Source organism: Dermacentor albipictus, chromosome 2 (assembly GCF_038994185.2).
Source record: "Dermacentor albipictus isolate Rhodes 1998 colony chromosome 2, USDA_Dalb.pri_finalv2, whole genome shotgun sequence".
NCBI lineage: Eukaryota > Metazoa > Arthropoda > Arachnida > Ixodida > Ixodidae > Dermacentor > Dermacentor albipictus.
Genome location: NC_091822.1, coordinates 51792685 through 51864773, shown reverse-complemented (window position 1 = coordinate 51864773; position 72089 = coordinate 51792685). Strand labels below are relative to the sequence as shown.

General features: G+C 45.5%; 2 protein-coding genes across 4 annotated transcripts; one reads left to right on the top strand and one right to left on the bottom strand.

Moving 5' to 3' along the window:
• Nucleotides 1-5628: 5628 nt before the first annotated feature.
• On the bottom strand, nt 5629-21819 carry LOC135904326 (uncharacterized). Of its 2 annotated transcripts, none has more exons than XM_065434949.1 (3): nt 21421-21819; nt 9340-9575; nt 5629-6304 (listed from the first exon to the last, which is right to left on the bottom strand). In XM_065434949.1, exons 1-3 carry the CDS (start codon nt 21790-21792, stop codon nt 5953-5955), a joined length of 960 nt encoding a protein of 319 aa, XP_065291021.1. In that variant the 5' UTR covers nt 21793-21819; the 3' UTR covers nt 5629-5952. The 2 variants fall into 2 exon arrangements, with proteins under 2 accessions (XP_065291021.1, XP_065291022.1); XM_065434950.1 differs by having other exon boundaries at nt 5629-6299.
• Nucleotides 21820-33832: 12013 nt separating this feature from the next.
• Nucleotides 33833-69343, top strand: LOC135904325 (uncharacterized). Of its 2 annotated transcripts, XM_065434946.1 has the most exons (4): nt 33833-33970; nt 41162-41473; nt 53785-53921; nt 67676-69343. In XM_065434946.1, exons 1-4 carry the CDS (start codon nt 33845-33847, stop codon nt 69258-69260), a joined length of 2160 nt encoding a protein of 719 aa, XP_065291018.1. In that variant the 5' UTR covers nt 33833-33844; the 3' UTR covers nt 69261-69343. The 2 variants fall into 2 exon arrangements, with proteins under 2 accessions (XP_065291018.1, XP_065291020.1); XM_065434948.1 differs by lacking the exon at nt 53785-53921 and having other exon boundaries at nt 67676-67811.
• The last annotated feature ends 2746 nt before the right edge of the window (nt 69344-72089 follow it).

The following is a 72089-nucleotide window of genomic DNA, read 5'->3' as shown; positions in this document are numbered from 1 at the left end:
AGCGCTAAGCGATGAGGTTGTAACAGCTGTGAACCGGTGAGAACGGCAACCGGAAAAAAGTAAGAAATGTGTGCGTGTTAATCATAAAATAACTACGAGGGTTAATATTAAAATGAATCCTGTAGTTTTACGTACCGAAACCACGATCAGGCATAAATAATTGAGGGGGGGAGTCCTGATTAATTACCTAATTTCTCCTCAACCTGCAACGAACCCACGTACAAGGGCAGTTCTCCATTTTGCTTCCATGGGAATGCGGCCGCCATGGACCGGAGCAAGCAGAGCCACGTCAAAGACACTGGGCTACCGTGGTATAAAATACAGTGATCAATCAAGTAGTCGTGCTCTCTATATTTTATTCATTCTGCTCTTCCAAAAAGTCGTCATGATTCCTGAGCCCTGACGTGAATTCATTTGATATTTTTATGACTGCCGCTACGTTACTTGGTTTTCGCTGAAAACTTTACTCCTACTCCATACATATTGAGGGGAATCTTGGACCTCACTGACATGTAATCACTGCCATTTATCCTTTGATGAAACAACATTTTTTAACAACAACACTTTATGAAATGCTGCGTAGCAAACTTGTTTGGCGAACCTCCCTGCTTTTTCACTTGATCTCGCTCTCCTTGTGCAACGCTGGGCTCGGCACAGAGTGGGGAATTCATTTATTACCCCATGGTTTTTCATGATGGAATCCGTTTATTATCTTGTTTCACTGCTTTCGTTTTTGCAGGTCCACACGATGCCGATGGGTTCCTCGAAAAAGGTATTTCTTATTCCCAGTAAATTTTTTTCCGCAACTTCTATCAACATAATTCCTCTACTATTTCTATAGTCCGAGCCCCAGTTGCCGATAGCTTGGTTCCCAGCCTATTTTGCCCCCCCCTATCGCACTGAAGCCGCCCATGATTACGAGATACTGGGTGCGCATTTTGCTCAGTGCTGATTCAACAGCGTCATAGAGCTGATCAATTCCGTCATTATGATGGCTGGACGCATGCACGTAGGAACATGCGCTCGTCGTACGGTTATATATATATATATATATATATATATATATGTTTATGACGAGGACCATTTCATGAATGCGTATACTTCCTGAACGATTTCCGCTACGTCCGCATGAATTGTACTCTGAGCCTGTACTTTCTATTATTTGGAAAACCCCTGTAGCAGTAAATATGGCCGGAAGTCAGCGTTCTATATGCCTCACCAGTTCTTTTGACCTCACTCACGCCAATGATATCCCAGACGATTGCGATTACTCAAAGGGCCCTGCTGAGCTGTAGCTTCAGTCGAGAGGGCTCGCGTAGATTTGGTTGCCACGTTGTTTCCAGTGGCAGGCCTTCGAGATCCTGATGTTCTTAAAGCACCCTCTGCCGCGTCGCAGGTCTGACCTGTGGCACGGTCACAGGCTCTACAGCCGCTGGTGACCGAGGGCTACGTGTTAATTGCAAGAGTCATGAGGGAGGTAGTGGCCGAATACGACACTTGGAAGGCCAATTAATCTTCTGGAGAATGGGCGCCTTTTTGAAGCTCGGCGGGCATTCCTAATTCACGTTCACCTGCACTATTATAGCCAAACAGGCTCTCAGCCGGGTTTTTGTTTTGTCAGATTCGTATGTAGATCAGTGTAATGTCGATGTCATGCCAACATAGAAAAATAAATGTCGACAAATCGAACACCGAGCGAATGGTTCGTTCTGAAAATGACTTAAAAACTTACCATTAACTAAACTTAGCATTGCTATAGCAATTGTTCGGATATTTGACGCGCAATGACGCCGCCGACTTCGATGTCCCGTTCGACTGCGCATGCTCCGCTTGGGCGCGCGTGGTTAGAGGGCAAAAAAGAGGAAGTCGATGCAGCGTCCACGCTATGCTCAGATGCCTCGTTGGCGGAACCAGGGCAGCGTTCTGTCTTCCGGTGCGGGAACGTTAACTAGTATTGTACTGGGCGCTTACTAGCATCTACTGTTTCTCGTGGATCTCATCCGGAGCCCCATTAGTGCGGCGCTTGCAAAGCGGCTGGCGATGCTCATCGCGCCAGCGTTGAGACGCCTGGTATGTGCCAGAGCGATGTGCAGTCTATCCAGCAGTAGCTTTGCCTTGCTTACTGCGTGGCGCTAACGTGTCGTACCCGGGTTGACTCAGAACACCGTCCGAGCTGTCCAAGCGCTACGCTTAACTTCGCTATCCCTATCAATGTATCGCCCTTCGTGAGAAACCGCCACATCTTTTTAAAATCACGCTTAAAATTTTAAATAACTCAGTTTAGGTGAACAAAAACACGCACAGAAATTAGGTAAAGCTCAGTATGTAGTGCACAATAAAATACTTCTTGAAATCATACTTTCCCAAATAGTTATCCTAAAGCTCCGTGATTAGGCGATGGCAGGAGTATTACCAGTTTTGTTATCCAAGCCACTCGTCTCAGTCATTGCGGCTCAAGAAATTAATTAGCGATTTTTCATTACTCGTCTTATTCTAATACGACTAATGAATGCATCATTGAGAAACGTGAACATAAGGCCCGCCTGAGAGCTCGGCTTAACTATAACTTGCAAGATATAAAAAAGGGCAGAAATAAAACTACATCACCTTAAATAGAAGACGTCAAAGACGTTTCTCGGCCTGAATTATTTTTTAAATTATGCGGTTTGTTAAGCACGCAACACTTCAATTTTCCTTAGCTTAAAGCTGCACGGGAAGAGGAGCCACGCATTCGTTTTCCTGAGTCTCGGGGAATTGCAAAAATATACCTTGACTCCGGCTTGCGTCAAAAAAAAAAAACAAGAGGAAGAAGTGTCCTTACCGCATATGAAAATGAATATTGCGGTCACCGTCCAACTTTTCATATTCGCCTCAGGTTTGTGCGCTTTGCGATAAGCAGGTGCCACGAAGTTGATGCCCGAGAGCTGTGACAGAATACTTCTTCACGTTGTGCCTGAGTGTCGACCATAAATCCCAGAGAAGCGATTGTGTCTAAGCCACGTGACCCACGAATCGAGTATACCCGCTCTCAATAGTTGTCGCTGCTGTCTGATTTCTTGCGAATTGCAGCGGAAAGGCAAGCTTTGGCACACGTGGCATCCATCTGCCGTGACATCCACAAACGCTGCCGTAGATGTGCGTATGACATGGCGTCTGTTCTCGCGAAATCTATTACGCCGACAGCCGCATGGAAAACACTGAGCCGCCGTGAAACCGTGTTTTTCATGGCCAGAGCCTTGCAGAGGAAATCTAGTACACCGGAAGCAGCAAAACGTATGGCCGTCACGGCGCTTGAGTCAGACGGAAATATAGACCAAAAATAAATTGACATTAGATTGCGGGCGGCATGTGGCAGGATGTGGGTTAAGTGCCCGACGTATGTGCAGAGTCAAGTTGCAGACAACGATAATACTAAGGTGACTGCCCGGACCTTCTCATGCTTTACGGCTCGCACGAAGGAAAAGCTTTTCTGCAACACGTGGTCGCCTGTTCTTGCCAGAAATATGAAAGTAAACTGCTTTGAGTACCTCAGAAGTTCTCTTCACCTTTTCATCTATAGGAGGAGGAGGAGGAGGAAATAACTTTACTGAGTCCTGAGGAATCCCTCCCCACCCACTCTTGGTTTAGTGGTCGGCAGGGGTCGCGGGCCGCAGCCACGTTGGGGCGGGAAGCCCGTGAGCCTCCGCCTTTTCGTGTGCCTTCTGGACGGCCCGGAGCTGGGTCTGGTGGTCGTCGCTTCGCAGGGCGTCCACCCAGCCTTCTTCTTTGCTGAACACGGTGCCGCTTAACTCGGAGCATTGGAAGAGCATGTGCTATGCCGAGCAGTACGATTCACCGCAATCCGGACATTCCGGCTTTACATCCGGCGAATAAAGGCTCAGTCTGCCTCTCGAGGCGAACGACCTTGATTGAAGAATTCTGAATATGGATGACTGTGGTCTAGTCAGTTTAGCGTGGGGGAGCGGGAAGGTCCTCCTCGACAGCTGATAGTGCGTTGTTATTTCGTTGAAGGTGAGCAGCGGGTCTCGGAGCTCCCCTCCCTCCCCCCAACTTCGCTCGCCAGGATCGCCACGGTGCGTGAGTCCTCGCGCGCGTCCGTGCGCCAGCTCGTTGGCGTTGGGAATGTCGGGGTGCACGTCGGCCCCCATGTGGCCTGGAAACCATTTGAAGATGTGATGACCCGCGGCTCCCTCGCTGCCGAGGACGGCCGCCGTTTCCCGCGATATCGAGCCCGAGGCGAATGCTCTGGCGCCGATCGCGAATCTGTGTATACGTAAGGACGTTCGGGGTCCCTCATTGCCATGGCTATTGCCACTTGTTCGGCCTCCTTGGACGTTACCCCCTTGACCGATGCTGCGTTAATGATCGTACCGTCCCAGCATATCGAGACGGCCGCGTACCGATCGCTGCGCCCGTACTGGGCCGCGTCTACACATGCCGCCAGTCCCGGGCAGTTGGCGGTCGATTTCAGCAGTGCTCGGGCCCTCGCCTTTCAGCGCACCTCGTTGAATAGCGGGTGGACGTTTCTCGGAAGCGGTTCTACCTTGAAAGTGCCCCTGACCACCCCGCTGAGCGCGACCTTGCGTGCGTTGCACTCGGCCTCTGCATTTATCCCTGCTTCTTCTAGGATCTTTAGTTATCAGCGTTTTCTTATTTCTCCTGAGTCATTACATTACGCTTATGTTCTTCTTGATAAAGGCACTTCCAAACTCACTTACTGTACGAAGCCGTAGTAGACTCCGCAGCTAGGACCTTCGACTATTTCGAGAATTCCAACATAATTCGCTCTGTGGCTGGTAGCAGCCTTGCGGTACAAGCGTGCAGGAAAGCTTTCACTGATTTTGCTTTATACTCTAACCAGTTTACCCCATTAAAGGTGTTTAATTGTGTCTATAACACCATTACACCCTAGTAGAAGGTGGCAGAAGAGAAACAGAGGGCTTCTTTTTTGTTAATCTCCAGCGTGTAACGTGAGCAGGCAATGAAGTCAAGAAAAGCATAAGCGTAATTATCTATGGTTGAAATTTAAACGTAAAAACCTAATCCAGAAAACAGAAATCACAGTAGACAAGAAGATGACTTGTCGCCGGTGGGGACCGAACCCATAATCTATGCACTACGAGTGCGAAGGCTGCTTACAGGCACTGTTCGCAGCTCTACACCCATGCACCTTCTGATAGTCTTATACAGCCATGGTGGTTCAGCTTGGAGTTCATTACTAGCAAGAGAGACTGTATTCCACTTAATTAAAGATTGAATTATCACAGCACGCTTGCTTTCGATATAGTTAGTCAATGTGCACTTCGAAACCACACATACGTGTGGTTCCGAAGTGCAACATGGTGAGATGACACCATGTTGAATAACCTTTCGACTTGCGACTTCCGATTAGAAACATAGCCGCAATATAGACAAGGAAGAGGTGCTTTCATAGCTCATAACACCCTTGACACAAAACGCGTGTTTTAGGTGAACAACTTTACGGAAGCGAAAAGGTAGCTTTGGTAATCAGAACAACCTGCCACCTACATTTTTGCGAACTTGATGCTTGGCGAAAGCGTATTCTTGGTGCTCCAAATCTCTTTAAGGGGGCACAGTGGTTTACCGTGTACAGGTGAAGGACAAATATTTTTTTTCTGTAAACGTTCGTTTATTTTACATTTTGTGGCTAGCGTAATAGCTAGCCCGATAGCGGTGACATGTAAACAGCCCTTCTTCTACAATAAAAGACAAGTGTTGCACGCCAGTTTAAAAGTTGCATTGGGCCTTGCCTTTATACGCCAATTTTTAACTTTATGCAACCAAAGATAAAATTCAGTACCTGAAGAAATTAAGTTGGACGCTAAGTAAATCGCGCCATCCCTGCGATCAAGAAGCGTTGTGCGACAAGAAAAGGATGACTCGGCTAGTTGCTAAGTGACGGTAATGACGTGCCCCGAGGGACCCGCTCGATCAGTCCGTTCGGTCACGTGCGCACAGTCTTTCGCAGGCCTTTGCCGAACGGAACGTGTTGGCGCCGCGCAAGCACCGGTACGGCAGCAGCGACGCAGGCCCGACGCGCAAGCAGGCCAGCCCGACGCCTGGCGTCGAAGCGGCGAACACCGGGTAGCGCAGGAGGCGCGCGCTGCAGTGCTCGGTGGCTTCGGGCGGCCGGCATCGGCGCCGCTGCACGCGGCACAGCTTGCGGCACTCTCTGCGCGACCGGAACGCCGGCGGGTCCGGTGCCGGACACTGGCCGAGCGGATAGCTCCACTCGAAGCAGTGGGTGCCGTTGAAGAACCACAGCGGCCGCTTCATATCTGCCCTGCACAGAGTGCAGGCACCGTGAAGTTTCCGATACTAACAATGAGAGAGAAGGCTTTGGTACGGCGACCGGCGAGATTCCATAGGAATCATGGTTTGTGCATGGATTTGCCTGATCTTTGTGCCTGCGGATTCATACGTTGTTGCGGCTTTCGCTTAGTACTATGTATCCGGCTTTATTGGCCTGAGTTTAGAAGCAATGATATGTTTCCAAACGCGCGAATTCAATAAGTCTCTTTCTTATACAAGTACAATCACTGTGAATAGTTTCAATTACAGCGCAATATTTCGTTGAAAATGGTCGGTTTTCAATTTCGCAAGTTTCTTTGAATCCAGGAGAGCGTAAGTCTGTGCGACTCCACGTACTAAACAACATTCCCATGATGGCTGCAGCGTCATTCATGCTTGCGGCTCGCATAGACACTAGCGCCAGAGTCCCCTCGTGTAATTTGTTTCTGAAAACTACGTACAGACCAGTCGCGATGTGTTGCAGCTAGGTGTTTCATCCGCTTGTTGCCATATTATGCACGCTTCCATCTATTGGGAGCTCGGCTTAGCGGAATCAAGTAATCACGTTTTGACACGTTGGGAACGGAGAGTTGACCGACTTTACTCGGCAGTAAAAACAGGTTGTCTGCTCGCGAAAGCGACAATGACACCAGCACAACTGCCGCGGCGAGTCTCTAGGTGCGCTGCGAGACTGTGAAGGCGAATGGTTGCGCCGAAGTTGGTCACCAATGTTGCCACCCTTCGTCAGCTTCTCCAGTGCACTGGTAAGACGGTCGACTGTTTCCTCCAGGCGCTAGAGTCGGACTGCTGTCTGAGAATCTCGCAGCGGTGATATGTAGCTGTGACGCAGACGAGCAGTCGCATATGCGGCCAGGCAGTGCAGCTAGCCGATCGAGACTCGTCTCGTTGGGACCTGCCAGCATCATGCGAGCGGACTGTGGGAGGCAAACCAAGAACTGCTCGCACAGAATTGAAAGCTGGTTCTCGTTTGCGGAGTGCCCACTCAGCAACTGACGTAACCGGTGCAGGAGTTTTGACGGTCGTTGGTCGCCGAGTTCCTTGGAGAGGAGCTGCTGAAACCTACTCTGCTGCGATGCTTCGAGGCGCTGCAGGACCGTGCGTTTCAGGTCGTCGCATGCTGTGGCCGAAGGCGTACCCGGCAGCAAGTCGTCTATGGCATCGGCGATGTCGGAGGGTAGCGCGGCAACGACGTGCAGATACTTTGGCGTCTGTGAAGTGATGCGCCGGAGTTGAAAACGGACCTCTACTTCCATAAACCAAATTCGAGGATTCTTGGGCCAAAATCTCGCAAGCTGAAGGTCTGCGGCGATGACAGCGGACGTAATCGTGGCGTCTTCTCTGTCAGCAGGAGTAGGAGCAGCGTCGCCCATGGCAGGGTTAAAAAAATAAATTCACCATCCCTTTCACTCTGTGAAGAAGGTCGAGCAGCGAAGCTGTGGTGTTTTTTACCTTAGTCGAACATGTATGTATATATAGGTATTATTATTATCATTATTGAAGGACGCAGACAACGAATACATCTTCTGACTGTGGAGTTATTTATTCTTATACCTGTATAAAGTAGTGACGTGTGCAAGTATCACTGCACGGCAGGCGGGAATTTCACAATATTTACAACTTCACTGCGAAATACGTAATTACGTAAAGCATATGATAGTCGGCGTAATGTTAGAGTCGTCTTAGCGGCTAATTGTCATTTAATTTATTTCGGGATAATTTTGATAAAACGAGCGTCACAGCCGTTTTCTGTAACCATACTCCCTCCGTAACGGCCATGCATTGACAGCAGAGGGCAATTCTGTAATGTTTACAACCTCGCGGTGAACTAAGTAATCACAAGTAAATGAAACTCGGCGTAATGATAGAGTAGTCTCAGCGGCCAATTTCAGTGTAATTTTTTTTCGAGATGTCTGCATTAGATTGAGAGCTACACAGCATTCGCGAGAAACTGCAGAGGAAAATGTAGGTGGCACCTGACGGGTACGCCGGAGGAGAAAGCTCGAGTTTGGGTCGACACATGGACACGATCCTGCGGGAAGTAGCCCCGAACACCTTCGCTGTGAAAACGTAAATGTCCTAGGTCACCACTTGTTGGGAGCTCGGTTTATTGGAGGCAAGTAATACACGTTTTGACAGGTTGAGAATGAAGAGTAGACTGATTATTCCACAGAAAAAGCAGGTTTCACGAGTGGCTGTGGTAGCGCCCCTGTCCGGGAGCCACCTGACTGCCAGGAAGAGCAGGGGGCAATGATCCCCGCGTTTAGGCCACGTGAAGAAACTGGATTTCCCAGAAGCGGGGACAATGTGTATAATAGTGACGGATGGTCGCTACACATTTGTTCCGCGACTTGGTGTTTCTAATAAAGGCGATTTAATGAATTACAAAAGTATGGAAATGTGTGGCGATGAACTACATTGCCACATAGACGTAAAGCAGGGCAAGATTTGGTGGGAAGCCTTGAACATACATTGCGTATTTTTTCCACACCACCCATGTTCGAGGATCTTAATTAGCTATATCTGAAATAGCTATGCCTTTATTAAGTTCAACTTGTTTGGCAGCAAAGGTCATGGGCTCGACTCCCACCATACGAGATATTTTCTTTTATGGTGCTGGCCACAGTTTCGTGCCATTTTGATCTACATATCTTTATTAAGTCCTTTCCGTCTTGAACCTTTACATCAAGAAGAAGAGGCTAAGAGGCTGTCATAAAAGTGACCTGATGTGAGCTATGTGCTACAGCATGTGTACGCTTACTGTTACTGTTATAACTCACAGCAGGTGCGATCAGCACACTCAAAGCATGACATAGTAAAATAGCTGGTGTGCGCAGCTCGCGTAGTAGTGATGTTTTGAGAACGTTACTGTGCATTACAATGACTGAATCACGTAATCGTCCTCCCCCGTGCTCCTTATTGCCATACGAGGTACACGAGCTGACGTGTAGCAGAGCAAAGGTGCTGACGCAACGCAAAGCAAGATCCGCTGTGCCAGACACCGCTTACCTTTCGCACGCCCCGAACAGCGCACTCTGCTGGCATCTGCGTGCTGGGCCGCCTGGCAGACAGGACCTTCGGCAGGCGGCCATCGATGCGAACCTGTTGGCGCCCTTGCTGCACACGTGCGCGCTGTCGTCGGTGGCAGCTGTGCACAGACCCTCGCTGCGCTTGTAGTAGTAGCGACGGGAGGGACGCGTGCAGTAGGTGTACAATACTGCGCCGCACCTTCGAGCGCGGATACTCTGCGCAGTGGGTAAACAATTAGTTTCGGCGCTAAGGCCTCGTGTTCACGCTTGTTCCGTTCAGGCTGCATAGTCTACCGCGTTTGTTACCGTCGGCCCAGAGCGGGTATCGACGCAGCCAACCTGCTATTTGTCGGTGGGCGATCGCCGACGTAGCAGCAACGTTTGGCGCACCGTTGATTCTGTTCGGATACACTCCCAAACTATCCAAATGCGATAAATGGCTCAAATGGCGATGGCGGCGGGCGCTTTCGCGCCGCCGATAAGCACTAGGTGTTCGCTCGGGGGCAAAATTCAGTCACAATGACTCACAAAGCCTTTCGCTTTCATGATGCGCCGCTACTTCTGAACTCGAAGTCCCCAGCGCCCACCGGCGGCGCAAAAAGCGCCTGCCGCCGCTTGTGCCCACAACATCGTTTGAATCGCTGTTCACCGTACCTCTCCTGTATACTGAAACGTATCCTCTCGAACAGTTGAAAGAGAGCACAGCAATTACATTCAAAACGCTGTAATGGCTGCCCCTGAGCACTTTTTGCTTGGAATGTATATTTGCCCAACATTAGAGGTTGGGTTGCCTGTTGCATGTTAAAATGTCACATTTGAATTGAGACATATCCCTATAAATTGTTTCTAGAGAAGAACTTAGGTGTTCCCGCACACATTGTCCTCAAGACAATACATAAGTTATACTGTGAAGCTTGTCAGCGTTTCTTGGTTTATTTAGGCGAAATCCTTAGAATGCTCGTTGCAATGGCTAATACCCGAAAAAAGCGGCGTCTAGTCGAGTGGTTCGTGTGGTTTAAAAAAAAAGTTGAATGTACAAAAAATATCAACAGTAATGGCTCATAGCCGAAAATAATTAACATAATCGGGAATGGCTTCCATAAGCAAGCAAAGTTGCAATGGCTGAATATGAATGAAGACACGAAAGAAAAAAGTAGGAATTAAGGAAGAAAGGAAACATGAACATCAGGAATGGCTCATACACCAGCAAACAACCATAGACGCAATGACTGAATAACAAAGAAGAAGCAACGAAAAGAAAGAAAGAGCAAAGACAGAAGAAAGAAAGAGAAAAGACGGAAAGAATGAAAGAAAGAAAGAACCTTTAGGTAATGCGTTAGGTGCTTGAATGTGTCGTTGACGAGGTCGCCCTGCAGCGCCATACGTTTGCCTCACACTGCAGCTCGTTATGTCTTTCAAGAAGTCTGACCCCTCCGATCAGGGGCGCTATAACGTAAAACTAGTCCAAACTTTTCTATTCCAATTCTGCAATCAGCTCTCCGCCATTGGTGAAAAACTTTTTCGGACCAGCCCCCCTTCGCCTGTCTCTCAAGCGACGTCACGAAAACTGCGATAGCTCCCCATCTGATATGACGTGTACACACTGATTATGCATGATTTGACCGAACAAAAGAAAAACAGTTATTTCTGATTCGACCTCTTTTCGCCATTAGCCCTCGGCTATTAGTCTAAAGTTTTCTGGCTGCACCCATTTCATCTGCCTGTCACGCGGCGTCACAAAACCGCAAAAGCTCATCGCGTCATAGTGACGTGTACGCGTTAAAGATGCATTATTATGCCGAACAAAACTGAATTTTCTTCTGAATGGCCGCAGGCTGCTCCGTGCCAAAAGGAATAAAAGATGGCTGCCGCCGATAGCTCAGGCACTGGCTATCTCGCACCTGCCGGATAGCATGGGTTTATTTTCGTGTAATAAGGCTTTTTGCATGACCCTGTAACGTTTTCGAGCACTGTGGGCACATCTAAAACCTCGTTTGCCAACTCTTCTTTGCTGAGGATCCGGTTGAGCGTCTTTTTTAAGCTTCCGTTGCATGCCGCCGCAATTGTCGACGAGGCACCGTAAGCTAAGCAAAGGAAAGTGGACCAGACGCTGGCACCACCCTCTTCATCCTATTATCGGTTTTCAGTGCAGTGGCACGGCCCCATCGAATACCCCTCCAGTTGAGCGTGCTCCTCGCCTCTTGTGAGCCAGTTAGATACAACAAGCCGCTCAGTCTAGGCAATGTTATTCGTTTTTCAAGCAAACAAAAGTGACCGCCTATGAACGAGAGGAGCGTTTCATTGGTCTGTTGAGACGACCCTGCGTGTGAAAGCGCGATGTTTGCGTCGGCGGTTACGCAAGTTTGACGTCAGGAGATTGGAATAGTTTTAAGTTATAGGGTCCCAGATAGCTTAATACATGACCAGGTATGCAGCAGGCTTTCGCCTTCAGTGTGGAGTGTAACATGCTGCCGATTTCCTTCCTGCTTTTCGTGGATTTGTTTTGCCAGTTCATTTCTGATTTATAAATCATAGAAGCTACTATCTGGACTTTTCTTGGCACTGCATTTGTTATTGACAAGCTATTTGCGGCCCTGACGGCCCATGAGGCTAAATCTATGAAGAAAAATTGGAAATTTCTGACGGTGTGGACGGGTGCCGGTGCTCACGTGTTCAGCATATTGGGTTGCTACTCTTTCGGTGACATTTTTTAAAGAGCGCTTACAACCACCCATCCGATGAACCCAGTACTGTTATACTCTACAACAAATCAGATGTAGCTGTTGAAACAAGAGCAATATTAGGGAAAGCAGGAAACCCAACATATGTAAGGTTTCTCACAAATTTACAAAATATGGACATAAAAAGCTAATTGCAGAATATTTCAGTTGTTTGTGGCTGTTACGACTGGCCTGTGTTGTGCACCATTTATGCTGCCTGCACCGCCAAACCACCGCGAAAACCCAGATCTTTAAAACCTGGCTGCCCACAACCGCTGAAAAATGAAGCCGCCGTTTTGCCCCAAAGGCGAAGCAGCGATTTTGATAGCAAACTAGAAGCCAGCAAAATAAAATGATAGTAGTTTCATTGGCTGTCTACTTTTGTAAACAGTCGCTTGCTAACTAAATTAGCAGGCACAGTGTCACACGCGCAATAGTAAACATGATCAAATCTCACTCACTGACCGCGGAGACACGCTGTCAAAACGCTGGAGTGAGGAAGCGCAGCAGCAGCAGCGAGCAAATTGATGTTCGTGGCGCCGCTTGCTTCAACGCGAACGAAGCGGCGAGAACGCAGCGAACGGTGGACTCTGTCCCCGTCGCAGATAGCTTCGTGGATGTGGCCTGAGCGGCCGTGCCATAGGCAGCAGCCGCCAGAGTCGAACACTCACCTTCTCTTCTCCCTTCGGTGCCGTGTGCGCGACGGAAGACGCCGCGCTTCCTCCTCCCTTTTCTTCCCTAGCGCTCGCGAGATTGTGCCGCCATCGTCGGCTCACCCTCGCACGCTCTCACTCGCACATACAGCATTCGTTAATACGATATTATTACCCTTGGGCTTTATTCTGAAGATCACGGCGACAGCGACGGCAGAAATGCGCCTAGAATTTTTTTTTTTTATAATCGCTATGGCAATAAAAGGCCTACGAGGCCGCAATGGCGACAATACGTTAGCCTTTATGGGCACATTTTCGCCTCCTTACCAACGGCTCGCACGACGCCTCGATGTCTGCGTGGGCTTCACAGTGCTGTCTCCTTCGGCGAGCTAGACGGTTAAGCTACGTGTGGGCATTTCCTCTTTTTCGCCTTCTCGGTCAGGGAAACGCCGGCAGTGTCTGTGTATGCGAGTGCGCGCGTCAGTGCCTGTCTTTCTGTTGGATCAGTACCGTTTAGACAATCCGTTGTACTGGCTTCCGTGTATCGAGCGGCGGTCGCAAGCGTGGAGAGCGTTCGCTATCACCTCCGGTGCGAGGGTGTTCCAAAGACTGAAAGAATAAAAGGGACCCCCGCCATCGCACTTCAGGCTTCAGCAGATGGTGAACGCAAGAGTGTTTGTCACTCTCCATCAGGAAGCTTTTAGAGCTAACCGCCCATTAACGATGTAATTAAATGTTCGTTATTAATCCTTACATCATCGCTCTGTCTTCTGTCTGGCCCTCTCAGGACTCATGAGCCGCTGCAAAGTGCAGTCAGCTGTACGTTGCTCAACACCTGGGTGCACTGTTTCTAACAACTGGGGCCATCGGTGCGATCTGGTAACTACTGGTCAAGCCACAGACCGCCTGGCCCACTATGCCTCCATGAACCTGGGTGAACCATGTTTAACACGGTGTACATAATTAAAGCATACCAACAACGATGGCTCATTGACTGTGCTGTTACGCTGCTGTGCATGAGCTCGCAGGTCCTATCCCCTGAAAGCTGTTCTGACGGCAGCAGAATGCAAAAAGTGCTCGTCCACCGTGTTCCGGGAGCGCTTAAACAGCTCTACTTTGTCAAAATTATTCCTTAAAATGATTTAGAGTAATTTAGTACCTTAGAACTCGTTGAGTTCTTTCCGGACCTTCTAGCCCACAGGTATGTAAAAAAATGAAGGAAATAATACTGCGAAACGGAGGTAATCAGACATTTGCACTAGTTACATGGATGTACAAACCTGGGCCACAAGAAGCGTGACGGACCAAGAGACAGCACCTCGTCCTCTTTATAGTCCACTATTCACTTTCCCATCCTCTTCCACATCCTAGGGATAACTCACTCACTTGTCATAATACTACCCTCCACCTGCGCAAGCCCCGACTCGGTGCAGGCGAAGGGGCTACTCTAGAAAAGTGCTGCATCTTTCTTACTTCTAATGAAACGGAACATGTACCACGCGCTAGGCTCGTCTATCTACGTTATACATGTAGGATTTGTGTATTTTACTATATTTAGAACTCAAAGATTGGTTGTCTAGTGATCACGCCTACCCCTCTTTTCCTTTCGCACAAGCTAAACCGAAGCTGCTTACTCCGAAAGTGCTCGCCGTTCCAGCTTGTAACACTCCACGTGATCATGATATGTGGTGTTCTCTGGCGCAAGCTTCGCCCGAGAAATCTATGTTACTGTGAAATGAGTACGAATTCTAGCCATGAATTACACGAGTTAGATGTAACGTGCTCTATCGAAACCTTAAAAAGCAGTCGCTGTAAAGTGGGTAAAATTTATGTGTAATAATATAGTGCCAATGACTAATGAAATGTACGTCCTTCAAAGTACCATAGCGGAATCATGATAGCATCGACTGAAACATGACGAAGAAGCATCACTACCTTAACAGAACCTTTAGAGCGCAAAGGCTTGGGGGCATCTGATATACAATACACTACCGCAGCAGTATCCTCTGGCGAGAGGATGTGCTACGAATTTCTTCGCCTAATAACATGTAACACGACATGATATAAGAACTCTAAAATTGCACTGGTATTCAAAACGGTTCTGCACAAAGAACCATAGCGGATGCAGGGGGACATGATAGCGGTATTCTAGAGGAAAGTGTTTCTCTATGCTTCGGCTTCCCAACCCTCCAAAAGAACGTGGAGGACGGTCAGCCTGTCATAACATTTACCATAGGTTGAAGGTTCACTTCCAGTCAGCAGAAAACTATCGGTGCCATAGGTGTACCCTATCATGAGTCGACAGAATGGGACATCGGTTCGTCGTGTCTTCGTTATGGAAGGCCAGAAACCTAAGTGTGCTGGACAATGTTGGAACGAGGCGGGATGCTCACTTGATCTTCCAGCACACTCAAGGCGTGCTGACTACGAGAGCTCTCCGGCGGCATCGCATGGTCATCCGACAGCGTTATCGACTTCGACATCAGGTTGACGATTGCGCCGTGTCGGTTCAGGAAGTCCACGCCGAGAATGACGTCTCGTGAACACTGCTAGAGGATGGCGAAGGTGTCAGGGTTAGTCCGGTCATGAACGGTAATTCTTGCCGTGCAGATTCCAGTCGGCATTATTAGGTGTCTTCCAGCGTTCCGAATTCGAGAGCCTTCCCACGCAGTCTTAACTTTTGCTGGGGAACTTGCAACCACAAGTCGCCCATATATGATGAAGGGCTTTTGTACAGCTACGCCGACAAAACCCGTCAGCGTGCGATGTGCCTCTGAACGAATATATCGCTCCGTAACACAATTGCCACAGCACCTACACTGGTACTCCTAGTTAGTCGTACTGAATAGCAATCCAGACATGCCCCGGAAGTTGGAATGCACGAACATGACTGGACGGTAGTGGTACACGGTAGTGGACGAACTCGTAGGCTGCCTTAGACCTAATGAACTTACGCTGAGCGCGATGTACACCGCCTCATACTTAATGTGGACGGCTGGCAAGGATCGGAAATCCTGCATTTTATCTGAAGAAGTGCGTTTCGACTCTCTTTGAGCGCCAATAAATAGATACACAGGCGCAGTTTCATGCGACATTCGCGTTGTCGGTGCGATGGTCTCATTCGGCGGCCGATCTCACGGCGATCGGCACACTGGTTTTGTCGGCGTCGTTGGCACAAAAGTCTGCCAGATTATGACGACTCACTGCCGTTAGCTTCGTCTTCATCATACTAGCGTGACAATATTGGTCTCTCACTGGCACAGTGTGACCAGTCGGCCCATTGTTGGCGTCGGCGTCAGGTGGCCTTTTAAAGGCTCATTCACACTAGGCCAACGCAACACCGACTCCGGTCTGCCGACAGTCGGCGACATAGTGTTTTTTTTTTCGTCTCGGCGCCTCTGTCACACTGCACCGACGGTGAGCTCTCCGCCGACTGTCGGCGAGCTCTACAGTACAGTGTACAGTGTGAGAGAGGCGCCGACACGAAGGATAAAAGAAGCTGTGGTCGACAGGTGGCAGATGGAAATCGGTGTCATGTCGGCCTATACTATAACGTACCGCGTGGGAACCGAATATCGTTGTGAACAGCCGAAGTTTCCACTGAAACACCGGGCGAAGACCGCGTCGTCGGCGCTGCGCCGACAATGTACGAGTTCGCGTCCCCGTCGACCATGGTGCAGGCTGCCCGTGCATGCGCGCACGTCGTCAGCTGCACGAACCACCGACGCCGTAGAAAATGTTTCCGACGCTCGTTGCTAGGGAACAGCGCATGCGTACTCGGGTCATGCAAATGGCGTATCACACTCCTCGCGACCACAGCTTGGTGTTATAGAGCTTGCGGTTCAGAACACCTCCTGACTCGAATGAACAAGAACAGGGAGCTCGTTTAGAAATGTATTTATTGAGGCAGAGGAAACCAGTGAATCGGGAAGCATGTGCCATTCCTTAATTACGCTAATAGCTGTATTTAAAAGTCTTGCTTCGTGTTAATGGTGCTTCGATGTACATGCTGTGTCCATGTCGGAAGCATGCGTTGGACGATTGTTTCGAACAGTCAGACCCGTTAATTTTGAGTTTATTATCTATGATGAACAAGAAAAAGTGTAATCTGTCCACTGTTGCCCTAATTTAAGGCAGAAAGATTTCCGTCCCGGAACAATTAACTAGGGGCGCGACAGTAGCCATGTTCCTTAAATACGAATCTAGCTGCTACACGCTGGATTCGATCTAATTTTTGAACATTTCTTGCCGTGCGTGGATACCATACTATTTTCTGCATATTCTATAACGAGTATTGTTAAGGTCTTATATATCAAGATTTTTATTTCGAGTGTACCACCGCATAAGTTGCGTTGGAGACTCCATACAGATCTGCTGGCTTTCTTACATACCATACGTATGTGTGCGTTCCACCTGAAGTATTCGGTAAACAGTACACCTAAGTATTTGTGTTGAGTTTTCTTTTTTAGTTTAGTGTCACGAATTTTGTAGCAGTTAGCATGAATGACCTCTTTCCTCGGTATGGAGGTAAACACAGATATTTCTGGGTTCAGCATCACCTGCCATTGCTCAAACCGCTCCGTAATTTTTTGTAAACTAACCTGTAATTCGAGCTAATCGTCTAGTAACAATGGGTTCGAGTCTAGACAGAACGACAGACGGAACATTTAGTTAAGAAGCACAAACGACGAAGCTCTGAGGATCAACTAACATTTATTTAATGCTGCACGCTGACGTGGTGAGTCCGTTTCGATTTTGCGCTTGACTTCACGGTTAGCACCTTGGTCAGCACGTAATTGTCCCTTCTTCAGCGCAGTTTAGATTCTAAATCTACCAACTTGCCCAAGTAAACACCTCAGGGTGTCTACCAAGTTAACATTTCCAAATTCCCTGAGTTTTCCAGGTTTTCCCTGAGCACCTTTGCGAAATTCCCTGAATGAGCCAGAACTTTGTTTTATGTCAAGACAGGCTGACCACGTTGCCCGATGCTGTCACTCTCTAGTAAGCATGCTGAAACAAAAAATTACTTAATCCAGTTTTAATAGTAAGGAGTAATATCTATTTTATTTAAAAAGAAAATAGAAGGAAAGTTTTAGTAAAATGCACAGCGAAAGAAATGGTAAAGCCCATTCTAAATTGAGTCGAACATTTTCAAATACCAATGAAAAGGCGATGCATACATAAGTAAATATTTTCTAACATCAGCTATTTCTATCAACTGATAGCAAGCTCATCTGTATGAGGTCCTGAACTTTGTCACAACTAAGGTTCTCTCTCAGCAGCTGGGAAGTCAACCTCAACTGTCCTGACATACTCTCAGCCCGTACACAACATCTCAGTGTTGGGTTTCACTGCTTAAACAATTTATTTTAGTTTGGATGAGGGACACTTGTGTCTCAGCGTCAGCCAACACTTAGTTTTTTTAGCTCAAGCTCCTTCAAAAAGGCGGCGGCACCCTTCTTTCCCCGTTAATTCCTCAGTGCGTCGGTCCTTTCTGTTCTCATCCTCCTTCTACCACGCTTTATCCACGTGGATCATCTGAAGCATCCTCTTGGTCAGTTGTACAGTCAACATTTGATTTTTCGGACTTCCGAGGGGCCGCAAGAAGAATTGAAAAAACACGGGCAGTCTGAAAAAAATTAATGCATGTCTTTAACTGCCTTTAAGGGCTAAAATTACCACAGGCATGTCTGAAAAAGCTCTGAAGGCCTGCCAGTACCCTTATTAGGCATATCAGGGCTTGTACTGTGACAGGAGACGGGGTGCACGCATGTGTAATTAAGGAATACATACTGTGTCCCGTGACAATTGCCCCCTTCCCACGCTTGTTATGCTTCACCCCCTAACAACAGTGTATTGAGGGGAAGCTAACTTTCGGAGACTGGCATTACGCAACGCGCTCTGCTCTGCGAGCTTCAAGGCCAATCGCGAGGATTACAAAGGCGGAGTCGGTGCCATTGGTGATAGCGGCGAATTCTTTCAATGAAAAACACGGCACCGCACGGCAAGAAGCTTAATAGCGAACATAGAAACAGCTAGGCCTAACGTTGCCACGGTGGTGGTTACGGCTGCCAGCGGATCTGCCTGCGAGAGTGCCGGTTCGAGGCGGCGAGATAATCAAAATAGCGGCGGTGGCGGCTTTGATTAATGCCATTTCAGACCTGCAGTCAGGGCAATATACGTTGACTATATGGAGTACGTGGTGGTGCCGCAAAACCGTACAAATTATCGGGCGTGTCCGAAAAATCGGGCGTCTAGAAAATCGGTCGTTAACTACTCTGGCAATACATCGTGCCGATGACACGGCGTCAATGACGATTCGTTGCGATTCCTCTGTTACTGGAGCCAGCATTAACACGACTTTCGTTCCCTTTCAATAAAGTTACAGCTAATTTTCCCTGATAGAAGCACAAATTCCCTGAGTTTTCCCTGAGTTTTTCCAGACTGTTCAAATTCCCTGAGAATTCCCGGTTTTCCCGGTTTTCCCGGTTGGTAGACACCCTGCACCTTATTTTAGAAATACAGTCACATGACCATCTTCATTGGTCTTTCGTGTAGTGTATACCTGTCTGCAAGAAATGGTAAAAATTAGCTAACTTTGCAGTTACTACGCAGGGCGCTATGCAGGAAGGGCCGAAGTTCTAAATGTACCAGCTTGCGCGTGCCAACGCCGCCTGTCACTGTTCATCGTTTCGAGTGCCTGTAACTATCTTATTCTATAACTATTTATATTCCTTGATAATGAATTATGGCGCTCCAGTCTGGTCCACGAGAATGCTCGGGAGCATAAACAGATTTCTACGGCTTTAAAGACGAGTCGTTCGTGTAGCCTTAAAATTTTCTCCTGACTCGCCGCACTGCGGAATTATTTCCCGCATTCCACATAATCAGCGTGAAATAATTGTATCCCTACAGGCTTGCTCGACATTACTAATCTGGTGCATCTAGGCATACCGATACATTAGATAGCTTGGTGGGACTTGCAGAAAAGCATCCTCTATACAATACACGTAAACACGATAATAAGAAAGTTCAACCATGCCGCAGAAACTATGTAAAACAAATGTTGAAATTTCGCTTGCCATCGTTAGTGAAGGAATTGTCGAGAAGTGACGACGATATTTCCGAAATATTGTTCAACATTTTACGCAGAAGAAACTTATGATTATCAGGAGAGTCTGTAAGTTTTAGGGTACATGGAATGTTGAATCTAGGTAAGTGATTCTTTTTTGTTTCGTTCTTTATTACCCATATTTTGTATATTCAATATTGAGAGCTGTTAACACTGTATTCTAACTGTATTAGTAAGCTTATTCTTGCTCTTTATAAATTCTGTTCAAAGTGATAGTTGTCATTGGTTACGTGTTTTCTCTATGGTTGTCAATGGTTGTACTAGACATAAGTAATCATTATCGATTTTACTCTTATTACATACATAACTATATATCTGCAACCTGTTTAGTTGCACCACCCTCTTCTCGCTGTGTGCCATTTGTAGGGGGCCCGAACGTAGTCATGCCTGTTGAAGGCTTTTTGTCCCCGCTCCTAAGCATCCTATGATGTTTGAATAAACATTGTTTCTTTAAAAGTATGGCCGCTACGGCTAAGCTTTAGCTCAGGAGCTCCCAGCTTTTTTCTCAGCAATCACAGCACAAATTTCGATGAGATCTGTTGCATGAAAAAAGGTTGATACCTAGTAGGTGTAGCAACTGTATTTGTTACTTACGCCACCAGTATATTTATAGTAAGTTTTCAGTTTCGAATTACAAAAAAGGTCGTGTTAGGCTTACGATTATGAAAGACGGCAATTAAAATGACATCACAGATATTTGAAGTATACCTAGTAATTCGTCTAAAGCGTATAAATGTTATGTATGATCAACCTCTCAGAAATGTACCACTATTCCATTACTATTGCTTTCAGAAAACGCTTGTGAGCATCGTAACAGTTTCACGTACGCTACCATTTCTTAAATAAAGTTTATCCACTTTAAATGCTCTACCATATGCAGTTTTAAAAACTGCGTAATCTGGTTTTGGTGAAATGTCATCAATTTGTTAGCTTTGTGCGTGTATGTTTGTTCAAACCGTTGTCGGCATTTTTTTTTAGAAAATGCAAATTCATAAAATTGAAACTCTGCTTCGTGAACTACAGCACACCAAACGTTATCTCTTAAATGCAACAAACTTTGTCCAAATACGTACAGCGGTTGCCTCATGAAATTATTCATGCGTTTGAGATATATTTTCATTCGGAAATTGTAATGGGTTCCAGCTACTGCTTTTATGATGCACTTGTTGCGCGCACGTGTGTTTATTAACTGCTGATCTCGTACGCTACACATTATTTTATTTCACTGGCTACCGTTTTACGAGCTCCTTAGAAATCATGAGTGTGCCTAACTCGGACCTTGCAGCATAGTGCTCCAATCGAACCTAACGCGTATGTCACGCAGCCCTACAACTCGAGGCGAAACGCTAGTCATTATTTTTTTTGAATAAACCTTCTCCCATGGCGCATTTTATTCATTGATCATGTATGCTGCCGATAATAATAATGTGAAAGCGGTCGGCTAACGCGATGATGACAGTGCGATACATAACCATTTAATAATGTGATGGCGTTCAGGTTAGGCAAACGTCGTTATAATTCGGTACCGTAAGGACGCATGTGGTCGCACGCTTCACCTGCTTTCGTAGCGAATACGGCGCGTGCAACGCTGTCGAGGAAGGCTGGCCAGTGGTCGCATTGGACGGCACCGCCATGATGCCCGCGCCGTGGTCCGGCCGCTCCCCTCCTTGGTGGCCACTCCTCGAGGCCACGTCGTTGATGTTCACGTATCTGTAGGACAGCTCGAGCACGACCGCCGTAGCGCTCATCGCGAAGCCCAGAGCGAGGACGCAGAGTAGGAATCTGAGGCTCCGCCGTTTAAGATGCACCTCGTCCGCTGTGCTGCGTTGACGAGATGGTGGCGGCGCACTTGGCAGGCTCAAACAGCTTGTTTCGTCCTCCGATTGCCCCGAGGACGGAAGGAACTGCTCCGACAAGCTGTACAGCATGCTGTTCTTCTTCTTTTCTCTCTTTCAACTCATTGTAGATGTAGATCCTAGACGTTAGTGGCACACACCCACTCTGTGGGACTGGCCAAGGACCGAGTAGTTCCAAATAATAATAAGAAAAAGATGTTATAAAATAACTGTGAACACATTGCAGCTGGACATGGTCGTAGTTCATTTTTTTTTAAAGCGAGAGCATAACTGGCCGCAAACTTGCGATTTCGCCATGGCGGTGCTCCAAGGAGGCACATGACGTCACAACGCGCGTCTCGCCTCGGATATTTCTCTCTTTCTCGCTCCCTAGTCACTACTGCGCATGCGCCACTAGTAGCGCCGAGCCACAGGTGTTCCGCCGCTGCGCAGCGACGCGCGTTTCCGCTGCCGCCGTTTGGTATGACGTCACACCGCGTTCACCGTCGTTGCGCTCGCCTCTGCTCGCTTCGCCAGCTGCGTCGCATGCCTGATAACATGTCGGAGAATCGAAAAGGAGAGCTCGCGTGCGCCGCAACGACAGTTGAGGCGGCAGTATGGACGGCGACAATTCTGATAAGCAGGACAGGGCCTGGAATCTGCATCGGAACGAGACGAAGAAAAAACGAATCGCCCAGGAAACAGACGAACAGCGAGCCGAACGACTGGCAAAAAGCCGCAACATAGTTAGACAACCAGACTAACCGGTACTTGCGATCAAGAATAGCCAAGGCTAGCCTTAGCTTTCGCTACGTATATCCTGGCATAGCCGAGCTGAGCCACTGCCAATTTTTTTTTGTTCGATGTGTTCATCAAGCGTAGAATTTTGTGCGCGTTGACTATGCTACAATCAGGCTTACATTATCGCAGGTCCCCAAGGAGTATGACGGCATTAGGACTGTTTGAATCGACGCTCGGTTATCTTCACTGCTGTTGACGTTAAGTCAGTTTGATGACACGTTTCTAAGACGTTTTCTCTACGAATGAAATTTACAAACGAGGCTGTCGTCCCATGCAGGAATAAAGACACCTTTACGCAAGAAAAGTTGCACAAGACTAGCGTTCCTGTTTATGCATTTCTTAGCTTTTCGCGAATCTTCTAAAAGCGTGATCTTCCCAATTTCTGGAACACGTAGTCCGCGATCCGCGTAGGTAAGCAGCGTGTCCGCAAGGTGATGAATAAAGAACGCGCCTTCTTCCTCTCTGAGAAAGTGATGCTAGCGCTGCCATGAAAAGCTTCGGAATGAGTCACAGCTAAAACCAGGCCATCACTGGTGAACGCTCTAAACACGGCACCTGAAAAGGTTCAGCCAGTGTCGACGTCTAACTTGTCAATTTTCTCAAGGTGCTTGTCAACGCTAAAAGATCTATGATCGGCCGCCGCACGCACCAGCAGCATTCTCGCCACAGTCCTGCTGCCTTCACAAGGCGTTTTTATTTATTTATTTATTTATTTATTTATTTATTTATTTACAAAATACTGCAGGCCCAAGCTAGGGCCCATGCAGGAGGGGTATCAAAAAGGTTTACGCAAGCACTGATAAAAACATCAAACAGAAATCCTCATTGATCATGAAGACAGACAGAAAAAAATAATATATACATAAGGATGACACATAAATGAGCCCCTTATGGCCGTGAAAACACTTATAGACATTGAAACTTTAGGAAAAATAGTCCTTTGCAAGAAAAAAAAACAAGAAAACGCTTCACATTATCACGTCAATTCGTCGAACGAGTCACTGTTCTGAAGCATACATAGCGGTAAAGCGTTCCAGTCTGTAATCGTTCGTGGAAAAAAAAAGAGAACTTGAATGTTTTAGTGCGTGTTCTAAATGGTGTTATTGATTCAGCTTGACGATTTCGAGTCAGTCGTGACATCAGAGGTTGGATGTACGGAGCAGCGTCTAATGCGAAATGGTTGTTTTCAAGTGAAAAATAAAGTTTAATCTCAGAATTTTGCGACGTAGCTTAAGTTCCTGGATATTATTTTGTTGCATCATAAAGGTTGGAGAGTCCGTCATGCGGTATCGAGAAAAGATAAACCGAATAGATTTACGTTGAATAACTTCTACAGCATCAATGTTTTTCTTAGTGTGCGGGTCCCAAATAACACATGCGTATTCGAGGGCTGGTCTAATGATTGAATTATAGGCCAACAGCTTGACGGATGGAGGGGCTTGTGGAAGTTTTTATCTGAGGAAGCATAACTTACGAAAGGCGGATGCGCATATGTTGGATACGTGGTTATTCCAACTGAGATTCTTTGCTATTGCATAGCTATTTGCATTGCATACCTATTGCATAGCCATTGCATAGCATATCATAGCTATTGCATAGTCTGTTTGTGTGAGGGACTTTCTCCACACGAACGAACTATGGCAGCTCACGTGGCTGACTTATAGCCGTTGATTAGCGTTGAACAGGTGATTAGCAACAGACAACAATTCGAAGTGACGGCAACCGCAACCGAACATTCAAAGCGTGCTGTGAACGGTAGCCCTGACAACGTAATCAGCTTCGAAGAGGGTAGCGCCTCTTCGAAGCACGAGGCACATTATGCCGAGCCCTGCGCCAGAGTTTGTGAAGAGCACGGAGCCACAGCGACATACTCGCTGAACGCGTCCAGTTTCTGTGCCAGAGATTGCTGCCCAGGGCTTGCCTCGGCAGGTGCTGTTACGCAATGCAATGAGCCCGATTGAGAGCGTAACAGGTGTCTTGCCGAACACTTTGCTGATATCTACCGCAGCTGCGAGACCGAGGGTGATGGTGGACTGAACAAAATACAGTGGGTATAACAACTTAGCGCCAATGAATACCTCAACCACTTGCTGACTTACCAGCAGGCAACGGGGCTGTCCAATGGCAAGATTCTGGACCGAGTCGTATCAGCGTCGCTGAATGAACACGCTGTCCGCTGGTTCCGGCTTACGGACTATTTGTCTCACACTGTGGCCAAGTTTCGAACGACTATACGCGAGGAATTCCTACGGGCAGGTTACCAGCATCGTTTTCGGCGCGAATTCGAGCTACTCGCTTAGCATCCGGAGGAATCCTTACTCGAGTACGTAAGGGTGATGGAGAAGATTTATCGTACCACACAACCCTCTGCTGAAAATTGCGATAAGATGGAGAGAGTCACGCGACAAGCTCATCCCACTTTCGCAGCATACTTGAGAGGCGGCAAGTTCAGAGATTTGGATGAGCTGGCCTCGGATGCAAAGTGCATACAGGCGGACATACTCGCTATGCGTTTATACCGACCTCCACCCCAAGCGTCGGAGGGATATCAGTCACGATGCGCGTGGAGCAGGGACACTATTCGAACTCGTTCCCGGGGAGATGGTGCGGTTGCTTTCATTGACGGTCCCTTGAGAAGCGGTTATGAATGATTTGACCAGGCTCTCAACCCGTACACGTATGCTGAGAATGAAGCACGCGCTACCGATGGACGAGGCACGCAAAATCGTAGTTAACATGGCGACCCTAGGCTGCCAGAGCAGAGCGCGCCTGCAAGGGAGCAGTGGATAGGGAGCAACAATGGTCAGCCGGCACGAGGCACTGAGAACCAAGTCCGACAAAGGTTGACTATCCTCGGCTATCACTGCCGCAGACGGGGCGCCACGCCCGAGATTGCAGGCACCCTGCTAATCGAGAGTACGCGCTCGGTAGCTACAGAGGCCCATGAACTTCTTGTCCCGCTGGCTTGTCGTTTCTAACCAGCCTCTAACCGTCAGTGGCAGTCATAGAGGTTACGGTCTCCGAACGCATGTTTTTCGATGTTAGACACGGTAGCGAGCGCTTCACGTTTTAGCGACGAGGTGTGTCAACATCTGCATGAGAACGGTCTCCGACTGAGAAAGAGCAATGTCATGATGACATATGGAGATTTAAAGGAGGAATGGCCAATAATGGCCTAAGGAGTCCAGGAAGTCGTATGAGGCATTCGATGGTTTGTTCATTGGTAAATCTTCTAGATGTAACTAGACCGTATAGTGGCCTTAACATTTTGTCTTTCAAATGCGTAAAGGATACTGTATACGTATTAAAAGGATAGTGACATGTGAGTTGAGCTATGGACACAAAACATGTGTTGCGAGCTGGTTGCAGAATGTTTTGGTGCCTACCACATGTAGGCTCGTTCGTTTCATCCGAGTCCGGATGGCACACTCCCATCATCCCAGCGCCTTATGGGCGTTCATCGTTACTGGTGCTTCGTGAAGGCGCCGTTTTCTTGGAAAGAAAACGGGTTTTCGGCACCGACGTGAAAATCTGCGTGGTCTGTCGAGCGCGAAGGTGGTAACAGTTGCGATTCAGGTTCAGAAAACATTGAGAATGTGGATTCGGATGCAGAACGTGTAAACGCCGTGCTTCTCCGTACTCCTCTAGAACTACTATCCTTCATAAATTAGAGGCTAAAAATAGTCAAAATCACAGCACATCAAGGATCATTTATTAAAAGATAGCTTTCTACAGACGGCGCTTACTACTGCCCGTATATCGTCAACATAGGGACCTTAAAAGTGCTGCAGTGGAGCTGTCGTTCCATTTTTGCGACAGCCGCTGATTTGTTATATCATTGTGAAGAAGTTTCTCGTAACCTTATTACTTTGCAACGAACGTGGTTATCTACAGAAAACGTTTTGATTTAAACAATTATCGTACTTTTCGTCTAGATCGCCCTTCTCGTTGAGGGGGATTAGCATTTTTCATTACATCGAAAATTTGCCATAGAACTAAGTCAGCAGTCATTCTCTGCAGAAAGTGGGATTCCAGCATTGGACGTAATGCTATCATGATGTGTCCCATTTTCAATAGTCACAGTTTATTTTCCTACAGGAGCTATGGATACAGGTTCTCTTTGTGCCGTGGTTGCAACATGCATAAAGGATAGAATCATAGCTTTAATCAGAGGACTTATAAAGACTGCACTAGGACTTCCCATCCGCACGGCCAATGATAGCTTATTGCGCCTAGGGCTGCATAACACACTAGAGGAGATAGCTGAGGCTCAACAGGTGGCCCACAAGGAGAGACTAATAGGGACACGCCCTGGGAGGGCGCTACTTGAAGAAATTGGCGTAGAAATTAACACCCGCACCAACGAAGGAGAATTATTAACACAATTGGAAGCGGGACTACGAAAAACAATAAAGACGACCCCGTTCCCTAGGAACATGCACCCGACACATAACCTCGAGAGACGGAAGGCAAGGGCGAAGGCACTCCTTCAAGACATAGATGGACATAAGCAGCAGGCGGTGTTCGTTGACGCTGCCTGGGTTTAAAATAAGGATGCGTATACCTCCGTTCTTGTAGACACTCGAGGTAACATACGGGATGTCATCACCGTCTATACAAAGGACCCAACAGTTGCAGAACAAGTAGCAATCGCCTTAGCCTTCCGGGCTAATCGGTGGACACACATTTACAGTGACTCTAGAACAGCCATATGCAACTTTACCAACGGATATGTGACACGAATAGCCACAAAATCACTAGAGAACGTCAACAGTGAGAGGATTGAAATCCGCTGGTTTCCTGCACATCTGGGGGTGGTGGACGGAGCTCGGAGAAACCTCAATGAGGTGGCAAATGAAGCAGCACGAGGACTTTTCAGCTGTGCTCTTCAAGACCGAGCAACTTACACTTCACCCGGGGAAAAAAGGGATCGATTATTAACATATAACAAAATCATGAAGCATTAATATTTAAGCAGAAGGAAATACCCATTGGCACACGGTAAGCTTTGCAGAGCCCAAGCGGTCACATTAAGTTTGCTACAGAAAAGAAAATACCCAAGTCCAGATTTTATCAACAGGATCTATCCGGAGAGGGAAACTCAGACCAGCTATAATAAGTGCAATGGCATCATTACTCTTGACCACATGCTTTGGCAGTGCCCCGCGGTCTTCACAGACTGTGACAAAGAACAAGAGTGGTGGCGGCAAATGCTACACAGTGAATCACTCTCTGACCAGTTACGGGCAGTCCAGAAGGCCCGCGATGTGGCTGAAGGGCTCGGCCTGACAGTCCCAACGTGGTGGTGGCCCGCGTCAACGTAGGGTTGACCTTCAGGACCCAATAAAGTTCTCCATACCATATATAGCTGGTGATTTGAATTCTCACCATGTATTATGGGGCTATTGGTCCGATTCTTGTGGGAAATTATCGTTAGATTGGATTTCGTCAAATGACTTTAATTCTGTACATCCGAGAGCCCCGACTGATGTGTCGGGGAAGTTTCGTTCGGTACTAGACCTAACTTTCTCCAGTTCGGGATGTGACATCACAACCTGTTCTGCTATCACCTGAGCCACAAAGAGCGACCAGCTTCGAATAATTTTTGAAATCGTGTGCCAAATTAATTTAGTCCATTAGTATGTCCGAACCTATGTTATTTATAGCAAATTGCAATATTCATTGCGATCAGTTTTAAATAAACAGGTAGGACTATGTGACGAAGTAAAGGCACTTAATTGGTATCACGTCATAAGTGACAGCTATGCAAAATACAGATTCAGTATGCAGTGGTACTTATTCCCCCTGGTGGTATCCTGACTGTAAACGCGAAAATAGAAGAAGAAAAACAGCGTAGAGAAAGGTACTGTATAAGTAATGTCCACCTAATTGGAATGATAACAAATTTATTCCAGCTACATTCAGGCAGACACTTGACAAAGCGAAAGAAAATTATAATGACAATCATTACAGTTATCTATCACAGTCTAGGAACAAAATAGCCCTATTTAGTTTTCTACGGTGCAGGAAGATTGTTTCAGCACCAACAAATTTAGAATCTGTTAGTTTACCTTCTAAGGAATTGGTGCAATCACTGGGGGAGATTGCAAAAGGATTAGACAGTTGATTTACGTCTGTTCTACCCTATAATATGCCGGCATGTGAACAAGCTGATAAATTCACAGCAGTCACATTAGAAGAACGAATGAAAGCGGTAAAGTCGCCCCCAGCTTCAGGTCTAGGTCCTGATGGCATAACTACAGCAATGATAAAAATATTATTGTAAATGTCTCCCCAGGATTTCCTTAAATGTATAAGCTTTTAACTTGTGAATGCACAGATTAATCGAGATTGGGAAATTGCCAAATAATTTTGCTATCTAGAAAGCAGGCTGACGGATACACAATACATAACATCGGGCCTATTTCTATGACTTCAGATCTTGTAAAATTAATCGAGAGAGTGTTGTATGGAATATCAAAATGTGGATGGGTGACAACCAAATATTAGGTCTTCTGAAATAGAATTCAGGCCTGGGTGCTCACTTCAGTGTGCTCATGTTCGACTTGGGGGAGTCGAAGTCAACGCACTCGCCGCAACAATCAGCACGTGGCCTTAGCGACATTAGATATTGCGAAAGCGTATGACAGTGTCGAGCACACCATCTTGATCAACAGACTTGAAAGTGTGAATCTATCACATTATATAATTGCATGGATTCATAATTTGCTTGGCGCACGTACATTTTATTGCTATCAAAACGGTGTTCCTCTGTATGGTACAAACAGACAAGGGTTGTTCCTCAAGACGCAGTACTCAGCCCCGGTTTATTTAATAGTTTACGAAGTCATATTTCGACACACAGTGATGAGCAGGTATACCTAAACACTGATGATATCGCATTTTTTTCGGTGTCCAACGATATATATAGCCTTTATAAAGCATTGCAGTCGTATTTGGATCAGATTGAACTGTGGCCGAAACGAATACAACTGTCGCTAAATGTTAACAAACGTGAATCATAGTTTTCCCTTATCCTTGCCTGTCCAGGTAACACTGACGTATGATCAAGAGACAGTTCTACGGGTACAATCTATAAAATATCTGGGAATGATTTACAGAGAAAAGTTTAATTGGTGGATACACACAGAATACATCCCATCTAAAGGAGCACGGGCTGTTGGTTTTATTACCAAGAGTCAGCAGCAGTCGCTCTGCAATGCGCGGGGAGATTCTGCTGATGATTTGTTGTGTATATGTCCGCCCCATTTTAGAGTTTGATGGCGTATTATTTTCGGGAGGTCCTGCTTATAAAACACGCCCTCTCGTTATTTCAGAACGCGAATCATTACATCCATGTCTTGGCCTTCCAAAATGTGTAGTGAATAATGTTCTTTTATCATGAAGCTCACCTGCCTTCTCTTCAAACTCGATTTCGGATACTAACATTCCAAACATTACTGAGTATGTATGCTTCTCCTCTGAGACGCCCCTTCTATGTGTTCATTCGAGAGCCGTCTGCATTCTATGCGAATCAAAGGTCTCGATTGCATTGTCCCCAGATAATTTTGTACAGACGCTCGCAGAACCATTACAAATATCAATCCGTGATGTGGTTTTCTGAAATTTACCTTCAATTCGATTAATTATTTCATAATAGCTGTGAGCTTAAGCCTATTAGATATCTAACAGGTTCGTTAGAGGATCACGTTGAAAACCTCCCTATATATACAGTAATGGCCACAGATGCTTCTGTCAGTGAGAAGGCAGGAGTGGGCATTTTTCGCCGTCGTAAAATTTGTCTTTGTCTTCGACTGCCCGATTTTACACCAATATTTCAGGCTGTTATTGGCTATCATTCTAGCTCTACGAAAACTTCCCTTATCTATTTATTCAGCCGTAATCATAACCGACTCCTTATCCGTTAGTTTTGCTCTATCAGTGCCAAATTTAGGTACCATTCTCAGAGAATTATATTAGAAGATCTCCCAACATTTGCGCCTTTTTCGTTTGGTATGGGTACTAGGCCACGTCGGACCCATATCAGTCAGCAGATGCACCAGCGGCGGTATCTGTGAAAGACCCGGTATTGAGGATCCTAAAACCTTCGGCATACATCACGACTGCCAATTAAAAAAATTGTGTTCAAGAAGAATATTATAAATAATGTGTAATAAATAACACCAATTTTCAGCACCTTAGATTCTCTTGGCACGGCAGATGATGTTCAAGAAAATTGGTCTCATTCACGAGAATGCACTACTGAACACCAATGCTGAATTTTTATTCCCACAGGTCTGCTTTCACACATTCCCTTCAGTGCTTTTATAGGAACGAACCTCAAAATATGGAAAATTTTCTTATACAGTGTCATAGGTTCGACGTGCACAGAAAACGACTTCTGGAAGGTCCCTTTCACCAACCTGGAGTGGTCATTACGCTTCCTATGATACTGTCTCTCGCGGCGTCGGCACAGGCCACTGCAATGTGGTGCCATATTTAATTTTGTAACTGAAAGAAAGAGGCTGCCATGTTAATTGAAGCATTTTAGTTTGGTCAATATGGACATAAAGATATTGACTTAAAATTTTAAAATATTATAGCCTGAAATATGATGTTGACGATTTGTATTCATCTAATATCATTTTTTATTACATTAGAAAAATCTATTTAGGTATTATTCCCGTTTTAACTACTCCCGCCCGTTTCATGCCAATACCGCGTAGTGGGTTTAGCTATATTCCTAGACACCAAACCAGAACGCTACTTCTCTACCTCAGCTGTTTTCCCCTGATTGCTGTGCATAACTCGGGGAAGCCGCCATGCGTTTTGGCACAGAGGCAGGTTGACGTTCCCGCGCCACTGCTGGGGATGGCGACTTCAGTGGTGGCTGCATCTAGGAAGTGGACTGGCCTCCATAGCGACACCGACCGTTACGATACCAGTATCTGTTGTTTCAGCAGTGAGGACTTTTCAGATCACGACTTTCAGCTTGTGAGGAACCGTAAAGCGAAACGAAGAAACTACAGGGTCTACCTGTCTTCAGGCGCGTCGACAGTGGCACAAACCGGAATGCTGCAGTCAGTACGACCCTGTTTGTACCCGAATTCGCTACCCACAACCTGAGGTGACTGAACAGACGGTCTCGGTGCTGCTTGAAGCGTGACGCGAAATTAGGTCACGGACATCAGAGTGAATACACGAAAAAAAAAGGTCTTCGCTATGGACGTTGTACATCAGACTGCTCTGAGAACTTTGAGCAAACTGACAGCATGAAGGCCCACTCGTATAGTCCACTGGACAGTGACACAACTACTGGTCGCATCTGCGACGTTGACGTCTCCATCTCCAGCGCTGACTTCCCCATTCTAGTGAAGCCAGATGTTTATGGCTTCGCCATAACTCATTGTTTCCGACTCGGGACAGCCCGCTGTCGGAAGGTAATACTCACGGGCGAACCTCTTCCTTCATACGTCAGGGTGGCTCGCTTAGACTTATTAATTTACACCAAATCCCATTTATCCCAAGGCCTCTTCAATGCCGCCATTGAATGAGGCTAGGACGCGTGAGCTCTGTGTGCGAGACTACGATAGTTTGCTCGCGCTGCGCTGAGCCCAACGCGGCAGACTCCTATGTAGCCACGGTTCTCAAATGCCCCAACTGCATTGCCACAATATGAAACGGAAAATGGCAGTCTTCGTGCAGATGGTGGGAGACCGTTGGTTTTGTCGGGAAGCTGTTGCGACCGTTTGAAGGCGCCCGGAACGTCGCTTTCTGAATTCACATAACGCATATGCATTTGTGAAGAGCGCGGCACACTTGCAACTTCTCTTCTTTTGCACGCTATGCTTGGCGGAGTCAAGTCGTAAAACGCCACCACTGAAGTTAGGCCCGCATTATCAAAGCTACAGCCGCTGTCACAACCGAAGCCACAACCGAAAGCCACAGGCGATGTCACAGCTGAAGTCACGGTTGAATCCACGGCCGGAGTCGCTGTCACATCAAATGATACAACGCACCGCGGTAGAGTCCGCTGCGCCGACTCCGGATAAATTGCCTAAAGAAGACTGGCAAGTGCTTGTGATGCTTCAATCCCGCATAAATACCGTTCGCATACTCTTAAGTAAGTTGCATACACCGTGAACGAAGTGCAAGTGCTGGATTATCTTAATCCAGTACATGCAAGTCTCGAGTAAGCACCATGGCTGACCCGCAGCCTCCTATTCGCGCAACGACCACTGGCCTTTGGTCATCCAAGATGCCTTCAATGCCATCCCCAGTTATGGAACTTTGTAGTCACGGCGCTTTGCTGCAAAGAGTGATCACTTCCTTCCTCTTTTCCTGTTTTTCTTCCCCTTTTCTTTTCCCCTAGGGCAGGGTAGCTAACCGGACCCTCGTCTGCTTGGCTTCGCCGCCTTTTTTTCTCTTTTGCTAGATCTCTCATCTTCAGATACTACTGTAGCCAATACATTAAAATCATTAACCCCTCCAAACTTACGTCTGTTGGAATTGGTATGGGTTCCAGGCCACCGCTGTATATTCTTAAATGAAATTGCTGACACACTGGCGCGGATATCTCGTAATGGACCAGTTATGTCCGTTATGCCTATTTCGGCTTATGGCTTTTTGACAAGGGTTAGAAAATTTTATGTATAGCAGGATTCCACAAAACTGAACATCGAAACAGCGGAATTTGATCATTTGCTGTGTTCACCAGACAATAAATTGTGTTGCACAGGTAAAATAGAAATCTCTATAACAATATTACGCTGTCCCATCCCACCATTAAATTTCTGCCCATACAGGGTCCACCTGGCACCGTCCCCACTGTGTCCTACCTGTCAGGAAGCTTAGCACATTGACGTCTTTCTACTAACATGTCATCAATCGAAAAGTCACTGTAAGAAATATGAATATTCATTTTAAAAATTCGGTATTACTAATGCTCAAAATATCCTTTACTTCGGGACTTCTCATTGGGGTTTAGCTACAGGAACGTCTTGGTGGCCATTTGCGACTATCTCTGTGATACAAGAAGGCTAATATCTGAATTCTCGAAATCAATAAGATGATAGCTCATGAAATCGCCGATTGTGTGTTTGAAGTTATTCTAATACCACTAAAAGTACTACAAAATAATTTGTTTATATCTAAACACATTTATGTTTATTTTTGTACCTGCCCGGTAGCTCTATTTCTTAATTATTCCAGACGTTCTACCTCATCCTGACTTTCGTTTTAGTTTTTCTCCCTCCCTCTTCACGGTAACCGTTAACCACCGGCTTCTGGGCCAATCCCGCATAGTGGGTAAGCACCACAAGTGAAGGAACAAGCAAGCAATGCTATGGCCTCCGCAAAGACAGGACTCGGCCGTGAGGCCGTTGTGTCAGACCTTTTCAGTGGCAGCGCCCAAAAGACGGCTCCAGAATCGACGCACTGGATCTCGCCGGGGCCGTTCAGCGTACCGGAGGTGAGGAGCGGCTCACATCGCGCATTTGACAGCAATTTAACTTCAACGAGTAGCGGTTTCCGTTAGGTGGTCCTCCGCAGTTATTTGTTGTAAAAGTGACGCAGCACTGGGTCAAAAATTCGGGCACGAAATCTGAGTACTTAATCATTTTTTTGAGAAGCATGCGCATATGGCGAAAATGAATAATGGGGTTTTATGGCGCAATGAACGGGGAAGGTCAAAGAGAGCCAGAAAATGGAAACGGTGAAGTTGATAATGTGGTCAATCTCAGAGGGTGTATGTGACGCGCCAGCAGAAGGGGCTAAAAGTATTCGCTGTAAAATGTGTAAAATGCGTGTTTAAATAATATTATTAAATTATACATAGGGCGTACAATGCTGTATTAGGCGAAAATAAAAGACGCGCTTAGAAAAGCTGATATACTAAAATGTGCGACTTGCTTCATCAGGGCTCTTCGAAAGTAAGGGCCAGGGGCCCTATAACGGAAAACTATTCCAATATGTTTCTATTCCAATCTCCTGACGTCAAATTTGCGTAACCACCGACGCAAGCACCGGGCGGTCACGCGCAGGGCTGTCCGAACAGACCTATTAAACGCTCACCTCGCTCATAGGAGATCACTTTTGTTTGCTTGAAAAACGAATAACATTGCCTACACTGAGCAGCTTGTCGCATCTAATTGGCTGACAAGAGGCGAGGAGAACAATCATGTGGAGAGGGATTCACTGGGGCAGAGCCAGTGCACTGAAAATCGATAACCGGATGAAGAGGGTGGTGCCGGCGTCTGCGATTGGTCGGCTTTCCCTTACTTAGCTTGGGGTGGGTGGTCGAAAATCACGGCGGCATGCAACGGAAGCTTAAGAATGACGCGAAAACTGACCCTCAGCAAAGAAGAGTTGGCAGAGTGAGGTGGTAGACGTGCCGAAAGGGCTCGAAAACGCTACACGGCCACGCAAGAAGCTTTATTATATGCAAAGACACCCATGTTCTTCGGCAGGTGCGAGTAGCCAGCGTCTCAGCGATCGGCGGCAGCCATCTTTTATTCCTTTCGGAATGGGGCAGCCTGCGACTATTCCGACGAAAATTCTGTTTTGTTCGGCATATTAATGCATCTTTATCGCGTACACGTCACTTTGACGCGGTGAGTTTGTGCAGTTTTGTGACGTCGCGTTACAGGCAGGTGAAGTGGGTGTAGCCCGAAAACTTTTTACCAATAGCCGAGGGCTAATGGCGAAAAGGGGTCGAATCAGAAATAAGTGTTTTTCTTTTTTCTGTCAAGTCATGCATAATCAGTGCGTACACATCATATCAGATGGGGAGGTATCGCGGTTTTCGTGACGTCGCGTGACCGACAGGTAAAGTGGGCGTGGTCGAAATAGGTTTTTGACCAATCGTGGAGGGCTGACAGCACAATTGGAATAGAAAAGTTTGGAATAGTTTTACATTATAGCGCCCCTGGAGGCGTGCGCTATACATAACGCTACTATCGCAACAGCGGCTTCTCAAGAGAGGCTTCGCTACGAATTCTTTGCGCTGATAACATGTAGTAAGCGGACTTTATTTCAAATATCAAATTCTGATTTCGTGTTGAATAGTGGTTCATCACTATCAATCATTGCTGGATGAAGAAGGAAAATGGTCTGTACGCTAGAGGAAAGTGTTTTTCCCCCCTATCAGCGTCTGCTTCCCGGCAGTCTAGTAAGACGTGGATGACCGCCAGCCTCTCACTACATTTACCACAGATCAGAAGTTATTCACCACTCAACAATAGTCGTGTGTGCCGTACGTGTGTCCTATACTGAACCGAGTTAAGAGGAAATCGGCTTCCCTTGAGTTCATTGTTGGTGGCCATATACCCAATTGTTGTTTAATTAGGTGAAATTTATTACATGTTTGAGCATCCAGAAGGTGTTGCCAATAGCTTCCCAGTTTTCTTCGGAGGATAGGTTTCAAACATATATATGTGACAGCTATGGGATCATCGCGAGTTTTCGTTGGTGCAGATGTTGCGAGTTAATGGGTAACAGTATTACCCTGAATGTCTCTGTGGACAGGAACCTAGTATATTACGCTGCGTTGTTCATCTGCTGACTGGGGCACAGAAACGAATATAGCTCAACTGTTAGAAGATTTCCCTGCTTTGATAGCGACATTAAAGCTCTAACTACGCTTAATGAGCCTGTAAATATAATTGCGTTCTCTAAATTTATTTCCATATTATGATTTACAGCTGACAATAACGCATAGGCCTCAGCCATAAAGATGCTCGTCAGTGGGTGAAGATTGCCTGATTCCGAAAATGATGGTCCAACTGCGGTATAAGACATGCCCGCAAGTTACTTGGATCCATCTGTGTAAACGTCCGTGCATTAGTACTTCGCCTGCAGTTCGCGAAAGGGAATTCGAATGTGTTTTCGGGGAGCGTGCGTCGAGAATCCTGCAAATTATATGCCACATTCTACGATCTCCCAGTGCAACGTTGGTAACGTCCTTCCTCAGTTCTTCAGATGGTGTTCTAGAAACGAGACAGCCATTTATTCACTAAGCCTCTTAACACGCAGCGACAAGGGTTCTCTGAATGTCGGGTGGTTAACAGCGTAGCACACGTCGTCATTTACAGCTGCGTAGCAAGGATGTTCAGGGTTCGGATGCACTTTCAGGAAATACGCGGGGATACGGTGAAAATGTTGCGGGAATCAGGTATCACAAGAGGTAACGCGACCATACCAGAAAATAAATGCTAGATGCTTCTAGGTTGTGTTCTATTGCCAAATGCATTGCAGCGCTGGTTATATTAAAGGAAGCACCTATTGTGTCCTCATAAACGAAATTATTTTTCCGCTCTAATCTCTAACTGACGTTGCATTTGAAAGGCAGATTATCTTAATCGCTGCATCTTCTCCGTAATATGTCTCGAGCTAACACTTGCCCTATGCGAAACATTGTTAGTAAGCATAAGTTACGGTAGTTTAGGGAATGTTCTCTTTTTACGACTATACACTTACGGATGTACGGATTACCAATTTCTATACAGAAAGATTCGACGAAAGCCAAACAGCTTGTGGCTGTCTATCATCCAGCTTTACCGCCCGATCACTCAGTAATCATTAAGTTGGTCGCTCTTCTGAAGCAACCAGGCGCGCAAGTGAAGGATGCTTCCATAGCAGCAAGCTCAAGCTTTCACAGCGATACGAGACCGTATAATAGTAGCTTGACTGTAACGTTTATGCATGGTGCGGCATTTACCGCACCACTGGGCGAAAGCTTGTGAAAAGGCAGCTTGTTGCATATGGGTGCTCAACTCATGTGGGTCCAGCTACCATCTACGGCAACATTGTCAAAAGTTTCTTCCAGTTTCCCTATTAGTTCTCCGTTAAAGCCGAAGTTTCACTGCTTCACTGATTGATATGTGGATCTACCAAACTTGTGAAATTTAGCCGCCAGAGCGACTAGCATCGGAACATGTTCCTATGGGTGGGCAGCGCAACCCGGACGCAGAACGAGAGGAAGTACACAACACGAGCGCACACTAACAACTGGTTTATTATTTCAAGCAACGGACTATAATATACAGAAAATGTAAACGCGTGTAAAATGACGTTTGCAAGGGTGTTAGCCTATCTTGCCATTAACAAAATCAGCTTCTTTATCCTGTAGAGTGATAGAAGGCTGGCTGACGCATGCGCCTGAGTTCACATGCATGAAGTAGGCCTCTACAATCTCGCGGTTAATTTGATGCATATTTTTATACAGTATTTCCGTTTGTTCAAACATAGGTTTGCATGAGCAAACTCTACAATGCGCGGCCAGATTCGAACCTGTTTCATTCCTGATCGCACCTTGGTGCTCCCTAAGGCGGATGTTAAGGCAGCGTCCCATCTGCCCAAGTACATTTTGCCGCACGAAAGTGGGATGACGTAGACCACTCCCGCCGAGCATGCCACAAGCTGCCCCGAGTGTTTGACGCAGCATGTAGCTTTGGACTGCTGTTTAGATCTATTGACAAGATTGCAAATCTTGTTTAAGGAGTTCTCTTTGCTGAAAAGATTACTTGAACACCATATTTCATGGCCGTCTTTTTTAACCCATGCCCCATCTGATGTACATAAGGGATGACTGCGTACTTTTTAACTTTTTCGATCTGTCTTTGGGGTGCATCCCCTTTCTTTATTTTCTTCACTAGCCCTTCACATATTGACACAATAATGGATTTAGGAAAAACGGCCTTCTCTAGACAATTGAGTTGTTGCGAAAAGCTCAGATTGGCGAGGTGGTGGCATGACTTTCTAAGTGCGGAACCCAGACACGTCATAGAAATTCCTCTTTTCACAAGTTTTGAGCGTGAAGCGGCGTAGTTTAGAATTGGTTTGCTAGTCCTGGGGTTATAATGCGAACATATATGTTGCGCTGTTAATCTTAACTGCTAATCCAAAAATTGAATTTCATTATTACTGGGTAGTTCATGAGTAAATCTGAGACCCATTCCTTCTTTATCAAAAGCGGCGGGAGTATCTCCAATAACTTTGGAACGGTTTAGGGAGGGGATAACTACCAGGTAGTCGTCAACGACCTGAAGAACTTGATCAAAGTTCCTGCCAAGACGCTCTCGAGTGCCCGGTCAACAGTGCCGAGAAAGATCTCGCTAAGAATGGGTGCGACCTGAGAGCCGATGCAGACCCCCCGCTTCTGAATCATTATTTGATCATCCCAGATAAGGAACGGGGAATTTAAATAGAAAACAAAGAGTTCGAGAACAGACAACTGGGACGCCACTATCATTTCCAAACTTTAACTCGTGGTTTTCCATAATGCAATCTTTGATTGTCTTGATCAGCTGATTTCTAGGAAGGGAATAGTATAAATCTGTGAGGTCGATGCTGAACGCTGTGCATGCTGGATACACCTCTTCTCGTAAAAACCTAATGACATCTTCCGAGTTTTTTACTTTGACAGTTTTTTACTTTTTTCACAGTTCAGCATCGACGTCACAGGTTTATACTATTGCCTTCCTAGAAATCAGCTGATCAAGGCAATCAAAGATTGCAATATGGAAAACGACGAGTTGAAGTTTAGGAATGATAGTGGCGTCCCGGTTGAGTCTTTTCTCGAAATCTTGGTTTTCTACTTAAATTCCACATTCGTTTTCTGGGATGATCAAATAATGATTCAGAAGCGGGGGGTCTGCATCGGCTCTCAGGTCGCACCCATTTTTAGCGAGATCTTTCTCGGCACTGTTGACCGGGCACTCGAGAGCGTCTTGGCAGGAACTTTGATCAAGTGCTTCAGGTTCGTTGACGACTACCTGGTAGTTATTCGCTCCCAAAACAGTTCCAAATGTATTGGAGATACTCCCGCCGCTTTTGATAAAGAAGGAATGGGTCTCAGATTTACTCATGAACTACCCAGTAATAATGAAATTCAATTTTTGGATTTGCAGTTAAGATTAACAGCGCAACATATATGTTGGCATTATAACCCCAGGACTAGCAAACCGATTCTAAACAACGCCTCTTCACGCTCAAAACTTGTGAAAAGAGGAATTGCTAGGACGTCTTTGGGTTCCGCACTTAGAAAGTCATGCCACCGCCTCGCCAATCTGAGCTTTTCGCAAAAACGCAATCATCTAGAGAAGGCCGGTTTTCTTAAATCCATTATTGTGTCAATATGTGAAGGGCTAGTGAAGAAAATAAAGAAAGGGGATGCACCCCAAAGACGGATCAAAAAAGGTAAAAAGTACGCAGTCATCCCTTATGTACATCAGATGGGGCATGGGTTGAAAATGACAGCCATGAAATATGGTGTTCAAGTAATCTTTTCAGCAAAGAACTCCTTAAACAAGATTTGCAATCTTGCCAATAGACCTAAACAGGCGTCCAAAGCTACAAGCCGCGTCAAACACTCGGGGCAGCTTGTAGCATGCTCGGCGGGAGTGGTCTATGTCATTCGACGTTCGTGCGGGAAAATGTACTTTGGGCAGACGGGACGCTGCCTTAACATCCGCCTTAGGGAGCACCAAGGTGCGATCAGGATTGAAACATGTTCGAATCTGGCCGCGCACTGTAGAGTTTGCTCATGCAAACCCATGTTTGAACAAACGGAAATACTGTATAAAAATAAGCATCAAATTAACCGCGAGATTGTAGAGGCCTACTTGATGCATGTGAACTCAGGCGCATGCGTCAGCCAGCCTTCTATCACTCTACAGGATAAAGGAGCTGATCTTTTCAATAGCAAGATAGGCTAGCACCCTTGCAAACGTCATTTTACACGTGTTTACATTTTCTGTATATTATAGTCCGTTGCTTGAAATAATAAACCAGTTAGTCTGCGCTCGTGTTGTGTACTTCCTCTCGTCCTTCGTACGGGTTGCGCTGCCCACCCATAGGAACATGTTCAATCACCAACTCGCCCAGCTTGCCGTCTTAATTTAGCATCGGAACCAGCTCTCTTGCACTTCCAGCTTGTTACTCTTGATTACCAGCGTGTACTCCCGCAATGGCTGAAACGTAGTTTATGACGGATATAACACACGAAGTCCCACTGTTAGCAACGCCGGCGTGGTGGCTCAGACTGCCTTTGTGGGGTCACTCCGGTTCGCGTTATCTACATTAGGTTAGTGCTATAAAGAAATGGTAAGAAAAAAATGCAAATATCGAATATTTTGAAGAATCGGTCGTGTTACTTGTTGAGAACATAATGGCTCGGTGATAGGACGAGGGAACCGTGACTTGACCCAGTTCTATGAAACCCGACAACAGCAGCTTGAAACAGCGTTTACGGTCAGTGATAATCTGATCATGTGGCGTTCGTCGTATATGTAGGAGACATTGTCTTACACTATGAAACCTACGTGTGGAGAGGGGCGTTATTTGGTGCGTGTAATGTTCCTGAAAATGGGCAACTCGCTCTTTGTGAAGTCTGAGGCATTCATCGATAACATGGAGAATGGCTAGGATCTGTCCGCAGTGTGTACACGTCGGTGCAAATGTTTCAGTCAAGCGGCAGTTATTTGTGTCGGTGAATGTTTCCTATTCTGAGCCGTCCTAGGATGAATTTGGTACGGCTATCGCGCTTCAACGGGAGTAGCTTTCTGGGGCGTGCCGACAGCTCTTACTCTGACCACGCTGCGCTGCACTATTGCGTGAAAATAGATGTCGTCAACTATGTGTTTGTGTCTCTCCATGCGACCAGGGCTTGTCTGACGACCGTGCTACGGGCAATGGCATGACCAACCGGTTGTGCATCCTGAGCAGTCCGCTGCTGGTGTGCGTGCGTGTGAGCATACTGGCCGCCGTGATTGCGATGCTGCTGCTGCTGCGACACCTAGGTCGACGAAGAGGCGGCGACGCAGACGACGCGTCGATGTGCCACACCGGCGGATGCGCTTCCATGGGCGCCCTGCTCGCCGAGAGCGCTAACCTGAGCCGGGATCCGTGCACGGACTTCACAGCCTACGTCTGCTCGGGTCGGTGGCAAGACGGCGGCGGTCTCTCAGTACCCGCGGTCAGTACACATTAATCTGCTACGCGAACCGCTGAACAAAAAGAGGAGCTCTGCTGACAGCCGGTTCCCTCCAGTTGCCTTTAGTCTCCTGCCCCAGGCAAATAGTTGACGGCTCGTGCAAATGGTGCCTATATCCCCGCATGATAGTAGGGAAAACTAGGTTTGTGCAGCGGAAATCAGCAGCACAAGGGGGAACACAAAACGAAGCTATTTCTTGTCCGATTTATTTGCAGCGCACAAACTTAGTACTCGAGGGAAATTTACCAAATAGCGCGTGAGTGAATTCTTCTAAAGCATTATAGTCGCCGGTGTGCCCAGGACGACAAACTTGCTATGCATATAACGTGGCTCCGAGTCTGAAATAATCCGTCATACGCTAGCGTGTACGACGGCAGCAACGGCGTACTCTTCTAGAGCTGTCACCAGTGCATGCAATCGACAACGGAAACAGACGGAGCGCAGGAAGTGTATTGTGTCCTTATGAAAATGAACGTTGAGTTTTGGATAGGGACGTCCTGAAGTCCTAATGTGTTATCAGACGGGCATGAGAAATGCATTTTCAAATATTGTTTAGCGCCTCAAGTACGTCAGATGCTCAAAAGGCAATGCATCTTTACATTTCTGATGAGAGGAATATGCAGGTTCTTTTTGGTTATTGCTAATTTTAGAGCACATCAGAGTTTAATGTGTATTATTTCAAGTGCTGAAAAAAAATTTTGGTGGAGAGAAGAGATGGCAATAATGCACATTAGTGGCATTTCATATAGAGCAAATTTTTTAGGCAAATCGCAGTGTAGCATAATGTGCAGAAAATGTGCATTTTAAACCAATCCTGTGTGTTGCCTGCCCAAGCACGATCAAGGCACAGTGTGGAGGGGGCGGGTGGGGGGGGGGTATCAACATTAATTTTTATCACCTGGGGTTTTTAGTGACACGAGAATCGAGGGACACTCTTGTCTCTTGCGCAGGGCTTCCGGTTCACTTCCTGAGAGGACCGGGGAAGGAATTCAAAATGAATTTAAAAAAAACACAGAAAGGGTTGCATTATAGATAATATCGTTGCATACGTTTAGTTACAAGTTGACTCACTGAAGCGTCTGGAATAATTAGAATTAATTAGAAATCACTTATTACCGCACACCAAAGGACAGAATTACAAGCTTTAGAGACCCTACATCTGGAGCACGGCTTTGGCGAAATTCCTGGAAACCCGGAAGTAGACAGTGGAAGTAATGACTTCACTAATGACGTCACACACGAGGTGGCATGATATTTAACGGGTAATTATTGAAAAACAGTTGCCCGTCATAGAATGAACTTCTGCCTAGCGGAGCGTATCTGACGTCACTCCTTCCTCTCGCTTCTCTCCCGGCGCTAACTTGCTCGCTTGTTCACCACAGCTGCGGGCGCGCGCTCTTTACATACTCTGACGTCCGCACCAGAGAGGCCGTGTAAGGTGCACTTCCCCCTCACCCTCCCTCGCTCCTCGCCCGCATATCGTGCCAGGGGAAAGACGTTCGCTCGCTTAACCTAGTTTACACCAATGTCGAGGTGCGAGTGCCACTAAGCGACACCTATGTCAAATATTAGGGTCGCCTACCACTTTTTAGCGTGCACCGAATGCATTTGGATTTCATTATTTAAAATGTTAAAAAGTTGGCTCTCGCGCCAGCATTTATAACTTACATTTAGTTCACAGTAATCACACAATGTTTGGCAATCACATAGGACAGAGCAATGAACCAATTAAAAATAAGAAGATATGAAAGATCCTGTGATCACAATAATTAGATAACAGAAGAACATTTGCTTCTGATAAACATGTATTACTATAATATGAAGCCATATTAGAAATTGTACGATAACTATTTTTGATAGTTCATTGCACAGGTAACTGTATAAGTAATGAATGTACCAAATTTAACTTTAACATCTTTTTCAGTAACAGAGATAATTTTATTGGCATATGAAAGAACTCCATAAAAATTTTAGCAGCTAACTAAATTTAAAATAGAACAGTCATTAGAAGAGTGAGCACTCTTAAAATTTCCTCTTGATAAAGTCAAGAAAACGATGACAGACATGAGTGTAAGCTAAAGAAAAGTGTCGGTGCATCTATCCTTAAGGAATGATTGGCGTCTCAAGCGCTATTAGCAATACCTATCATGGTTTCGGGTAACTTCCGAAACTTTTTATATATTGATTATTATCAAAGGCAGAATAAAGCCAGTAAGGCATAGCCAGTCAGCTAAGTTGGCATCAAAGAAGCTTATTCAGGAGTGGCACATACTCAATGGCAAATACCCTATGATTTAATTTGGCATTAAGAGGTTCATCGGTGAACGACACATGCACAGTGACAAACACCCAGCTGGCCTAATTGGTGTTAGTTTTGACACATAACCAAGAGTTACCTAGGCAGTGACCCAAGTCGGTCCGAAGGCTGATTTTGAATCTAGATACCTTATCAAACAACCCAATGACCCACGGTGCTGGGAAAGAGGTTAGGAGCTGACAAAGACCTCAACTGAGTGAATTTCACAAGAATTCTAATAGCATTAAAATTTGAAAATTTTTACCTGCCCATTCATTTTTGACGGAGCAAACGTACACGATGAATACGTCTGGCGGTAAATAAGCTTTCCTAGTGTTTCGTAACAGAACTAGAAGCATTGATTAGGTGGCACCTCCCTACATTTTCAAGTAGTTAAACACTATCAAAAGTATGTTTACTTGAGCTATAGAGAACTGTCACATACTGGTTTCAAAAAAAATTAAAATATGCACCAGTCATCAAAACATGTTTACCTATTTTCCACCTAGTTTCATAAATTATCCTTAGCATTCTCATAAGAACTTAAACGTAATGTACAAAGAAACAAGTGTAATCTCCAATTTATTTAACATAGGTATACGTCTAATCGCTCTTTCGTTTATGAACAAAACACATTTTTGTTCACTCAAGCATGTTTGGTAGGTTGCCTTGTCATGCTCGGAGTGTTCTGGAACAGTAAACTTGGATGGACTGCAGCGCTATAGAGAATAGCTTAGATAGATCCCTATGGAATGATTGAGCAGTGCTACGGCTGGTGGTAAATAAAAAAAAGCTTTTAAAAAGACTCATTCACAAAACAAGGCAAGATTTATTTCCCCACATTTAAACTTGTGCGGAAAGTAATTAATAATCGCACAAAAATTCGCACAAGGCATGAGTCAATAGTAAAAGATAACACTTGGGCTCGAAAGTTCAAACAAGCCCTTGACATATAAAAGCCGGTTCGTCATATGTAGATACATTCACATAATTTTGATGCGTTCCGCAACATACAACGAAAGCACATAGGTAACACCAAAGCATAGCAGCTATCTAGAAAGGAAACCGTGTAAGACTAGATTAGGCGTAAACATGCAGGCTGTGAATTATTACCATTGTACAGTGTACATGCCTACATAACTCGTCCCTTTGCATTCGTTAATACAGTTGGTGTGGGCAATTACAAAACTGCAGGTCAGCATTAAACAGTTGGTAGCAACATTAAAGGGAAAAAAATGCGTTGTGCTAATTTAGGTAAATAAAATAAAATACAAGAATGAAATGGCAGAGGCATTTAACAGGGGCATAGCTTAACGAAAAAGAGAAAGGTTGCCGGAAGTACAGTCAATGAAAGAGAGGACTGAGAGGATTGACATGTTCGCTCCTGTTTGCTTTCATCAAATGGTATGTGACGGCACATTAATCCTCTACCGATGGTGTACGGGGTTTAATGGCGCAAGCGCCAATAATGGCCCAAGAGTGTCAGGAGATGCTGCAAGGTATTCCATGGTGCGATTAATGACAAACGGAAAGATGTAACATGGCTCTAGAGAGGCCTAAAATGTTCGCTGCAAAATGCGTAATATGTACTGTATATGTATTATTTTGTAACATGTGAAGTGTGCTATGAACCTTACAATATGATGCGAAGTAATTGTAAGAATTAAATGTACGAATATTCAGGCAACACTAATGCTTCACCCAGGCCTTAGCATGCAAGGGCAGGGGATCACGTGCTCTCAGTGTTGCAATCGCAGCAACGACCTCCCATAAGAGATCGTGCTACGGAGCACTTTTGTGTACAACATGCAGCAAACAAGGATCACTTTAAAAAAAGCTCGAACTGCTTCGCTATCCACAAGCGAGTCATCGCCTACGAGCATTGCTTGATGAAGTGGAATTTGATGACGGTATAGTAAAAGAAAGTGTTTTATTACGAGAGCAATGGTATGCACTCTCCACGAGCATTTATACCGTCACCGTGATGTTGCGTATAAAGTCCGAGGGAGGTAACATCGTCGCCGCGCGCCGTATGCTGTACGTGCAAGCGGAAGCGTGTGAGTATAAGCCGACGATAGCTGCTCAATCCTGCGCGCGCATGGGAGGACAGCGAGGAGGAAGCGCGCTGTGACCCGTCGCGCTCAAAGCGCCGGGTGGAGTGAAGGGGGGGGGGGGGGCGTTCTGCTCTGGCGCTGCTTGGAGATACTCAGATTATTTTATACATACCGCCTACTTAGATAACTATTTTTAAATCAACTTCTCCATTCTTATTATCAGAAGAAAAGTGTCATTGGGAACATTGTTGGGCAACACGATAAACTCCATATACAGCTTTCTGTTGCTCAAGACTTGCTAAATAACAGTGTTTTTCCGAGCGTCAAAGAAGCCCGCGAATAAATGCAAAGTGCCTCAAGCGGCCAGTGGCGATGGAATTTTGTGTGTATTCCCGTGTTTCTTTCACGCTCAGAGAAACACATATGTAGCACGCATTGAGCCACAGAAAGCGGTAGCAGGAGTTTGCCATGTCGCATAAGAATTTGCAGATTCACAGCTTCCATATCGTTGCAATAAATGAGAAGTTGAATAATTAACCCTAATTATCTAAATAAACGGATTGCAAAATGTATTTAAGTATGTCCAAGCGACATTACCTTGGTTCTGTTCAGCTGCGTAGCAAGTGCATATTTTTAAAGTTTGGCTCAACTTAAAACACCCTGCATTCTTCATGCGAACAAGGTCGCCTGTTGTAGACACACATGGTGCCAACTAAACAGACTACACATTAATACTGCCAAATCTAACTTCGTGATCTTCTCAGCTAAACAAAAACATATCTCAGTGTATCCATCGCTAACCTTTGCTTCCAGTGCAATTTATCCTGCTGTTAGTGTACTGTTTCTTGGCGTCATATTAGATAAACACCTAAAATTTGACGAGCATGTTTTATCTTTAACAAAGAAGGCAGCATATGGAATTAGAATATTAATTAAAATTCGCAATTTCTTTAAAATGAAGACACTCATCTCCCTCTACTACGCTTTTATTCACACGCATATTAATTATTGCATATCATCATGGGGAAACACGTATCCCACACATTTATCTCCACTACAGCATACACAAAATCAAGCAATTCGCATCATTACACGTAGCAGCTACACATCGGAAGCATCTCCATTGCTCAGATCTAACGGCATTTTATCGTTACAGAAATTAAATAAATACTCACTTGGACTACTTGTTTATAAATCTGTTAAAGGAAAGCTCCCATTCCCTATAATTACTACCAGCCAGTATCCATATTCCACGTCTACCCGTTTTGCTTCTACCAACAGCTATTTACTACCAAAACCTAGAACTAATTATGGTAAATTTACTACTAATTTTTCAGCCACACTACTTTGGAACTCATTACCGTGTCATATTAAGATATCCTCTCATTTTTACACATTCAAGTCAAACCTTCGTAAATTTTTGCACTCAATATAACAATGTGATCGTTATCATTTTATTAATAAGTGCTTTGTGTCGTTAATGTTTTACAGCGTAAGCAAGTGACTAACTTAATATGGTGTCTTTTGTGTTTTTATATAGCTGCTTTGTATTTATATATCCTACTCACTTGTAATGGGAGGTCCCATGTACAGTCTGTTGACTATGGGACCTCCCTCTGTATGTATGTATAATCCCCATTTGTAACCTTATTAATATGCAAATATAGAACTCTTGAACTCTTGAACTCCCCGAAAGCACATTGGAGAGGGTCTAGGACTTTGTTGCTGTCCAGAACCCAGATCGAGCACCGGTTCACTATTTTTTGGAATAGCTTGCAAAGACAGCTTCTCAATGGTATTGGACTATAATTACTGACTAATAATGGGTCCTTGCCTTGTTTAAGTGCGGGGATGATAATACTTTCCTTCCAAGAAGATAGAAACTAGCCAGCTGCCCACATGACATTGAAACGGCTTAAGAGCGTTCTTAGAGTTTCAGGGTGTACGTGTCTAATCATTTCGTACATGACACAGTCGCCACCTGGTGTCGAGGTGTTGCAACAATTGAGAGATGCCTGAAGTTCAGCGAGACTAAATGGTCGATTATATGCCTCATTTTGCATATGTTTGCGTACGAGGAGGTGTCGTTCTGCGCCTTTTATTACGTCAGGAAAGGTTCGGTGCAGTCTGATAAAATAGACATATATTCAAAGTGTTAAGCCAGAAACCTTGCCTGGTCTTCTAGGCTATCACCTTTTTTTTTTCCAAGGTGAGACAGTGCGACTGGCGGCCTTGCAATTTACGAGGGCGAATAAGAAAGCCTTTGCCCCTATATTTTATTAGCCAAAATTAGGTACATACTGCTAATTGCAAATATACCTGCTATGCTATGTACCTTACACTATTTTTCCACATAGTCTCCACACTGGTTCAGATATTTGTCCCATCGCAGCAGTAAATTTGAAATGCTTCTGTGGTATAATTCGTCCGGCTGACTGTGGAACCACCGTTAGGCAGCTGTCTTGGCTTCACGGCCTTTTGCCATGTCACAACACCACCACCTACCACATCTCAAGGCCAGACACCTTTCCGCATACGTGCGCTGAATTTACCTGTAGAATTTGATGGTCCTTTGTCCCTTGCATTATAGAAAACGAATCGCACTTCGTTGCTAGTAGACCTTGGACGTGTGAAGCGCAACCCCATCTTCATAGCTGCGCTGTGCCGCGCAGCTACCAGCAGAAAAGGCCAGCCTGGTCCAAGAAAGGTGCTCCACTGGAAATTGATATGTCAACTTCGCATTTAGAGCCATAATTTTCCTAAAAAAATATGGGGGCAAATAGTTTCTGATGTACCCTCGCATTTACTCTGTTCCATAGTTTTATCTCGTCGGTGTGAGAATTTACACTACAAAGGTACTTCTTCTAACTATCTTTCTTAGCATTTCTCCGAGTTCTTCCAAAACTACCTAGAACATGTTAAGGCCTGTTCACTCTCCCCGTGACGTCACAGACCTTGCCTGATGTTGCGACAGGGAGACACAATCGCTGGTGGCTTCGGAAAGCAGATATTTCACTTTGCGCACAAATTAAAAAGAGGTGATCGCGACAAATATATGCACCGCACGCCGTTGGCCGTGCGCCGTGTGCGGCTTAGCCGTACTTTAAGCAAGGGAAATCCTAGGGGTTGAGCCGTGCGGGGTGTCCTGACCTTTAATGCCCCCGCGGCGTAGGCAGCACAACTGTTTGGTCTCTGCTTTACGCAGACGGCACCTCCCGACTTACCCGCCTGGATCAAATCGGCGGCCACTGTTTCCTGTCCTCCTCTTCAATTTTCGTCTTTCTCTCTTACTATCAATCTGTCCAGCCTTCGGCACACTTCGATATTTGTGGGTGGCAAGGGCAAGGGTTCACTTCGTAACATTAGATGTGGCATGATATATATATACATATATATATATATATATATATATATATATATATATATATATAGATATATATATATATATATATATATATATATATATATATGTGTGTGTGTGTGTGTGTGTGTGTTTGTGTGTGTGTGTGTGTGTGTGTGTTAGGATATAGTAGTCCCGTGCAGCGTTCTTGTAGGGCTTCTGGGTGGGCGACCGGCGTTACTGCCGAACGTTGCGGACAATCATATGACCACTTCTTTCCCACCGGTCGGGGACCGTCTACTGAAAAGAGGGCGCCATAATGCAAACTTCTTTTTCACGTAATCCACAGTGAACACCCAGGCAAGTCAGTAAGAGTACTCTCGCCCTTTCTAGAGGCCAGATCGCTCAATGATCACATCTGCCCAGGTTAGAAAGCAACAAAACCCGCAAACGGGCACTTGTTGAAAGCTATAAAATGAAACAGCAGGAGAAACTCTCCAGCCTCAAAGTGTTTGGTGAATTTGCCATCACCATCTAGCCGCACCGTTCTAGAAATACCGTTCGGACAGTAATCCCCGAGCCAGACTTCATTGTCCTAAGCAAAATTGAACTCCTCGAAGGGTTGAAGTACCAGAATGTTGCCAACATGCAGAGAATAAAAATTAGGTGCGACAACAAAGAAATCCCGACCAAGCACCTTGTATCAACCTTTGAATGTAGCACCTTACCTGATACGATTGAAACAGGATACTGCAAGGCACGCACATGCCATTACATCCAAAATCCTCGTCACTGCTTTAAATGTCAAATATTTGGATACGGAACACACAGCTGCTTAGGGCAACACCCATGTGCTCGATTCGCTGCCAACGACCACTCATCTGACAACCGCAATGCCGCAGTACCATGCGTAAACTGTGATAGTGGGCACAGTACATATTCGCGAGTATTCGCAGTACATATTCGCAGTACATATTGCCGTGGATCATCAATTAATAATTCGGCGATCCTGGATCTGCACTCCTCTTTAATTATTGTGCAAGGGGAACGACTCTGTAAGAGCTGCACACTTCGGTAGTATAAAATAAATGGTAGAAGCACTACGCAGGCATCACGCAAATAGACTTATCCTGAAAAGAGGAACTCAGAGGTCACAGAGCACCTAGAAGCCACACATGTTGAAGATATCAGTGAAGCGCTCTCTCCAGTAGGCGAGAGCCCTCTTATACTCGAGAGAGAGTGGAGACGGAAGGCACCCTATGTTCAAAAAAAAAAACGTCCGCAGGATTCTGAACAACATGGAGACACGCATGTATTCGTACGTTGGCCACCCTCAGGCATCGACCTCTGCAGGACAAAAAGACGAAGCATTTCTAGTTAGTTGACGATATGTCCCTGATGGAAGGGGTAAAAAGAAATTTGCGGACGCTGCTAGTAAGCAAAAGAAATGACAAATCCTGAACTCGGCACCAGATTCTTTGTTCAGAGAACAGACAATGAATTACTTGGGGCCTCGGAATGGCACGTGCGTGAAGCAAAGAGATGTCGGGCTTACAACTCCTTTATTTCCGATTTTGAGGCGTCTATGTTAATCTTTCCGAAAACGATTAGCGGCGAGGGTTTGGCGGCAAGGTACATTGGCCAACGCGGAAGTGCGCGCGTCTCATCATCAACCATGTGGCGTCATGGCTGCTTTTATTTGCGCGTTTCGTATTGAAACGATAGCTGTGCCGTATGTTCGCTTCACGCATCTTTCTTGGGGAAGTATGAGCCATTGCACCTGGCCCTGCATTCCACTAGGATTGGTCCACCGGGTTTTTTGTCGACGAGGCGGACGCGGAAAAATCCCGGGATCCTAGCCTTAAAAAACTTGTCTGTTATAAAAATTCTACCATTGAACTTTTTGGAACTGCTCGACGTCGATTTCCGGTGCCACAGGATCACGGAAGGCATATGAAGCTCCGCTTTAGCAATCTCTTCGTCAGACACGACGTATACGTCTTGTGGGCGTTGCTTGTAAAGTAAAAACATTCATAGCCAGGATCGTTTGATGACATAGCACTGATAATACTGCAAACGCGCAAGAACAGGGTATACACTGGATATAGAGAGTGGGGATTCTGACATGCAAAAAAAAAACTACCAGTTTGAACAAAAAGCACTTACATCTTACAATCTAACGCACTTACAGGGGATTATTTATAGTGAAACGAGAGGTACTGGCGCAGCTACTGTATAGACATCGTGGTGTCGTGGTAGTAGCTGCAGCGGGAAAAATATGAATGTTTTAATGATTTCACGTGCGCTCCGCTCAGGATAGTACTCGATATTGGCGACACTCTGGCGTTTTAGCCGTCGCAGTGACTCAGTGTCTACGGCCTTCTGATGCTCAGCACAAGGTCGCGTGTTCAATTTTAATTCCGACGGCCACAATCCACGGAAGCCAAAGAAATGAAAATGTCTCGGCGTAAACGTTCCGGCATTTGCATGGTATCGTGCTCATACTTCGCAAATGCCGGGCCCACGAGAGCCCGCGATATCGCAAGTAAGGAGCGCGAGTTTTGAATTTAATTTTGCAGTTTTACACGCAAAAATCAGCATTTGACTATGAGGCACGCCATAGTGGGGGACTACGCGTTATTTTTTAAGGGATATTTAGCATGCGCTCAATGTACGGGACACAGGCGTATTTTTCATTTCGCGCCCATTGAAATGTGGCCGCTGCGGCCGGGATTTCATCCTGCGACCGCGTGCTTAGCAGCGCAACACCATAGCCGCAAGACCACCGCAGCAGGTAACGAGAGTAAGAAAATTATTAATGAATGAATGAATTTATTTACATAAATGTACAAGTTTATGGAGGATATAAGGAAAAAGTTGCACAGGAGCAACTTGACTACTCCTTAAACCTCGTGACAGCAGCAACAGAAAGCAACACATACCGATATGGTAACTGGCCGATGGGAATTTGAACGTTGTAATGAGATTGTGAATAGATCTCTTGCATACTGCTGACGAAGCGCTGGAAAGCTGGGCACAACATGCGCATGAAGATGGTCAGTGACTTCCGGTTAGGGCAGCTTACATCAGAGAAGGAGGTGTATATACATTTTTGGCTCTAGATCTAGGTCGCGGGTTCGTTACCGGGAGTGGCAGCCGCATTTTCATGCAAGCGAGATACAAATAATTCCCTTTGCTTAGATTCGGGTGCACGTTAAAGAACACGAGGTGGCTGTGGTTAATCCAGAGTCGCCCACTACAGTGGAAGACTGGTACAAATTAAAAAAGAAATAGAAAAGCCTGGCAGTACCAACAGCGCGATCTCAAAGACATTATTTTTTTTGCTACACCTCTAGTTTCATTTATGAGTATCTGTTCTAAACGAAAATATTTCAAGCCTTACTATGGGTAGGTGCATGAAGTCGCCAAATATTGATAGTTTTGCCTAGAAGAAAATTGCGCGAGAAAACGAACTCCGAATTTTTGGCCACACGTTCCCGAAAGTAGTTTCTTTTTATGTTTAAAAGTGGGTGATTACGAAAATTTCCACACACCCATGGTATACAAATAGAATAGGCGAATAGGGCAGATCACGCCGGTGTGCACCAGGGCGCCCTAGGAAAGACGATGATTGGATGAAACGGCGCATTCGAAACCGGTGCGATTGGACGAATTCACCGTAAGTATCGAATATCGAATATTATAACACAGACGCATACATCTATTTATAGCAGGGTTATTTTTGGGTAATTATGCAGCCTTCCTGTACTCATAGTCCAAAAAAATGACAGCAGTCTTGGCCAGAGTATCACGGTTAAATCCAAGATCACTAATTGCCATTAAAAAATGCACTAGTAGCCTGTCATCGCCTTTATGTCCTTGTTACAAGCAATCGTTTGAGAAATGAATGGGTGTTGCCTCAAATGTTTTTTTTTCACAAAAGCGTTAACTGATTGTCGAAAAATATCATAACTTGTGCCAATAAGAAAAAAAATAAAAGATCCGAAAGGATTTGCGTGCCATGAATGCGTGTAAAACTTCGGTTGTAGCGTAAAATATAACAAATGATATTTAAGATTAGACTGCCAAAAACTTTAAATGTCAGACTAAAAGCAATATGACCTCATTGTCAGGTATGTTTCCGCCCCTAAACCAAAAAAAAAGCTTTCGTTATCTATTTTGTTTCTGCCTTCCTTTGAGAGATTTTGTTGTTGCTTGACATGGTAATAATTTGCGACACTTCATTTAACCGACGGAGAACAGCAACATGACTTTAACGATCGGTTGTTTCGAAATAGTTGGTTAGTTTTGAAACTACCGAATAGCTTGTTTTTCAATACAAATATTGTTTCACAATCCATTCGCATTCGATGCAACGAATACTCGCCAACACCTGTTCATGATATAATTTCTAATCTGCTGGCGCCGTTTACTAACGGCGCCGTAAGCATGGTACGAAAGCTAATATTGCAGAATGGAGAAGCCAGACATGAATGACATTGGTTGCGATACATCAATCATCGCTAATGTCTATTTCTTGCCGAAGCACTTTTATTGTTGTCCTTACCCCATGTATCTCAAAATTTTGTCTCCATGGATGAAGCTGGCGGTGCTGCAGCAGGCGTGGGCTCGTCGCATGCACGAGGTTTTGGAAACGCGGGCCACCAGCTCACGTATGATTGGAAAGGCAGCTCGCATGTACCGTTCTTGCCTATACAGGGGAAAGGAAGACGTAAGTAGGTATGTGCTAGAGCTATACGTTGACTATTCTGGGCGAGATGTTTTGTTTCTTTTTATTTTAATTGCTTCAGGGTGCAGTGCAATCCAGCGCATCGCTGCTCTTGACAGCGTTAGCGACTGCCAAGGAACCCTGCATACAGCTCTCTTTTTATTGTCACATGCTGAAATCATCGAAATCTTCTTTCGACTGCGTTCGCTGCTACGAAGGCGATCCCTGCTATCTTTTCGGCGCGGCCATTTGAACATATCCTATTTAGCCGAATAAGTTTCCCTGTCAGGATTCTTCGACCAACCTTGTCAAGAGGGCATGATGCCACGCATATGTAAAGAATGTGGTGGCAACAAACTAGAAAGAAGCCCTCTTTACCAATACTTCATAGATATACAACTTGGCAGCAATAGGAAAGATTATGTTCAGAAAGAGCAAGTTACAGTTCCATAATTACAGGAAAATAATAAACGAACGATTGCACTATCTCTGACCTTCAACGCACTTGTTTAGTTTAAGGCTTCCTTGACTTCATCCGGATTCAGAGCCTTGGCGAAGTTAAAACTTTCCCCTGTCCTGTTGTTTCAAAGAAAGGTTGGTCCATTCCAATGCGATTTTTCGGCTCTTGGCAAAAAGCCAGTATTTCTTTGGTTCTGTGTAATGATGATTTGTGCATTTTATTGGCGAAAGTGACAGATGTGATCAAAGAGCGCCAAACAAACGATAATGAATGAATTGTCGGTGGTAAAACCTGGTAAATTTCACTCTTCTGAATGGCTGATGCAACATGTCTGTAGAGAGGCCTGAAATTTAACCACTGCGAAGAGTGTAAGACATATGAGTATTAAAATAATGACAATGACTAGGGCTCTGTATAAAATTTATGTTACAAGGAGATGATGTATTAAGCATGTGAGAAACAGTAGCACTCATACCTCACGAGCGAGCCCTAGAAGGCAAGCGCTGGGAGGCGCATGCATTAGAAGAATGTCATCGCAGCAGCAGCTTCGAATGAGAGGATGTGCTATGAATCTCTTGCGTTGTTAATAGTGCACCATCTTGTAAAAACTACAACTACCTTACTCTCAAAATGTGGTTTAATCATAATGCCGAAAAACATACCCGGTGGAGGCAACCGCGTTGGCTTTATGCTGGGGCGAAGTACTCTTTTTATTGAGCTTCTACTTCCCGACAGGCTAACAAGATGTGAAAGTCCACTAGCGTCTCGCCAAATTTATTGCGGACAGGAGGTTGATCACCGGTGAACAGGTAGAAGTAGGTACCATGGGTGTGGCCTATCCTAAGAAGGCAGAAAGCAACTTCAGTTTGTCGTAGCTTTGGTATAGGTGGTTAGATTCCAACGCTTGGCCTAATAACATGAACTTTATTAATGTTTCAGTGTCCCACGTACGTTGCCAATGGCCATTCAGTTTCTTGTGTAGGAAGGACTTTAAATTTATAGCAAGGACAGCTACGGAAGAATTACATAGTTCTGTAATTACTGATGCGATTGTATGGTCGGCGAGCATACTACCTTAGATGCCTGTGTGGCCAGATCGACAGTGTCTAATGATATGTTGATGAGATGCGTACAAAGCCCAGAGGATTAAGTGAAGTTTCGTAAAAAAGTGTTTTCTTTAGATGCATTGAGGTTTAGGCGGTGCTGAACGAATCTCTAAGTATTATTCCGTTTTGCAGTTTTATTTCCTTGACGTGTATTCCGGCCGTCAACAATGTGTACGCGTTCACCGTAAAGATGCTTGTTTCTGGGTGCAAACACCGGATTACGAGAAGGATTGGCGGACTGCGCCATAACAAACGCCAGCCTGCGACTTTATTGCATCGGTGTAAATATCCGGGCATGACAACTTTGACTCAAGCTCTAGGAAATGCAGTTTGATGTTTATTTCTGGGGCGTTCTGCGTAACTTCTACAAAAGACGTGTCACACTCTATCAACTGCCACAGCCACGGTGATACTGGCTTGGCTAGCGCCATTGGAATGTTTCTAAGCAGTGGGAGCACCATTGCTTCCCCAAGGTTCCTCACATGCAGTGAAAGAAGCTCTCACTTTTGGCCGATTATGGAAAAGTGTGGCACAAGTGATATTGTTTAAGATTTTGTTGCAAGGATGTTCAAGATCAGGGTGCGTTTGCAGGAGATACATGAAAGTGGAGTACGACATTTGTGGATGGAGTGACCACTCATTAGATTCTTAATAAATAGCTTATACCCTGCAAGTTTGGAAGCCTCCTATGGCCAGGCGGATGCGTAAATGATGTGCAAGATGAAGCATTTTCAGGGCACTCCATCTAGCAGACCCATACACTACAGCCTCGTAGTCTAAACGCTATCGTATATGATTTTAGAGATTGCCTATTTTTTGTCACTGTCCCGATTTGTGTGCTACAGAACTTTCAGTATGTTCGTGGCTTTAAGGCAGTTGGCCTTGAGGTGCTTATTGCGGGGGAGGAAGTTTAGTTCTGAATCGAGTATGACGATCAAAAGCTTCTGTTCTTTGTTCGCATGAATATGCTGTTCTTGTATTTCTATACTGGGGTCACGGAGCAGCCCTCTCTTTCATAAAAAAGGACGCAGCAGCTTTTCTTGAACCCATTTTGATCTGCCCATTTCGATAATTTCTTCCGCGCAAGCTGAACATGCCTCTCGCACAATGCAAGGCAACATGATTTAAAACATCTGTATATGTTGTCTACGCAAACAGAATAGCAATGCCTACAGGTACAGAGGAACGGAGCGTGTCCATGTTTACAATGAAAACCGTACAGCTGAGCACGCCTCCCTGAGGAAGACAGTTTCCTGCTAAAGTAGAATATAGAATGTGTTGCCTAATTTTAGGCACAAAGTTTGTTTAAATAAGTAACTCTCTATAAGAGTTAGAATGTCTCCCGAAAACCCGCTCGTGACTGGTCTCTCAAAATTCCATAGAGCCACGTGGTGTCTTAAATTATATCTATGCCTAAACATAGATAAAAAGAACTGTCTATGAACGAAATCATCCCGAAGGTGGTCGGTTCTTGACGGGCCTTCTCAAAATCCGCATGATAATAATCAGTTTATTGGCGCGAGGGCCAGATGTGTCGAAAGAGCGCCAAGCCCATACGAATCGGCTGCCATTGGTATATGGATAATCAACATCGAGGCGTGGATGAAACACGGCCGTATAGAGCACTAGAAATTATTCGTTGAAAAGTGGGTAAATATGTGGGCATTAAAACTAAACAATGATACATCACATGTGCTATGATGAAAGGATATATTGCAACAGGTGATATACTAAAAAACGCCCTACAAGTAACACTATTCCCTCACCAGGGCCCTTAAGCACAAGGGCGTGTATTCATGTGCCATACAGGTTGCTACTATCGCAGCAGCAGCAGTGGCGTAGCCAGAAATTTTGTTCAGGGGGGGGGGGGCTACGCCACTGGCCCCATGTGTGTGTGTGTGTGTGTGTGTGTATATATATATATATATATATATATATATATATATATATATATATATATATATATATATATATATATATATATATATATAAACGAGAAGAAAGGTGGTTAACCGAGGGACCCGATATGTATTAGTCATATAATGAGAGGCCAACCACTTTTCATCCACTTTAATTTCCATTAATTTATCATTAGTTTATTTCATTTATTAAGCACATGCAATTTCCCCTATGTTGTACTTGGTGTCAGTGTTTGTTGGCCTCTCATTATATATATATATATATATATATATATATATATATATATATATATATACACACACACATGGGGCCAGTGGCGTAGCCAGAAATTTTGTTGTTGCATGTAAAAGAAAAAGTTTAATTCTAGTGACTACTGGTTTCAAATTTTTTATTTAGGTGGTCAATTATTTATTAAAAATTGGCCAAATCAAAAATTTTCAGAAAACGAAGCTATCAAGTTTAAAACTCCGTGACTCAACAATGAAAAATGATATCACAATTCTGTGAATTGCATCTAATAGTACTACTACAGCGGACAAAATGGATATGTCGCACATGAATCTCAAAAAAGTTTAGTATTGTGGAAATACGGCTTGTGCAGAACCCTTGTACACAACGTAACCAATTCACGTAAGATACAAATTGACATAGCAAACTTGTCCGCTTTGACTGTTATAATAGATGCCGTTTACAGAACCACAATGTCTGTTATTCATGCATAGCTGTTAGTTTGTAAACGTCGTGCTTCTATATTTTCAAACTTTCGAATTTTTCAAAATATTTTAAACAACATTCAGGCCCTGAATCGAAGTTGTGTTTCCAACAGAACTAGGATTTAACTTTTTCTCTCAAATGCAACGAATTTCAATAAAAGCGATTAGCAGGATTATCTAAGAAAAGGGTTTCTGCGTTTTACAAGTATTTGAATAGGCCGCGTCGGATTGGGCCCGAGCTAAAGCTCCCTCTTAAACAATTTGTCAAGAGATCAAATCCATGAATAACTGCATTGTCATTGCCAAAGATGCTGCAAACGAATTCTTGAACGCTACGCACAGTCAAAACAATAAAATATGTATTTTTTCATAAAAGAATATACTCGTATGTGCCAAAAATATTGCCCGAAATAACTGATATCAATGCTTCCATATTTTTGTCTATTTAAGTAAAGAAAATATCACACGAACTTTAGAACTATATCAGTTGGAAACCAGGAAAGCAGTGCATGCCACTGATATGAAAAATTAAAAGGCAATGAACTGAACAAGTTGAGGACAGATATGTTAATGAAACTTTGTCATTCAAGAACCGTGCTTACATTCTTGTATATATGCAATGGCCAGTGAAAAATCTCAATGACGCTGTAATTTGTTTTAATGTATTACGCAGACGCAGCTGTCACCGGTCGTGTATCGTGAGTAATTGCACCGAAATCAGTCGCAACAGAGGGCACGTATAAAAAGCAGGAATTCTGCAAGATATACGAGGGCAAGTCAAATGAACGTGAGCCAACCACGGGGTACTTCTTTTAAAAGTAGTCTTCATGAGAATTTAGACATTTGTCCCATTGACTAACGAGTCGCGTGATTCCCGTCTTATAAAACTAATTGGGTTGCTGCTTCAAAAAGTCTGTATCTGGTTCCCTTGAGCTGTTTTTTCGGTTGCCCCAAAATGTAGAAGTGGCAAGGTGACAGGTCTGAGCTGTATGGCGGATGCTGCAGCGTTTCCCACTTGAACTTTGCCAGTTTTGTATTAACCACATAAGCGACGTGGGGACAGGCATTGTCGTGGAACAAGATGACCCCATTCGTCAGTTTTCCACGTTGTTCGTTCTTGATTGCGACGCACTGCCGTTCTGGCGTTTCACAATATCGGAAACAATTGATAGCTTCTCAAGATTTAGCAAATTCTATCAGTAATGGACCCTGACGACCGAAAGAAAAGTCAACAACACCTTTCAAGCGGAAATGATGGCCTTTGCGTTCTTTGGGCGTGGTAAATTCGAATGTTTCCACTGTAAGCTTTGCCGTCGTGTTTCAGGCCCGTAGTAGTGGCACCAAGGGTTGTCCCCGATCACAATTGCAAACATGAAGTCGTCATCCTCATTGTGATACCCCATCAGATGAGTCAAGGCAGCGCGAAACTTCTCCGTCTTCTCGCTATGGATCAAAATCTTGGGGATCCATTGGGCACCAAAGAGCCGATAACCGAGAAGCTCATGAATTAAGGCGTGAACCGAACCGTGACTGATGTTTCAGACGGTCTGCCAGTTCATCGATGCTTATCGTCCATTCTTGTTTCATGAGCTCATGAACCTTTGAAATTGTGTAGGGGGGTGATTGCACGATGGGTTTGGCCCGGTCTTGGAATGTCTTTACAACGTCCTTTAAACCGTTTGCTCCAACGATTCACAGTGGTCAATCAAATGCCGTGTTCAACGTAAACGGCAGCCATAAGGCGATTAATTTCTATTTCGGAAACACTTTTAGCTGTCAAAAACTTCGCGACACCGAGCTGTTCAACTTTTGAAGTGTCCATTATGTGACGCATCCATATTCAACACAGTGTATGAGAGCATTAAAGAACATATATCTTCGCACCTGCGTGTCACTTTTGTAAATGAAACATGCCGTTCTCCTACGCGCATGCCTCGCAGATAATGAACCGAACCATTATTGCGCGGTTAGGGTAGGCGCACTTTCATTTGACTCGCCCTCATACATTAGAAATGCAAAGATACAAATGTGAAAATACGCCTTGATAAAGGACAAAAAAGTGTCACTGGAAACATAGTTCACTGCATGTATACACAAAACATCGCAACAAGATATTTAAGTATACGTATGTCTCCTATGAGTCTATGTATGTAAGAAAAAGTAACTGTATGTAATGCGTCAAACAAGGCAAATAAACATGTTGCGCAATCATAGATTCACAGAATCCTAGATTCCGCCCCCATTCCATCCACTCCCCCCGATGTATTGCGCGCGACGGAAGGCGGCGCGCTTGCTCCCCGCTTTTCTCCTTTGCACACACAAGACTGAGCCACCATCGTCGGCTCACCCATTCCACCTCCCCCCCTACGCTTTCACTCGCACATACAGCATGCAGCGCGTGGTCACGATTTTATCACCCTTGGACTTTATACGAAACATGAGGGCGACGGAGACGGCAGGAATGCGCCTGGAATGTCCATATAATTGCTTTCGCAATAATACAATAAACGTATCCGGCAACTGAAGCGTCCCGTCGCCCATTACTTTCCGCAAAAGAAGTATCAAAATCGAACTTTCACCATGCGACAATTCGCTGCGCCGCAACAATGTATTTTTTTTTCTGTGGGGCGGAGGCACCGAAATGGAAAAAAAAATGCATAGGAAAGTATGTTGGCCAGAATCGAATGCCTACATCGGGCACCTAATGGGGCTACAGAATTAATACCGAAGAAAACATGAGACGATTGGCCCACTGAGAACCATACGCATATTGCTCAGTGTCCTACACTGGCGAAACAAGACTTTCCGGAAAGGTTCCGCTCAAGGAACGCGGTGCAATCCTTCGAGTCCCCACAGTGATGGCGGCGAGTGACCATTGTTTTTTTTTCTCGTCTGCTAGCCAGAAAGCTTCCAAAACTCTGTCAGGTAAAAATCCGCTCGGCCAGAGCAAACCGAACGCCCACCGAAGTGCACCACGCGGTGGTCGGGGCCGTACGAGAAAAACATATGCGCTCTGGCTCGCTCTGGCAGCCCGCGGGTAGGGTAGCGAGAACAAAAAAAAAATTGAAGAGGCTCAATGTGTTCTCGGCGAATAAAAGTCAAAGTAGAAAAAATAAATAAGAACGTAGTTACTTTGGCTGGCTTTAGTGTCTTGACATGGTTGTTATGGCATAGGTTAAAAAAGTGTTGATATTTTTGTATGTGACATGACGGCACAAATGAACCACCCCAACACATCGTCTCATTGGACCTCGCTGCGTGCTTTGTCAACTCGTCTGCTAGTGTGTTGATTTGGCTTGTCTCGTTGTATGTACCGATGTAGGACTTTGGAAAAGTCAATGGATCTTTGGCGTCAAATGTTTATAACAACATTAAACCCACAAAGTTCCGCAATTGAAAATTTAAAGCACAACTTTGGAAATGTCAATGCACGTTTCACATCAAGAGCTTATGAGCTTTATACCCATAAAGTTCCACAATTGATATCCATGCGCTCCATAGATTCCGTGGCCTCAGTGAGATGCCGCGGCGAGCCCGCTCACCATCAAAGCGCCTTTGAAACAATGTGCTCGAATGGGACTGCTTGGCGTTATGTGACTGCCGGTGTATGGGCGTTGCCACGAAATCCAGCCCGAGTTCGCCATCTTCGCGGTTAAATGTCTTTTCGAGCGTCAAAAAACATTCTAGACAAAATCCAGAGTGATTTCCGGCGCCGGGGGTCGCTTTGGTCGGCGGTGCATGGACAGCACGAAAAAATTTCGGGGGGGGGGGGCTGAAGCCCCATAAGCCCCCCCCCCCCCTGGCTACGCCCCTGAGCAGCAGCCTCCGGTGGAAGTATGTGTAACAAATCTCGTCGGTTTGTAGCGTACACTGAATCTAATTGGCGCAGATCAAGCAGTTTGATTCATGGTACTGTAGAAGGCGACAATTTATCATTATATCAAACAGCTTGCCGCGGCATATTGTTAGCCCTACCGGGCGATAGCTTGTTACCGAGCTATCGAGATAGGATTAAGAAGTGCGAGTGGTGTGATTTCTGTGGACGTGTTTAACCATGTCGTACATAACTCTGTCCGAATCCGGAGCACTGTTATGACACCCCTTTAAAGAAACTTTCAGCTGAGCAACGCTAAAACGCCGAGGGAAGGCTCCTTTGACCTACATTTACAGTCGATTGCCTTCCTCGCTTGCCTTCGCATACCGCTTCCCTGCATTTTGACGTCCTGGAATTCGTTGAGACGTCCTGCATTTGGGCTTTGGCGGAGTACGCCCGATGCTTTATTTTGTTTCTTTCGCGCCCTGTATCTTTGATCATTCCACCAAGGGACTCGTCCTTTGCCCGAGTTACCGTTTGTTTGTGGGAAAAGCGGTAAAACAAGCTACTGCATCGTCTATACTAAATTCGCTGATAAGATCTCGGATTCTTTAAAATTATCCCAGTTAGCGGAGGCTAGTTTACACCGAAGTATATGTGAACGGCATTCATGTTGCTGTTGTCGGTTCAGTGCAATCGGGGAGTGGTCACTCCCAAATGGATTTTCCATTATAGTTGAAGAAATGTAATCACGGAAGATTGAAGGGCTAAATTTATAGAAGAATAGGAATTATGTGCAAGATTGTAGTAGGTGTCTCTTTATTAGATAGGCGTGTACCATAGCCCACGAGAAAGTTTTCGATCAGCCGAACTCCCTAGTCACACCGAAAGTCCCCACCCAGGTTGCTGCGAGCAATACACTTCCCAAAGGTAAGATAAGCGTAAGCGATGAAACCAAAGAATTCCGTTTTGGTCAGATGATATTTCGGATGCATGCAAAATGATCAGACGGCCACCAATGTATTGAGCAGAACTGCTCGCACTGCAACTGCATTGAGGGACGTGTGAAGGGTGAAGTAATGAATGTTTTCGACAACTGTGGCCACATGCCGGACTAGGCCTTACCATCATCTCGGCCTATGCGAAAAATGGCGTATTGCCGGAGAAAGCTTGTCTGTGCACATTTTAAATCAATATTGTGAACAGGAACACCCTTAGAATATATTTATGCAAGGGTTCCTTGATATCGCTGAGGTTATGCAGAAGTCGCCTGTCATCCCGTTGCAGTACATGCGTCTACGTAATCATAAAGGTGCACCTATTGTTTGTGTAAGAGAGAAAAAAGTGATTTAAATGCGAGGTTTCCTTTTTTGCCGTGGTGCTCAGACTCGCGCTTTTCTTTAGCTCTGGCTACGTTGTCTGACTAGGAGTAATGTCCATTGCTCTTACGAGTCTCTGGGCGTCCGGTGTTGGGAGTGGTGCGTTCGCCGTGAAGGCCTCGCCTCAATAGACGAAACCTTTGAGCCAGCCTACCTGTAAGTCGGTGGACTGTCCTTTAGGGATGAAGAAGCAGCGCAAGCTGTCATCACAGCCGCCGCCACGCTCATTGTGGGCCGGGCAGATTCCAAAATCTGCTGCGCCGTTGGTCCCTTACGCGCCGCATTGACGTACCCCGTGTATGAGGTACTGAAACAGGTCCCGCCATTATTTAAGGGGGATGGTCTCTTTCAGTTTAAGTGTAATAACATCTTCTTTCTTTTTTGCACGAAGCGCATGATCGGAATATGCTGCACGAATACCGTCACTGTTCGCACCGTGGAGCGTGCCAGTGAAGTTTTTGTAAGCGTATTCTTGTGCACCACTTTTTCCGCATACCAGCCAGCTTTAGCAACTTTGAGACCCATGGCCAAATCTTTCGCATCTGAAACGTCGAGTCGGATTCGAGATATATGGTCGTATTCTTGTCTTGGCATACCCTGTTTCAAAGAATTGTGGCAGTACACTGGTCCCAAATGTTAGAATCGCATACTTTGTCGGAATATCTCTGCCATCGCTCTTGATAGTTATCATCCACACCTTGGACGGCATTTTGGCCCTACCATCCCTCTAGTAGCTTAAGAAATCGGGCTTAAGAAATCATAACGTGAAATGACATCTATTGCTGTAGTCATTGACTGATGAGGCTTCACCGTTAGAATTAAAAATTAAATTATGGGGTTTTACATGCCAAACCAATGTCTGATTATCAGGCACGCGGCAGTGGAGGGATCAGGAAGTTTCGACTACATGGGGTTCTTTACCGTGTCCTTGTTGCTCAGTGGTTATGGTCTTGAACTGCCGAGCACGAGGTCGTGGGATCGAATCTCGGCCACGCCGGCCCCATGTCGATAGGGGCCAAATGCGAAAACACCAGTGTACTTAGATTTAGGTGCACGTTAAAGTTGTCACCGTGATATGAACGCCGCAAATGTTACGAGATTCGATATCCTTTCACGTTAAAGCTTGTAGTGAACTTCGAGCGAGAGGTCTCCGCTAGCCACCATTTTAGTCACTTTGTAGCCTGGGCCAACTGTCTGTGAGACTTTTAGCCACAAGTTCTGAAATGTTTCTCATAGTCTTTTAGAGGATTTCGCTACGTATGACGTGATAACGGGAAGATTTCGCACTGATAAAAAGAAGTTGAGTTTCAAGGTGTATCTCCGTTTGGAAAAGAAATTATCAGGTAGTTTGGGGGAGGAAGATGACGCCGTGAACCATCATTTAATTTCAGCGAGGTACTAGCCGCCCGGCATTAAACCCAAGAAAGAGACGGGACAGGAGTTCCCGCCCTGCAAGTCCTGCCAATGCCAGCTGTACAGCGTTGCAATAACCTAATACGACATAACCAAGGCAACTTAGCCACACAAGGTTAACCCTTGCAGCATAAAGTTTGAAGACTAGAGAAGACAGGGCAGGTGTGAAAAAAAGAGAAAATAAAAAGAGCGTGTAGAGGACAGGAAAAGGTGAAAGCCGACTTCCCTCAGGAGAGTCAGGCCGGGGAGGCCGTGTACGTGAAGCTGAAGCCACAGAGATGTGTTCCCTCCGCCGGAGGGCCTTAAAGGTCTCAACATCCCGCCTCAGCTAAACATCCAGTACACTCTTTTCCGCAGACATGGCTAAGCTACGCACGGCTATAATCGGGAAGGTCCCACCCCCATGTGCTCAGGGCTGTGGTAGCGCAGCGCACTGAACGCCTGGTGGTGCAGACGCACCCTTACATGGTTGAGCCTGTGTAATGCGGGGAAGAGCAAACATGGGGGCAACGCGTCTTACGTCACATCGCATAATAAAAACTCGCCTGCAGCTGCTGCGAGCAACATCAGTAGAATCTGAAATCTCGGCATGGATGATGCTACAATCCTGGAGTCTTTGTGGAAAATTTGTCGCCAATTTTGTCAGTATGACTAGGAGTTGCCGGAGTTAGATCACCTTCGGCGCTAACTTCTCCTTTTTAAAAGCGAGAAAGACGCCATCACACATTTGTGTCATGACTCGCTACAACTCCTCTTTGAAGACAGTTTGACATTCCATGCGTTTCCCTGCCGTTCTTGCAAGGTCCGAAAAAATGTCGATTACATTTCTTGGGAACACACAATTTCGTGAGAGAAGCGTGACATATGGTAGAAGTCACAGCACGAAAGCCTATCCCATTTGAATCTCACGTCAACGTGCCTATTGACTAGTAGGTCAGCGGGTGCCAGTAATATTTTTACAGCGTTTGATCATCTGTGCCATAGAGTAGTTGACCCTCAGCCACAGAGAATTTTCATCGTCCCGAATTCTGTGTTTCTAATATAATGAGGCAGAGTCATTACTCAAATTACGTATCTATCACTGCTTCTTTGAATTTCATAGCTTTTTAAAGTCCTTTATCAACACATGCAATACCGCACACTTTGATGTTTCTCGCATGATTGTCGCCGGTACTACAAAGGAAAAAATGTGCTTTCTGGCCAACTTTTCTTCTCAATTGTAAGTTTGTTACGATGTTGTTCAGGCTTTACGAAAAAAAAAAAATCTGCAGACACGCTGACGACTCCTTACGTGTGTGAATGCGAAAGCATTGTATTGTTGAAATATTTTCGGTTTGGCTTTCCGTGGTAGAACTTATTCAGCATTTTTTGGTCATGAAGTAGAGTGCATTGAGGTTCGTGACTCATTTTATACACTCATGACGTTGCGTCACCTCCTCCCCATTGGCTGCACCATCACGTTCCCAATGACTCACGTACTAGGCGCACGTTTAGTCAGAACCGTGGAGCCGCCGTGTTCTAACTCTACGCTGTCGGGCACTTTTTTGGTACCACCGCTTCTTCACGCCGCCGTCCTCGACACCGCATTTTCGCGTAAGGGGGCATGGAATGCTTTCGCGTTAAAATTTGTTTCTATGGCAATAAGACTATCGGGAGTAATTCTCGAAACTTAATTATTAATTGCAAAATCTAATACACTAATTGTAAGCTACTAGACAACATAGTATGAAATGTGGCGTTTGCTTGTTACAGTAAATACGAGATTATGATCAATATTGGTAGGATAAATTTTATAGAAGTCAACTGAGTGTGCCTGTAACTGTCCTCCTTAAAGATATCTCTTTCTTTTACACTCCTCAATGACAATCTTGGTAGTGCTTTTTGCTGCCATTGCGTTTTCGCTGCCTTCTAAATAGCATGATTGTCACTCATTGCAAATCAGGAACAAGAGTTCCTGCTCTTCACATAAATGTAGGAAAACGAAGAATCAGGTAACTGAAGTACCTGTGCATGGAATTGCCACATTAAGGCAACTAACGTTGTTAGGAGAACAAGCTAGAAATTTAAAGAAATTTCTCAAGAGCAGGAAGTTAGAACGCTAAACCACATATATACGGGATGTTAGTTTTTATGAATTCCTGAATTTTTAAAAGTCGCCCGTTGTTGAAATTTCTACTCCGTGAGAGCGGCGGAAATTCCTTGAAGGAAAAATTAAAACACTGTTTAAATTCAGTTTGCGATTTATAGCAGGTGTACTTGCGATGCGTATCCAGATGGAATGAATTCTGGAGATATGCGCCAATAACTCCCAATAAATATGCACTGTTGTTCCACTAATATTCAACAAAAGGCTGTCTTATCCATTGAAGCACAAAAGTAACTGAAACCCCTATCTATTTCATCGCACACTTCGGGAAATAATATATAAAAACTGGTGCAATCCTGGAAGTCCATTTCAAGTGCATAGGCCTTACAAACCTACCAGCTACAATCCGTAAATATCAATATCACTACAAAGTAATTCATTAGTTTAATTGGTGCAATTTTGTTAATTCAATAAATATGTGCTTTCATTTCCCCTGATCGGAATGTCCTCTTCGAATAACCCAGCACACGTAGAATAATTATGCTATCTGCGTCAGGCGATTTTCGAAATTCCGGAACACTTAAAAATGACCAACCCCTGTAGTGCATCTAGCAGTGTATTTTTGAATGAAGGTTTCAAATAGTAGCTCAAATTACTGAAATATTCTTGTTAAAAAAATATGAATTGGAAGGCTGCAGTCGTTATTTAGTTCTATAATTCTGATAAATTTCGGTGCGGAGAGCTAAGAACATCGTTTGCTGATACGGATACGCGCATTATTCTTTCTTAGTAACTTTACACTCGTCGATGCATCAACGATATGCTGTGTACACGAAGAAGTAATGGCCACATCTGACATCTTTTATCCAAACAGATCTGCTGAGGAGCTGCGCGGATTTCTGAGAGATCGTCATGTCAACTGGCCTGATGACCCTAGACTCGACGTCGAGCCCTTGGACCTTTTTCTTGAATTGGCTGTTAAATGGGAGCTTCCACTGTGGCTACATGTTCGGCTCATGCGCTACCAAGAGAAAAACCCGCGGAAGGTTTCGATGGACCCGGTAGTTAGGCTGCCACCATTTTTTAAATTCCGAGACGCCGATCTGTTTGGTAAAGAATGGTTTCACTACTTCAATTTTCTCTCCTCGGAGCCATCGAACACTACGATGCCTGATAAAGTGAATCTACAACAGCGAATGAAGAAAACATACCAAATACAGGCGAAAATAATCGAAACGCTTTTCGAGTCCCGTACCTCCAGCTCGATAACGAGCATTGGCGGTATATCGCAGATATTTACGTTTGGCCAAATTGCGAAGAAGACGGTAGCTTTCACAGTCGTTAGGCTTGAGGCTATTCTAAACAAACATTTTCAAATGATCTACCCTCTGGTGGAGACAGACTTACTTGTGACAAGCGACGTGGCCTACTTGGACAGGTCTTTCGACATCTTCAAAAGTTTCAATAAGAAAGATCTTCTTGACGCGCTGGGGTGGTGGCTGGTGATGTCATCCGCCGTTAATACTCCGGACGGTCGGAATTTGGACACTTATGAAGGACTCGAGTGCGCAGTTCAAGTTGAAGACGTTTACAAATTGCTTCTAGCTGCTGAATGGGCTACGAAACTTCTTTCCCGCAGTACGCGGAAAACGGTCCAGCAGCTTGTGTTCAGAATTGCAAAGAGCACATTTGATGCATCTCAACGAGCTGCGGCCACAACAGCTAATCGTAGCGTTTTGATGACAAAACTCCATCCGAATTTGCTTGGAAAATTTGCCCTCAAGCTTGCACCAGCTCCCAGGTACACCATGGAGCACCAGCTCGAAGACCTCTACTGGCGGTTCCCAGAAGGAGGCGAAGGGTCGTACATTCATCAGTGGTTATATGCGAGACGCAATGCGTCAGGACTTATCATCAAGAACGTCTACGACGAGCTGTCTCGCCTACCACATTTCTACTACGACCACCCAATCAATTACGACCTACCGCACAACGCCATAGTGATGCCTGCGACAGCGTTCATGGAGCCACTGTATTTTGCGGATGGCACGGATGCAATGCTGTACGGGTCGCTGGGGTCAACGCTGGCAAGGAAAGTGCTCAGTGTGGTCGCGTGTAGTACAGGAAAGCGTGGAGATGGGTGTGGTTACCCAGCCTTGTTCAATCTGGCGGCTACCTCTCGCTACGATTGTGACGAGGACACCGCGAGCGTCGCGACATCCGAACTATTTGCGCTGCAAGTTGCTTACAACGGCTACGTGAATGCGTCGAAAGAGCCGTTCCGCATGAGGCTGAAGAACCTTCCGGACCATTCGGCAGTGCAGGTTTTCTTCATGGTGTGGTGCTACACAAGGTGCTTCGATGCCGGCTTTCGTGCCGAAGCTACTTTCTGTGACGATGCTGTTGCTGATATGCCAGTATTTCGCGAAGCGTTTGGCTGCGCAAGTATGCGAAGCTAGTGGACTGGAAAATGTTGATTATATTACATTTTTGTTCGACATTTAGCAGAAGAAATAACGAGCATGTCAATTGTTACAGTTGAGTCCTTCGTGCTACGCTTGGTGTTAAAATGAGGGAGCGACTGCGCCGAACCGCGAAGTCAGCCTCTGGTATTGCTTTAAAAAAAAAATAACCGCTGAAGCCGTCCGTACAGATGGCTAACCAGCGAAGCTGAAACATGCGGCGCCGGTGTTTATCAGTGGGTTAATGCCGACGGTTCATTAAATCACGGCTTGGTAGGCTGCCGCATCCTCGGTACACAGTTGCGGCTTGCGCTCGGCTGCACGAGCCTGTTCTTGTGTCCGGGCTGCAGCGTCGGCACGACGTAGACGAGCTCGTTCCCGGTTTTGCTCGCGCCGTTGCTGATCAAAATCTGCCTGCTCGTTACTAGTACGCATGACGCATGGTATACCCATTTCGAAGACGCCCATCTCCATCACCTTTCACGTACACTTTCCATGGTCAAGATTTAAAAAGAGTAACCGAATTTAAATACCTTGGTCTTCATTTCTCCCATGACATGTCATGGTCGAAACACATTGACATCACATGTAACAAAGCTTTTAGACGTCTCGGTTACCTCCATCGTTCACTGCGTAAGGCTCCAAAGGATACCAAACTGATGACGTATAAAACACTTATCCGACCTATTCTTGATTATGGCTGCATCATATGGAATCCTCATAAGAAATCCGATATTAAAAAGATAGAATCAGTCCAAAAGAAATCTGTGCGCTTCATTTTTCGCAACTATAGCCGAGATTTTTCCCCTTCTTCGCATTATACAGCTACAGGTCTTACAGTTCTTTCATCTCGCCGCCGCTTAGAATGCATGAAATTTTTACACACGCTTATTCATTCTGAGCGCCTTGATACACTAAATAATTATTTGAACTTTAGTCCACCTTCTATCACTAGGAGTTCTCATAATCTCAACCTTGTCCCTTTCTTTTGCCGAACGGAGATGTTCAAGCACAGCTTCTTTCCACTGGCCATTGAACTCTGGAATGCACTGCCTGGAAGCATCCGCTCTTTACCTATGCAAGAATTTTTGAAAGCAATTACATATACTTGATATTCATATTTATTTTTGGGCCTGTATCTCGTTTTCTTGCTTTCCTTTTTTTTCTACCCACTCCTGCAATAGCCTCACCGAGGCTGCAGTATATATAAATAAAAAACTCCTGCGCGCGCGCTCGGCTGCGACGGAGAACAGCGACGTGATTACTGACGCAAACAAACAGGCGCCTCTCTTTTTCTTATATTTTGCGCATGCGCATTGGGTTGCGCCCCAGGAGTCTTCGGCGTACAGGCGACAGACGGATGGAAGGAGAAATCGGCCAGCCATATAAAGCTCCACTGTAAAATCTAAGTGTATGATGGGGACAATCAAACTGGGGTCTCTTAGCGCACTAGCAGGATATGTTAGAAGCACCATATTTATTTAGTTAGTTATTTTGTTAAGGTGGTTATTCTATCGGACTAGGAGTAGCGCAGCGGCGACAGTCTAGGTAGAGCATTGACTCGGTGCGCGAGGGACATTCACGAGCGAGAGTGCTGAAGATTACGAGCCGCTATGCCCTTGCAGTCCTTCTTTACAATTTATTTATGTAGAGTACGTTGCGGTTTTTGCATAACAGAAAAAGTTAGCTTCAAATGAAAAGGTAACAAAATAATGAGCCATTACACTCAGTAAAGGTGCATGACTAGCGAAGCTGTTTAGCGTACGGCACTGAGGCAACATAGAATTCTGAACAAAGGTACGAACAAATTTATTGTCCTGATCGGTGGTCATCGTGACGATAGGTATGCACGCACATTCTAGTATCACCTATGTTATTAAATGCGTCCGTCACATGAGACAACGAATGGCTCATATAACCCTGAAGAAATCTTTCGTACCACCGTGAATACAAAACATTTTAACGCGGCCTCCCTATTACGGCGACAGAAGAGAGGATAGAGAAAGAAACGTTTATTATTCGAAATCCGAGCGAGCGAGGCCCGAGGTGACCCGAGCGAGGCCCGGTATCACCCTAAGGGGAGTAGGCTCCTTAGTCTAGGAGCCCTCTGGCTTCGGCTGCCGTCTTGGCCCTGGCGACGAGTTGTCGTTGGTCTTCCACGTCCCCGAGGGCGAGCTTGTCCTCCCACGCTTCGATTAGGTGGTTTGCTTCTTGGGCTCGTTTTGCGTCAGTTTCCGATTACATTTCGCTGCCTTCCTGCCACGAGCATTCCAGGAGCAAGTGCGCCAGAGTGTCGGGTACGTTGTAGAGTGGGCAGAGGTAGCCGTGGAGCGTCGGCTAGAGGCGATGCATTATCTTTCCGTGAGTGTACGTGTTACTTTGCAGGCGTCAAAGCATCGTGCTTTGTTCTCTGCCTAGTTTAGGGTATGGTGGAGGGTACACTCGACGCTCGAGCCTGTAGTTTTGTAATATGGCTTAATAGCTGGTGGGTACGGTCTCCGCCTCTTTTATCGCGGGTCGTTTAGCACGTGGGGAGAGGGGATCCCGGCTGACGTGCTCGCGGGCAGCGGCGTTGGCCGCTTCGTTCCCCTCTAATCCCTCATGTCCGGGTACCCAGGTTGCGCAGATGTACGGGAATGGAGTGCTTCGTCTTTTTAGTATCTTGAGTGCATTGGCCGAGATGCGGCCCCTCAAGAAGTTTCTACAGGCGCCCTGAGGGTCGGCGAATATAACCGCTGCGTCTGTGCATGTGGTGGTGGCGAGAGCGATTGCCGCTTCTTCAGCCGTTTCCGGGTTGCGTGCCTTGACGGTTGCCGATGCTAAGTC

Excerpts from the sequence above, each read along its gene's own strand:
- LOC135904326 (XM_065434949.1), bottom strand. The coding sequence starts at position 21,792 with ATGCTGTACAGCTTGTCGGAGCAGTTCCTTCCGTCCTCGGGGCAATCG. Across the intron at positions 9,576-21,420 it reads CGTATTCGCTACGAAAGCAG|AGTATCCGCGCTCGAAGGTG; the intron begins GTGAAGCGTGCG and ends CCCACTGCGCAG. Across the intron at positions 6,305-9,339 it reads CTGTTCGGGGCGTGCGAAAG|GGCAGATATGAAGCGGCCGC; the intron begins GTAAGCGGTGTC and ends CACTCTGTGCAG.
- LOC135904325 (XM_065434946.1), top strand. The coding sequence starts at position 33,845 with ATGGCCTCCGCAAAGACAGGACTCGGCCGTGAGGCCGTTGTGTCAGAC. Across the intron at positions 41,474-53,784 it reads GCGGTCTCTCAGTACCCGCG|CTGGCGGTGCTGCAGCAGGC; the intron begins GTCAGTACACAT and ends CCATGGATGAAG. Across the intron at positions 53,922-67,675 it reads GGAAAGGAAGACGTAAGTAG|ATCTGCTGAGGAGCTGCGCG; the intron begins GTATGTGCTAGA and ends TTATCCAAACAG.